The sequence below is a fragment of the Micrasema longulum genome, unplaced genomic scaffold (assembly GCF_059751315.1).
Source record: "Micrasema longulum isolate JH-2025_06_02 unplaced genomic scaffold, ASM5975131v1 h1tg001155l, whole genome shotgun sequence".
Classification (NCBI taxonomy): Eukaryota; Metazoa; Arthropoda; class Insecta; order Trichoptera; family Brachycentridae; genus Micrasema; species Micrasema longulum.
This window is the reverse complement of record NW_028278342.1, coordinates 36492-108580: the sequence shown is the minus strand read 5'-3', so window position 1 is coordinate 108580 and position 72089 is coordinate 36492. Positions and strand designations below refer to the sequence as shown.

At 31.2% G+C, this 72089-nt stretch overlaps 4 protein-coding genes across 4 annotated transcripts in view; 3 read left to right on the top strand and 1 right to left on the bottom strand.

Annotated features, from left to right (window-relative positions):
- The window catches only part of Aldh (Aldehyde dehydrogenase), a 17752-nt gene extending 10415 nt beyond the window's left edge, over window positions 1–7337 (top strand). The window contains exons 6-10 of the mRNA XM_088233846.1: window positions 427–606; window positions 2256–2374; window positions 5268–5432; window positions 6093–6227; window positions 6904–7337. Coding sequence (XP_088089972.1) covers window positions 427–606; window positions 2256–2374; window positions 5268–5432; window positions 6093–6227; window positions 6904–7074 — 770 coding nt within the window. The 3' untranslated portion in view covers window positions 7075–7337. The remainder of the gene's footprint in view (window positions 1–426; window positions 607–2255; window positions 2375–5267; window positions 5433–6092; window positions 6228–6903) is intronic.
- An 11025-nt stretch (window positions 7338–18362) lies between these two features.
- Window positions 18363–19198, top strand: LOC148276739 (polyubiquitin-B). The gene is made up of 2 exons (XM_088233847.1): window positions 18363–19149; window positions 19194–19198. Exons 1-2 carry the CDS (start codon window positions 18363–18365, stop codon window positions 19196–19198), a joined length of 792 nt encoding a protein of 263 aa, XP_088089973.1.
- On the bottom strand, window positions 18363–66494 carry LOC148276737 (gonadotropin-releasing hormone receptor-like). The gene is made up of 5 exons (XM_088233833.1): window positions 66450–66494; window positions 65731–65914; window positions 32829–33016; window positions 31933–32051; window positions 18363–28212 (listed from the first exon to the last, which is right to left on the bottom strand). The coding sequence occupies exons 1-5, from the start codon at window positions 66492–66494 to the stop codon at window positions 27933–27935; spliced, it is 816 nt and encodes a 271-aa protein (XP_088089959.1). The 3' UTR covers window positions 18363–27932.
- On the top strand, window positions 19139–19629 carry LOC148276738 (ubiquitin). The gene has a single exon (XM_088233848.1). It carries the CDS (start codon window positions 19275–19277, stop codon window positions 19506–19508), a length of 234 nt encoding a protein of 77 aa, XP_088089974.1. The 5' UTR covers window positions 19139–19274; the 3' UTR covers window positions 19509–19629.
- Window positions 66495–72089: the final 5595 nt, after the last annotated feature.

Sequence of the window (72089 nt, the reverse complement as noted above, 5' to 3'; positions counted from 1 at the left end):
ATTGTGATCGTGTTCATGCTGGTTCAGATCAATTTTTTTTCCAAAATTCTGTTTTTTCATTAGAGTTGATAATTTTATGAACAAATATCATTGTATTGTAAAATATTCTTTGTTTATATGTTAATAATTTCATTTCATTTACCATCGACTTTACCCTCGTGTATCTGTTTTTTTTCAAAATGATTCTAAAGGCTTTATTTTGTAATACAGTTAGTTTATCTATGTTTTCTTTGTTTGATAAAAATAAAATGCTACTACAGTAGTTAACGTGTGGTTCAATAATTGATTTGTAAATAGTTTTGCAAGAGTCCTTATCAAAAAATCTTCTGATCCTTCCCAAAATTGATATTTTTTTTGCGATCTTATTTATTACCATCTTAGCGTTTAACTATGTATTATTTAAATAAACCTTGAATGTTTCTTTAGGATCTACGGAAGTAGGAAAGCTCATACAGAAGGGTTCCGCCTCCACCGGACTGAAGAGAATAACCCTAGAACTAGGCGGGAAATCACCTAATGTTATTTTCTCTGACGTGGACATTGATCAAGCCGTTGAACAGGCTCACTTTGGCTTATTCTTTAACATGGGGCAGTGCTGTTGCGCTGGTAAGCAGTCCTCATTCATTGTTTTATAGATTATATTAAAATATAATTGCAATAATAACCACCATCTTATATAATGAGTTTACGATATCTCCGAAATTCTTAAATTTACAAATATTATATTGGGGGTAATAACAACTAGGTAACTTAAAAACCAGCAATTTTTAGTTACCCACTAAACACATATTTGTGTCTTTCTTCATGAATGCTACAAAAAGGGAAGTCATAATTCATTAAAGTCATATAATGATGATTTGAATGCATTACTGGTCGGTCTATCTGTAGCATTCACGGGGAGGATAAAAAAATGTGTTTTTAGTGATTTTGGAGTTATTTAGTTGTAGTAATTACCTCGCAATATGTAGTGTCAAAATTTATTAAAAATATTTCTAGTGTGACTTTTGCTTCATATGGTGGTTTGAGATTATTTTGTTATTTTTAGTTTTTTTTCTCATTGGTAGTCTTATTGTCATATTTCTTGTTACATATTTATGGCCTTGTTTTATTTTTTGAAAATCCCTTCATTATATTATTTTATGAGCAAATTTTTTATTTTATGATCGGGTTGTGGTCCCGTGGCTAGTGTCTCGGACTCACGGCTCAAAGGTCCGTGGTTCGGATCCCACTCTACCCCAACTCGATTCCATTTTCTAATAGTGAGTTATTTACAACTCGTTGAAAATGGCCGCCAAACTGAAATATTTGGGTAAATCATAAGAACGAAAATATTTATTTTTTCATTAAAAAATAAAATATATTTTATTAGTTGCGTACATCGACATATTAATACACATAGACATGCCTTGAGCCCTCAAAAATGATGACATTTAACTCGTGCACAAACATTCAGTCATGCCCAATGCCTCTTTAGTCGCTCTTCAACCTCCAGCCAGGCGTGACGTGAAACCAAAACGCCTGCTTGTGTCATGAAAGTGTGTAAAAACCTTTCGGATAAACATTGTAAAATTGATTGTGTAACTTTTCATTGGTAAATATTTGTTCATGAGTAATTAACAACACTTAAAACAATTAATATTCAAATATAAGTATTATTTTTGGTAAATATACGCCTAGCGGCAATTGCGAAGCTCTTTTTAGTTACAGGGATGCACTGATAGAAATATGTTTTTAAAATATAATAAACGTGAGTTACATAATATTATTTTTGCATTCCCAAATTCCAAAAGAAATAAATGGATCGAAATCATACAGAATTTGATGAAAGAATCTGATTGGATCCACCAAAAACAAGTGTTAATTGTTAAGGTTAAAATACAAATATTTTATGTACCAAAAATCAGTATCTTCCCAATTTAGGCATATGATCGTTGAATGCTTAGTAACTATGTGTTCGTTTTTGTGTCACTTCTTTTAAAAATATTTTACTCTATAGGACATGCCTATGTATTAATATGTCAATGGTTGCGTAACTTTAGAATCAAATCGTATTTTAAACACTTAGTGATTTTTTATTTAAAATTTGTTAATCAATGAAAATAAATTCATTAATGCAGACTGGTTTTGGAACACAACATGTTTCAGAACCAGTCAGGGATCGTTAAGTTTAATACCATGACAAAAAAGGGGCTGACAGTTGGTAGCTTGGTAATTTAAAATAAGGTTTTAATTGAAATTATTATTTGTATGTTCAGGTTCTAGAACATTTGTTGAAGACAAGATTTACGATGAGTTCGTGGCAAAGAGTGCAGAAAGAGCGAAGAAAAGGAAAGTTGGAGATCCCTACGACTTTCAAACAGAACAAGGCCCTCAAGTAAAACACAGTTATTCATATTATCAACTCTTTTCTTGCTTACTTGATTGAATTAACCGCGAGCAATATGATTTCATAGAAAATACAATCGAACTTAGTTTTTACGAGGAAGATGGGATCGACTGAATTTGGTTGTTATAAGCATTACTCGTTATACCAGAGAGATGTTTTTTTTGTACTAAAATACACTTTCACCTTTACCATCACCTACATCAATACATAGTATTTACGAAAAAATACTTGTTGAATGTTCTTTAATGCGAATATTAAAGCTATGCGACGTTCTCTTAATATACCTTGACTGACACGTATTGCATTGTAATTGGTACACTCCTGATATTAGTTTTAGTATAAATGGCAAGTTTTGTATTTTTTGGCAAGAATTTTGAAATTTTAGTTGAGTTATTATTTATGTACAGAATTCTTCTCCATTTACAAATTAATATTATCTTTATCTTTGTTGGGTACATCTCGAAACTGGTAGATATAAAAAGTCGGTATGTGGTAGTATTTACTAACATTAATTAAAAATTTTGACCACTAAGTTAATGCTTTAAACATAAATAATATAAAAAATAAAACTTTTAAGGAAAATTATAATAACTGCTTACAAACATACCACTTTCTAAATTTCAAATGTAGATAAATAAACATTATTATTTTTCACGCCACATTCTATTTCACAATTTTTTTTATTTTTTTTTTTTTTATTTAATATAATCATACAATGCATATACATTATACTCCCAGGAGTTATTAGAACTCATTCCGGGACTGAGGAAAATATAACAATTTTATAAAGTACATGATATAAAGAGTTACAAGAGACATCGCATTTCTGGCTAATCTTAAACCAGTTCATACAAATAGAAATTTGAAGATCAACCAGATCAGATTAATTTCAATAGAGATATGCCAGTTTAAAGTGTAACAATTATACAATTAAAAATATACATCCTAACTACAAACAAACATCTTACCTTAAAAGAAAAATCTAACAATTATAAAAAAAGTACATCATTTAAAGATCAACCAGAAATGGACCAGTTTAATGTATAACAATTATAACAAAATACATAATATGATAGACTAATAAATTTATACTACAATATACAATTATAAAATATACAATATACATCCTAACCAAAAAGTACATAGTATGAAGAACAAACAAGAAAAATACTATTTTATCCTACAAATATGCAATTATAAAATAAAAAAAACATACATCCTAGCTAAAAAGCATTAAACATCAGATATAGAGAAACCTTAAATAAAACAAACCATTAAAAAGCAAGCAATCAAAAAGAAGGAAAACAAACACAATTTCTTATAAATAGAAACAGTAAAACATCAAATTAATATCCAGTCAAAAATAACCTTTATATTTGTTTTCTATAAAAAGGTTTAGGAAGAAATTCTTAAGGGCCACGCTTTGCACTTTACGAATTTTGTTTTCTTTAATTTTACTTGGTAGCTTGTTATAGAGAGTTCGAGAGATATTCTCCAAAGACTTTTTTCCAAACTTCGTTGAATTAAATTTCGGTATATGTAGATTTCTTGAGCTACGCGTATTGTGGCTATGTATAAATAATTGCCATTTTTTCACGAATTGAGAGATGCTTCCTCTTGTTAGTAGACATGTTTATAATTCAAGGGTTAATTTTTAGCTGATCTAAGATCACCCAATTGTAATGTTTATTATGCATTGACCATAGAACATTAACATAGGCGGCCTCCGTGGTGTAGTGGTCAAGACGCTTGACTCACGCACGGAAGGTTCCGGGTTCGATTCCCGGTGAGAACACAAAAAAATAAAATGTGATTTTTCTCAAGCCTGGGTACTCTGTGATGTAATTAGGCACCACTGTAATTAGGCTTCCTGGCCTGTTGTGGTGCAAAAAAAAAATGTAAAATGTAAAAATGTTAAATAAAAAACTGATAAACATAAAAACCCCCGAAATAAGGATGTCATTCATAAACTACAAAAGAAGATGTAAATTGTAATGTGGTGCCGAGCTGGTACTTACTAAGTGCACGAAGCTTTGATTTTTTACACGCAATTTCAACCATGCGTGTGATATTTTTTCAATGTTGTCGGTGAAAACATCAATTAGGTACTTAGACACTTACTTAGTGTCATAAACATCATCCGATCCCGACCCCCAGCAGCATCGGTCCTAAGTTAGCTGCTCGTTTGTATTTTTCAAACTTAGGTTCTTATTTTGAAAATGTTTTTTTAACAATTTTAGAGTTTTTGCTCAACTGACCATTATAGTCAAGTTTGACTGTATGTGAATGATTTTGCTTATAAACAAATGCGTAATTTTGTATTGTATCTAAGTTAATTTGTCCATAATTTATTTGGGTTTATTGAAAATTCAGGTAAGAACTGAATCCCTGTCACAGTATATCTGAATTGTCCTCTAGTGACATAATTAAATGGGCACAATGTAAAAAGGTGATGAATCTACAATACCTGTATTGTGTGGTTGAAAAAATATTTTAAAACTCACAAGATTGAGTATTTTCACTAGCGTTAGTTCATTAGATGTATGACTATATTTATCTATACCTAAAACGGCATCGTGCTATATTTACACGAGACAGCGTTGTATTAATGCATTTAAAAGATTGTCACAAATACATTGCCATTTATAAAATAATGACCTATCGAGTAAAATAATCTAGCTTATTTCACCTGCAAGCAAGGTGGTCTGCCGATATTAAGAGACCGGCAGGGCATCAATAGCACAGAGTGGCGATGGACAGCGAACTGTGGAGGCCGGAAAAGATGAACTATGTTCAACACTGGTCGGGTAAAGGCTGATGAAGATAATGAGTGAAATAATAATTCATTATTGTGGGATTGTAATCTGAGATTTTGTTTCAGATTGATGAAGAGCAGCGCGATAAGATTGTATCCCTAATTAAGTCAGGTACTCAGCAGGGAGCTAAGGTGGTTGCTGGTGGAAAGCAATGGGGAGATAAGGGGTACTATATAGAACCCACGGTATTTGCTGATGTCGAGGACCACATGGACATCGCTAAACAGGAGGTATTAAAACCCCATTAGGCGGTTTGTATTCTATATTTATAAAAAAGGAAATTAAACTGCTTTCTCATTATTATTTTGAATTGCTGTAATCTCGTCCATGTGTTTGAAAATTGAAAGGTTAATTTCAGATAAAGTTTTCTATTGCAAAAATGCAATTTCAAATATTCAGTACTCATATGTAATTACATCAGTTTAGTTTGGTATATTTTTTTAATTTAAATATTGAATTCTTTGCAGGCTCCAAACTTCTAAAAAATCAAATTGACTCATAGTAAATTCATATATTAGGCATTTTGACTGTGCAGGCTTATTGTGTCACAATTTCGTATCACAAGTCATAAGATCATTTATTCATTATATATCCATCTCACTCTAATGCGATCAAAATCGTATCTCGCTCTCGTTCCCTCTCATACGATACAAATGAATTTACGAAACAAATTAGTTACAGAATATGGCCACTGGGTCACAAGGAGTGTTTTTTTGTAAAAATACTAATTTTATTTTAAATAGTATATTCCTTATTTCAAGAGTTGCAGCCGTGGACTGTTTGTCACTGCACTTATTTGACTAGGATTTTTCAAATATTTTTTTATGAAATTGTATGAATTAAAACTTACTATGTCAAACTGTGGAAATACTTTTGTTTTTTTTTGTTAGATCTTTGGTCCGGTGCAGCAAATCTTGAAGTTCTCTTCAATGGATGAAGTAATTGAGAGGGCAAATGATTCAGAATATGGATTAGCTGCAGCTGTGTTTACTAAGGATATAGACAGAGCTAATCATATGATGCAGGTAATAAAAAAATATTGTCATCAAAATGGTTGTTAAGATATGTAACTGCTGCCATGTGTAATAAAATATAGAAATCATTATCTATCTTCTTAACATTGATGCCATGTCACGGTAGATTAAAAAAACTGGGACTAACTTGGGAGACTACAAGATCCCAAATCGTTACTACAATTGCCTTCTGCTAGATACTTGTAATGTTATGTATTTTTTCAGATAGTTGTACAAACAATTTAACAACTAGTTTTATTTAATTTACTTATGTTATTAATTCAGACTTTCTGTTGGATATGGATGTTTGTTTTTAATGAAAACCGTTGACATTCTCTCTTTCGGCAACTCATTAAACATCTTTAGTCCTTTATGGTACAGATTGTTTAGAGTTACATGGGATAGAAATATGCCGAATATTACTGAACATGTATTAGGATACCTATTGACTTAATCCGAGCATTCATTAGCAGGTTCATCTCTGGAAGCTCTATCGTCCCTAATTATCCTCAATCCCAAGAAAACCTTACTCTCTATCAAAGTGGTTTCAGACTGGAATGATTTGTTCCGATTAATCAACTGTTTGGATGATTTTACAATGGAGCAACAAGGAAACGGTCACCGCGGACAAAATATGTACTCAATCGCCTACAATCTAATTATGATAACAATTTTGTAATTGTTTTAGGGTTTACGCGCTGGAACTGTGTGGATCAACTGCTATAATGTGTTTGCCCCTCAACTTCCATTTGGAGGGTACAAGCTTTCTGGCCACGGAAGGGAAAATGGCCCATATGGAATCAGAGCTTACACCGAAGTTAAGACAGTCATTACCAAAGTCAACCAGAAGAATTCATAAATCGCAGAATATTCCTCAACATTTTAAGGGTACATGGCAAAAACGGGCTCATTCCCCTTTTTCAGTTTTCGAGATATTAATGCCATTATTTTCACCTGAATGAGTTGAATAGACTTGAAAATTATTAAAAACTAACGTCTTATTGTTTACATAAATGACCTATGGGCGTGAATAAATAAATTCTAGGAAAAAAAAATTGTCGCGCTGGCAAAAAATAGGCAGGAAATTAAAGGAGTTTTTAATTTTTAAGCAGACATTTTTTTTTTTAAATCTGTGATTGTATGTAAAAATATATTTTGTATTAATTAAAAACCAGTTTTATTAAATATATTAACCCAGTGTCCCATATCATATTCATATTTGTTAATGATACTTTTTGCCATGTACCCTTTATTTGATAAGCTAACTTTCCAAACTGCAAATATAATATGTACACACATCTAATGATCTAGAAACATAAATTATTATTTTCAATATAAATCACTTACAAATACATATTGCCATAATATGCCGAAATGAAACATTAATTATTATTAATACACTTATATATGATTTAAATACAATATTAATCATTTTGGATTCAATTCATGAGTTTTATAAGATGCATTTAAATTAATGTTTGTAAAGACAAATAGTTTAATCGGTTCAAGCCAGGTGCCAGATTTTTATATTAATATATTTTACATGTAGCTACATTTTTTCTAAATAATCCTATGAATAAGAGAATATTATGTTTATAAATATTGTACTTATATATTCCTCGTGTCTAAACCAAGTCTGTTTAATTAAGTTTGTACCTGTATTATGAAATGTTTTATACATATGAATGATCTATTAGAAATAAGAGCAAAGTCTATATGTAAATCCAAATAAAAATATTTTCGATACACTGTTTTATTTAGTATTATTAATATATAAAGCGAATATAAATATATTTTATTTGATATTGGAAATGATGAAAATAAACGATAATTTATTTGTAATAAAAATCACCTCACCATAAAAAAAACCTCTTCTTTGCATTTAATGTGATGTAAACCAAATGTGGCTTATATCGATAATTTGTTAAAGAAAGATAGGAAAAGTCTCACGCTTTAGGTGCCAGTTCAGGGATTGTAAAACGTTGTAACGGAAAAACACCCTTTTAAAATTATTTTCATGTCAATCTTGCCAGGAATTGAACCCGAGACCTCAAGTGTGATAGTCAAATGCTCTAACCACTACACCACGATTTGAACAATCAGGTAAATTTTTCGGAATAAGGTTTTTCCGTCCAGTTTTTTGTATGATTTCTTCCAGTACAAACTATTCGCTATGGGGCGAATTGTTATTCCAGTAATTTAATCTCCTTAAGTTTAAACTGTAAGAGCAGATAGTCAAATAAACTTTAAAAGGAAAGGTCTAATACTTAAATACAATATTTCAAATGATCTATTGACCTTTATTTACTACCCTATGTTACATGTGTGCTATCTGCGACCAAAGCGGCATTCAGTGTGATAATAATAATTATCTGTGTTATGTATTATAGCAACACTGAGTAGGTACTTGTCTGGATAAATATGATCTGTGCATAAGTGTAAAGTCAAAGTGTTTTTACAACAATAATAAAGAGTACTTGATAATGACCCAACATGGGATAACTTAGTGTATCATTAATTATTCAAACATTACATTGGCGACGAGGAAAATGGCACTAAGATTTAGTGAATATGGCCCAGGTAAAACCTGGAGCCATTATATCGACAGATTTTGTTTTGCTCTGGAAGCAAATCAAATACTAGAAGAAAATGTCAAAAAGGCCAACCTGTTAGCAAACTGTGGAGAAGAAACCTACGACCAGTTAGTAGCGTTAATATTACCTAAAAACATCAGAGAAGTTACATTTGAAGAAATTCTGCATGTATTAAACAAACACTACAATAAAGAGCCTAACGAAATCATACAATCTTACAAATTTCACAACCGGCAACAGAAAGTTGAGGAGTCAATAAATGCCTACATTATAGAGTTAAAAAAAATAAGTAAGCATTGTAATTTCATGGATTTACAAAGGACATTAAGAGATAGATTGGTTTGCGGCGTGAATGACAAAAATTTGCAACAAGACTTATTAACGAGAGAGAAATTAACTTATGAAAGAGCAGTAGAAATCTGTCAAGCTTTTGAAAGTGCAAAAAGGGGCTTGAAGACAATACATCTTTCAACCTTGAGCAGTGAAGATAATAGCGAGCCGATGGAAATAAACAAAATAAGTGTGAATAAGAAAAATAATATGCAGATATATGAGTGTAAACATTGTGGAAAGAAACATAGAGGCGAGTGCCGTTTCAAAGAGGCAATTTGCAGGTTATGTATGAAAAGAGGACACATACAAAGAATTTGTTTTAAAAATAAATATAATAATAATAATGTAGAGGAAAACGGCGATGACATGTGTGGCGTGTATCATGCATGGGGGAGTGCAAAGGTGACTCCATATTATGTAACACTCGGTATAAACGGAGTCAAGGTGGATATGCAAGTAGATTCAGGAGCTAGCGCATCCATCATAAGTTACACATATTATCGAGAGTTGTGGCCAAAGAGAGGACCTGAATTGAGGCCCAATAATGCCAAACTCCAAACCTGGACGAAAAGTAGATTAGAGATTATGGGAGAGATGTTGGTAGAAGTCCAATATAATGGAAATAAACAGATGTTAACTCTGTTAGTAGCAAAAGGAAGTGGGCCGAGTCTACTTGGACGAGCATGGTTTGCAGACTTGGGAATCACAGTTGAAGGAATTCATGAGATACACAATATCACAACAGACAGACTGCTTCTGGAAGATATAAAAAAAATGTATAGAGATATGTTTAATGAAGGATTGGGAAAGTATAAGGGACCGAAAGTGTCAATACAATTACTAGAAGGAAAGTCTACACCCATATTCATGAAATGTAGACCCACACCACTGGCGCTAAGAGAAAAAATTAATACTGAAATAGACAAAATGACGGAAGATGGAATATTAAAACCAATAACATATTCAGAATGGGCGACGCCCATAGTACCAATTGTTAAACAAGATGGTAGTATAAGATTATGTGGGGATTATAGATGTACTATCAACAAAGCAACTAATTTAGATACATATCCTTTACCCACAATAAATGAAGCATTATCAACAATAGCGGGAGGTAAAATCTTCACAAAATTAGATTTAGATAGAGCATATTTGCAAGTGGAAGTGGATGATGAGACAGCCAAATTGTTAACATTAAATACACCTAAGGGACTATTTACAATGCATAGGTTACCTTTTGGAGTTAAAACATGTCCGGGCATATTTCAAAGATTAATGTCCACATCACTAGCAAATATAGAGGGCGTATCAGTTATGTTAGATGATATATTAATATCAGGAAAAGATTGGAATGAACATAATCATAGGTTGGAGAAAGTGTTGAAAATCCTACACCAGAATGGACTGCACCTTAATGAAAAAAAATGTTTATTTGGAACAAATAGAGTTAAATATCTAGGATATCTAATTGATGATAAGGGAATACACCCAACGGAAGAGAAAGTAAAATGTATACAGGTGGCACCAACACCTCGTAATACTAAGGAACTTAGAGCATTTTTAGGTTTATATACATTTTATGAAAGATTTATTCCAGAAAAATCAGATACATTAGAGCCATTATACAGATTGTTAGACAACAACAAGGAGTGGAAGTGGACAAAAAAGGAACAGAATGCATTTGAAGAAGCCAAAAAAAAATTAACAGGAGAGTGCACCTTGGTTCATTATGATAGTAATAAGCCTTTGGTATTGTGCTGTGATGCAAGTGAATATGGTGTTGGAGCTATTTTGTCACATGTGATGCCAGATGGAAATGAAAAGCCTATAATGATGGCATCTAGAACGATGCACATACATGAACGAAGATATGCTCAAATAGATAAAGAGGCATTGGCGATAATGTTTGGGGTACAGAAGTTTCAGCAATTTCTATATGGAAGAGATTTCAAAATAATAACCGATCATAAGCCTTTGTTAGGTATTTTCAATGCAGAAAAACGAATGCCAGAAGTATTATCACCTAGAATGTTGAGATGGGTTTTGACTCTAAATAATTATAGTTATTGTATTGAGCATCGACCGGGAAATAAGATTGGCAATGCGGATGCTTTAAGCAGATGGCCGGTAGAACAAGAAATAAAAGAACCAGGAGATCCAGCAGAAGTCTTACTTTTGGAAGATACTCCAACAACATTCCCATACGATTGTAGAGATATTGCGGAAGCCACTCGTAAGGATAAAGTGCTATCAAAAGTATATTATAACGTATTAAAAGGATGGCCAGAAAACGTTGAACAGGAAGCCAAAGTGTATCATAAAAAAAGGGATGGATTATCTATTCAAAGAAACTGCTTGTTGTATGGTAGTAGAGTCATCATACCATTGTCAATGAGAAGCAATCTATTAAAATTATTACATGAATCACACGATGGCATCGTCATATCCAAAGCAATAGCAAGAAGTTATTTCTATTGGCCAGGGTTAGACGCTGATATTGAGAAAACAACGGGCAGATGTGATATTTGTCAAGAGCAAGGAAAGCAACCTAACTCAATCAAACATCAGTGGATTACACCAAGTAAACCATGGGCAAGATTGCATATAGACTTTTTTGGACCTTTTGCAGGTAGGCAGTTTTTAATTTTGGTAGATGCCTACAGCAAATGGCCAGAAATTAAAATTGCTAAAGACGTATCAAGTAATACAGTAATTGCTACGTTAAGGGATATTTTTGCAACGCAAGGGTTGCCAGAAACTTTGGTATCTGATAATGGTACAGCATTCACATCGGAGGTATTTGGTAGCTTCCTAAAAGAGAACAATATCAGACATGTGAAGACAGCACCTTACCATCCAGCAACGAATGGACAAGCAGAGAGATACGTCCAAATCTTTAAATCAAAGTTAAGAAAAATGAGTAATTTACCATGGTCTGTAAAGTTGCCGCGAATATTATATAATTTGAGAACGACACCAAATACAAGCACAGGGAAAACACCCGCAGAAATGTTAAATAAAAGACAATTTAGAACAAGATTTGATAAGTTTCATCCACATGCAGATATTACTAAACAGACATTCCAAAAAGAATATAATCAAAATGTGGAAATACGTGATTTTAATGTAAATGAAAAAGTGTGGGCCAGACAGTACGGAAAGTCTAATAAATGGAGTAAAGGAGTTATATCAAAAATTATTGGTACGTCTAATTATGAAATAAAACTAGATAATGGCGACACACAAAGAAGGCATGTAAATCAATTAAAACATGGAGAAGACAATGAGGTCCAGGAAAATGCCAGAATGGAGGAATTTAAACCTCAATATAGTAGAGAAGAAGAAGAAGAGGAAGATGATATGGTGGAGATCCCTCCGCAGGAGAGGTGGGCAGATATTATAGGAATTCCAAGCACCTCAGAAGAAGCAAACATGCAAGCAGGGAAGGCATTGAAAAGAATGCGAAGTATAGAAGAATCGGAGGTAGCCCAAGGTAGTGACAAACTACCAAGAAATGAGGCACCGGAAATTTATATGAAATGAAGAACATTTATGTTATGATTTATTGTTTTATTTGTTTATTGTGTTATTAGATTATGGTTAGCTTGTTACTAACTTAAATGGAAAGGTATGTTATGTATTATAGCAACACTGAGTAGGTACTTGTCTGGATAAATATGATCTGTGCATAAGTGTAAAGTCAAAGTGTTTTTACAACAATAATAAAGAGTACTTGATAATGACCCAACATGGGATAACTTAGTGTATCATTAATTATTCAAACATTACAATCTGTCATATTTTTTCTCATTTGAATTTTTTTTAAATTAAAAAATCAGTTACTATAATATATTATTGTTACCATAGTAAATTTATCTCTTCATTAGTTTTTAAGACAATATTTTTCAACATGTAATGTTACCCCAAAATTCATTTTTTAAGATAATACTTTTTAATTCCTTTAAATGTTTCATTTTTGAATATTATTCGTAATTTATTTAGGATAATTTACATAGTGCCATTTTTGTTAATATCTCATCAAGGGGGCTATTAGCATCCCAACACACCTTACTGAGAACCTAGGCGGTTAGGATTCTAGTTCCCCATTTCCAATAAGGGTAAATTTTAATCATGATATAGGAGTTAGATTACCACATGTCTTACAGCTACATAGCCCATGGACGTGAAATTTAGCTCACGATCTGCACAAAAAATGAGTAAGAAGTATTTTTAATTTATAAATGATTGATTCCAAATATAATCTAGATTACCTAGCGGTCCGGCAGCTACAGTGCATGTGGGAGGTTAAAATTATATGGTATTTATTATTTGCTCTCAAAAATTTTAATGACAGATATTTATAGATTACCTTAAATTGAATTATTTTTTCATCATCATCATTACCTTGCTGCATCTAATGGTGCATAGGGTACTTGCATTGGTGGACAATCGCAGCATTTCTTGATCATTCTTGTTACATGAAGGCAAGATGATCAGTCTTACGCTTTAGGTGCCAGTCGAGGGGCTATGAAATATTCTACTGTAAAAACATCGCTAAAACTAATTTTTCATGTCGGGAATCGAAACCGGACCTCTTGCATGGTAGGCAAGCGTGTCGACCATTACACTACGAGGCAGATAAACATTTTTACATTGCTAAAATAATTAAGCTGTATCCTGAATGACAAAGTATGTCTTATTATTGTGGATAAATTATAAAGCGCCAAGATTCATGAATATTGATTTTAATTTGTATTATGGATAACTGATATAGCGCATCCGATATCCAAATAACCAAGGACTTCTGTCTCAGTTGATCGACCTTTCTAGGTCGATCAACTGAGGCTTGTATGTCCGATAAAACGAAGCCCGGAGTGCTGATTACATGAGCGGAATGTAACAGCTGGGGTTAGCAAACTGTTGCCTGCTAGTATATTTATCATTACTATTTCAAATTTTAGAACGTAATGGGCGGTCTCTATAATCAGAATATGAAATATATATAGGTAAGAAGAATTTCTTATGTATTTATACTACATTATATTTATTATAACGGTTTGTGCATAAATCTGGCACAGTAGAAAACTCAGATTAGAGATAGAAAATAATTCAAATACCGAGTACATTGTATTAATATATGTCAATGAGTATCTATATCTTACAAAAGATTTTTATTATGGAATTATAATATAATTCTATGATTTTTATCCTAAAAATATTATTTTCTGTTCAAAGAAGCTAGTATAATATATTTTATTAAATTATATACAAATGTACCATAAGAGGCCAGCATCTCGCTTGCATATTAAATATATTCCTGTCGCCTGTTTTATTAATTCAGTGGAGTATAATGAAAAATAAATAAAAAAATAACACTAACGCGTCATTTTAAATCGGGATGTTCATTGTGTTATTGTGTTGGTGTTCATGTTTGTGTGACTTTTGACAGTAAGTCAAAAAATATCTACATTAATAATTATAATTTTGGATGGTAAAATGGTTTTTGGATAAAATAAATGTGCCAAAACCAAAATAAAATATTTTTTGGTCATTTCTTTTGTTAAATATTCTAAACTTTGGTGAAATTATTATTTTTTCAATTACTTAAGGTTCTAAGTTGACTCTTAATATTCGTGTTTGTATTATTGGCATTTGAGAATTAGAGATGACCGTATGCCGATTGATTGAAAAACTCATTTTGTAATTTTTTACTCCACCGACTAATTTCATAAATGACATTGTCGTTTTGACCCATAGTTTTAAACATTTCTATCGATGACAAATAATTAAGATCAGAGTTGTGTAAAAAACGTTACTTCGATCAGCGGCACAAATACTTATATTAAAATAAATTATCATCGATCATTTCTAGTTTCACTTGAATATTGTAAATGAAGCATTTTAATATGATTTAAATTAATCTTAAATCTGAATTTTGTTCCAAGGATGGCGGTCCAAAACCCGTAAGATACAGGCGCCTTCTAGAGCCGAAGTTGAAAAATTTCAAAATGATGACATAAAAATAAAAGATAAAGTTTAAAGCGCGGTCAATCGTAAACTGATAGAGGAGTGTGGAGAAAGTATGAGCATTGATGATATGTGGGATTGTTTGAAAAAAGTATGTGTGAATCAGCAACGGAAGTATGCGGTGTGGCAAAATAAGGAAGAAAGAAAGGTGATGCATGGTGGGATGATGGAATAAAAAACTCGTTCAAGAAAAGAAAAAATCTTGGTTAAACTTGTAAACAGTAAGTCGAATGGATGCCAGTAAGTATGCCGCATTAAAAAGTGTTTATATTGAACGTAAGAAGATAGTAAAACAGGGTGTGTATGAAAGATAGAAATTTCTGAAAGAAAGTGAGGGAATAAAAATGACAAAAAATTTCCAAGAAAATATTCTGGAAAGCAGTTCAAAATTCCCAAAAAAGTAAGGATAGCGAATGTACGACAGCAGTAATAGGAAACGATGGACAAGATGGAAGGAATATTTTGAGGAGGTGTACGAAACGCACACAGGAAATATAGCCAATGTACCACCTTCTCAAGTAAACTTAAATGCAGGTGATGATGCGAAAGAGATAAGTATGGAAGAAATTAAAAGTGCTGCCAAGTATATGAAGAATGGAAAAGCGCAAGGTTATGATAACATTATTACAGAGTTTATGGTCGAGAAATAATTTTTGAATAGCTACATAAGCTTTTTAACCTGTGTTAAGAGGAGGAATACACTCCCCCTGATTGGAGGAGAGCTGTTGTTATGCCTCTATACAAGGGAAAAGGCTCCAGGGTGGATTGCGGAAACTATAGAGCTATCAGCCTTTTGAGCGCTGTTGGAAAGATTTATGTCAGAATACTGATTGAGAGAGTAAGAAAAGAGACTAAAGATAGAGTGTGGGACATACAAAGTGGATTTATGGAATGGAAGGGGATGTATGGATCAAATAACTGCTCTGCGAAATATGACAAAAAAGTTTCTGGCCAAACACCAGAAACTTTTCTGCGCATTTGTCGATCTGAAAAAGGCATTTGATAGAGTTGACAGAGGGAAATTGTGGAAGGTTATATTGGAGTATAGAGTGAATAGTAACCTGACAAGGGCTATTGCGTTTCTGTACAAGGACAGCACAGCATGTGCAAATGTGAATGGGTCATTCACATTGTGGTTTAACATTCCTAAAGGAGTCAAACAGGGATGTGTAATGTCACCATGATTGTTCAACATATACATCGATAACTGTATGAAAGAACTGAAAGATATAAGAATGGGAGCAAAAATTAGCGGTTTAACTGTTAACTGTCTTCTGTATGCGAATGATGCCATGTTTCTTGTTAGCAGCAAACAAGACCAGCAATTCTTGGTAACAAAAGTCTACGATGTATGCAAGAAAAGCGATTTGCTTATGAATGTTGATAAATTGAATGTAATTGTTTTTGAGAGGGATGAAAATATAGATCAGTGTGAACGGAGATATTCTGAATCAGGTGGAAGAATTTGCGTATCTGGGAAGTATGTTTACTAGGGATGGAAAGACTGAGAAAGATAATGAAAGGAGGGTGAGTGCCGGGAACAGGGTGAACGGTGCACTGAAATCTACTTTATTTATTTAGTTCTATGTAACATAGTCTAATATATATTTACAACACAATATTTACATCTATACTTATTCTAACATTATTTATCACTATTATACACTTAGTATCCTAATTTATAATATAAACTGTTTCATATGTACATTTTCATTAATTATATTCACTATTTACACTATATACTACCTAATTTTTTTCACATATATACTTTTTACATTTAATTTTTAATATATTTACATTAATTTCATTTTTTATGGTAAACAAATGTTTATCGCAGGGGGCTAAACTAGCAGTTCACAATGAAGTTCTAGTGCCAACTCTAATGTATGGGAGCGAAGTACAGAATTGGAAAAATGATGATGAAAGTAGGTTAAATGCTGTTGAAATGCGATCCCTCAGTCAAATGTGTGGAAAAACGATATATGATAGGTGCACAAATGTCGAGATCCAAGAACTGTGTAAAGCTGAGATATGCACTATCGACAGACTCAAGAAAGGGGTGCTGCGTTGGTTTGGACATGTAGAGCGAATGGACAACGAAAGAACGGCTAAAAGGACCTACGTTGCAAATGTTGATGGATGCAGAAAACGAGGAAGGCCGAGAAAGAAATGGCACAAGCAAGTCCATCAAATACTTTAAGATGGAGATATCAAAAGTAGAAATAATCGGCGTGCGTGTAAAAGAAAGAATAATCGGCATGCGTGCAAAAGAAGATGTACGAATGTAGAGGAAGCGAGGTCAGTATGCCAAGATAGAGTGATTACATTACACTTTTTTTTTTACATTACATTTTTTTTTTTGCACCACAACAGGCCAGGAGCCCTAATTACAGTGGTGAATTACATCACAGAGCACCCAGGCTTGAGAAAAATCACATTTTTATTTTTTTGTGTTCTCACCGGGAATCGAACCCGGAACCTTCCGTGCGTGAGTCAAGCGTCTTATAGCGTTCTATCCTCTCAGCCTACCCCTACGGGTAAATGGCGTGATGGTTTGTTTGTTTAAATAAATGAGTAATATTTATCACGTCTGAACAATTAAAATAATAACATAGTCAACAAAACTTGCCATTTTTAAATAACTTTAACTTAAAATATTATTTTGAAGGCTCGATAGAAATATAACATTAGGCGTCACTTTAAATAGAAAGAAATTTTTAAATAATTAAAAATATGTTTTTCGTCGTCAAATATTTCGATTTGATTTTCTTTCAGGCGTATCAAATGGTTACAACACTAATATTTTTGTTGGTAATTCGTTTCCGGTAATTTGTTCATCTATCGATCGCATTCGTGTTGCGCCTTTCGCCATATTTGGTTTTTGTCCGGACTGGAGTTATCTGCGTTCTGCTTCTCGCCGCGACATTAATAATTGTTAAGCTCATCTCTGGTATTTTTAATTTCTTCTACTTCTAAAGGTAAGTTCAACATCTATTTAAGCTGCTTTTGATTATTTTAAATACCCGCGCAGTAAACAATGCTACTAGATTTCTACTCAATGAGCAAAACAAATATTTCCTTTGTTTGACGCCATTTTGACGTTGATCGTGTTTTACAATTATTGCTCCCAACTTTCTCCGGTAAACCTCGCAATTGTTACGTTCGTTCTTATTTTTGTGTTCACAGATCAATCATGCAGATTTTTGTGAAAACATTGACTGGAAAGACGATTACGTTGGAGGTCGAGCCGTCCGACACCATTGAGAACGTCAAGGCAAAAATTCAAGACAAAGAAGGCATCCCCCCAGATCAGCAACGTCTTATTTTCGCTGGAAAACAGCTTGAAGATGGCCGCACCCTTTCCGATTACAATATTCAGAAAGAATCAACTCTTCACTTGGTGTTGCGTCTCCGCGGAGGTATGCAGATATTCGTGAAGACACTTACGGGAAAGACCATTACTTTGGAAGTTGAGCCCTCAGATACAATTGAAAATGTTAAAGCCAAGATTCAGGACAAGGAAGGCATTCCCCCAGATCAGCAGCGTCTAATCTTTGCCGGCAAACAGCTTGAGGATGGTCGTACATTGTCCGACTACAATATCCAGAAAGAGTCAACTCTTCACTTGGTTTTGCGTCTCCGCGGAGGTATGCAGATATTCGTGAAGACACTTACGGGAAAGACCATTACTCTGGAAGTTGAGCCTTCTGATACTATCGAGAATGTCAAGGCAAAGATTCAAGACAAGGAAGGCATTCCACCAGATCAGCAGCGTCTAATCTTTGCTGGCAAACAGCTTGAGGATGGGCGTACATTGTCCGACTACAATATTCAGAAAGAGTCTACACTTCACTTGGTGTTGCGTCTCCGCGGAGGCATGCAGATCTTCGTAAAAACTCTTACTGGAAAGACCATTACTTTGGAAGTTGAGCCTTCTGATACTATCGAGAACGTCAAGGCAAAGATTCAAGACAAGGAAGGCATTCCACCAGATCAGCAGCGTCTAATCTTTGCCGGCAAACAGCTTGAAGATGGCCGCACCCTTTCCGATTACAATATTCAGAAAGAATCAACTCTTCACTTGGTGTTGCGTCTCCGCGGAGGCATGCAGATATTCGTGAAGACACTTACGGGAAAGACCATTACTTTGGAAGTTGAGCCTTCAGATACAATTGAAAATGTTAAAGCCAAGATTCAGGACAAGGAAGGCATTCCCCCAGATCAACAGCGTCTCATCTTTGCAGGAAAACAGCTTGAGGATGGGCGTACATTGTCGGACTATAATATTCAGAAAGAGTCTACTCTTCATTTAGTTCTGCGTCTCCGTGGAGGAAACTAAAGTTTATAATTTTTAACGCTTTTGTCTATTATGACCATTCAGTATATTCCATAACTCTAAATTTTCTAGAATCTTTGAATTTTCAGTTTACAAATATTTTCAATAAAATTTTACAATATTATTTGATTTCTCTTTTTATTTATTTGCATAAGTCTACGGTTCAAGACATAAAAAAGGAATGCAGTAGTGTGTTGAGACGCTGCCCGGTTGAGTTAAGATTGAAATTGGACAGTCGACATTTATAATGTGTGCGTGAATACTGAATGAGCCAGTTTTTATCGAAACTCAACCAGGCAGTGTCGAAACTTATTACCCATAAGTAGATGGTTAGATTAAAGGCCTTGCCAGTCGGTGGAGATTACCATAGCAATTATCAAAAAAATATGTACCGATTAAATAAATAAAATAAAATATAGATTTTTACTTATCTTTTTAATGGCTAAAACTTCCAACCATTATATATTTTATATAATTTATAAAACTTGATATTTTAATACCCATAAGTTAAAACGGTCATTTCATTGGCCACGCCCCTAATACGCCACGATTCATGTTTATTTGTTCCAAGACAGTTCACGCGCATTGTTGTCTTACAATCCTAACAGCCTGTAAGTTAAATCAAAGTCAAGAGTTGTTTGATAAATGCATTTAATTGAAAATATAGTTTATACAATTTATACTATAAACACAGATACAATTCATAAATATATACAATAAACACTTTTAATTAGGTATCTTAGATTATATCGATATCAACCCACTTTTACAATATGAATTTACAGTTTGTTAAAGCTAGTAACGTACAATTGATTATTTATCTGTGAATATGTATATACAATAATTACAATAGTTGTGAAATACACATTATAATGAGGCAGTAAGAGATAAATCTGCGAATTGAGAGAGCGAATAACATTGAAATTTTAAAAAAATCCAGGAACATTTGATACTAAATTCATAAATTATTTGCTAGTTTGAAGTAGGTAGTTATTTATAAAGTTACGTTTTGTGTTTTATTTTATTTGGTAAACCAACCGTCATACATATTTTTAGTTAACATTTAAAAAAAATTGTAGGGTCGAAACCAATAAAAGGTTTCCACAAATTCTGGTACAGAAATATAAGTTTTCCTTGGTTCCTCTTTCTCTCTCCTTCCAAACTCATTACCTGATTCCACATTCCTCATCCTTTAATGTGTATAATATAATACATTTTTTTTAAATGTTAAAATGTGCAAGCCTCATTTCCTCATAAAAAAACAGCTGTTTTTAAAAATTAATTAGGTTTTATCATGTATGTATCTTTTGATATATATTTTGTTTTTTTAGAATAAATTTTTGACCAACTCTTCTTTTGACCAGTCTGTGTTTTGGTTGGCTAGAAGATATTGCTTTTAGCAATACGTCCGCAAAAGTACTTATTCTTTGTACTTAAAGATTTAAATAAATAAAAAATACATGGATATGTTACCCGCCAAACAGTTAAATAAGCTACTCAACTGAGCAGCTGGGGTGCTCATTAAATGCCGGCGTTCACCTGAATGTCTAGGCCGTTCATCAAAAATGAATTGAGATAACTCAACATTCAACGTGTTGGCTGGTTGTAAGCTTGTCCTTTGGTAATGGCGTAACCAACAGCTGCCGGGTTAGGTTAGGATGGGTTAAGTTTAATAATAAAAAAAAGGTTTTTTTAGTTTACTTATCAATTTAAGTTAAAAATTAATTATTCAGTTAAATAAATGAATAAGTTAAGTAAAAATAGTTTTTTTTTTCTATTATTAAACTTAACCCTACCTAACCTAACTTCACATAACAAAATAAATTTTAGAATGTCAAGAGTTACAATTATTATTGTAGTAATTTAAGAGGCTAAGCGACATTTAACCCTTTCATTCAACGAATGGCCCAGCCATTCAGTTGAATGCCGGCTTTTATTAAACAGCCTAACCGCTTAGTTGAGTAGCTTAGTAAAATAACTAATTGGCGACGACAGATACATTATTTTGTAAATTTCTTTCTGAATACGGTTATATAAAAGGAAAAGAAAAATATTACTTCAAGACAAAAATAATAAATCTGTTTAAATTTATTTCAACAGAGAGGGAAAACATTTTTGAGAAGGGAATATGGAAGTTTAGGCATTTACAGGGCCTATGGTCTGTCATTGGCTGGTTTAAGTGGCCACTTTACACACTGTGTAACATTCACCATTCTGTCCATGTTTGAACATCCACATTTCCTCAACTCTTCCATCTGTTGACCTTTGTGAAGTAAAAGAGCTGAAACCTTTATCACGTGGGTGAGAGAGAGCTGAATGAGGAGGTAGATTAAAAAAAAGTGTTGACTAGGAAATGCAGTTAGACTGCTTTATCAAAACAATGATTTTAAAACTGTAAAATATAAATTATCAATAAAAATAGCTTGTGAGCTTATAGTGCAAACATTAATGGCCAGAATAATTTACTTTGTGATAATTTCAATTATACTGCAGAACAAATGTATGGAATTTTGATTACATACATTTGTCATGGAAAACAATATGGAATAATACATATATTTTAATTTGAAAATAGGTAATACATACTTTCTCAGTAATTATTATTCAAGTACCTACAAATCAGGTAATTATTTGAGGCATCCAGTTCTAATTTCCGCCATATGTTCTATTTAATTTTGAAAAAAAAGAGAAATACTTAAGTTCTTATTATTTACTCAAATATTTAAATTGTCAGACCATTTCCTTAAAGTCATAAATAATTTGTGCCGCAAAAATGGAAATCGAGCTGTGGTAGAGTGGAAATTGATCCTCGGACCTTCGGCCTGTGAGTCCGCAATACTAGCACGGGACCACGACCCGGTTAAATTCACATTATTGAGAAAACTGCGAAAAACAGTTTTGACTACTTTTTATGATGAAACGTGTAATTAAATTGAAAGAAAAAAAATCGATGTACGATATTTAAAAAAAAAATCAACAGTGCCTTAAATATCAGAGCCATTAAGTGGGATATTAAGAATTCAAAAGACCGATTTTGAAGCAGTATTTTTAGGATAGCAATTTTCGGAATTAAAGTGCAGCTAATTATAGTTTTCGGAAGCAAAATGAAAGAGTAGTATTGAAAAAATATTTTTATCATGAATAAAAATGTGTTTATCGTTTAATAAATTAACTTAATTTTTATTAATTATAAAACTTTAAATTAAAATGTATGTATCAGCATTTTCGTAAGCAAAGAAAAATTTTCTTCCAAAGTATCCTGGTTCATAAATCTTTTTTCCATTCTTTTTCAAAGCGTTTAATGATTAATTAAAAAATATCTGAAATCTTTTCGATTTTATCAGGAATTCCTATAGGAAGTTCATTTGAATTGATGTTGCTAGTTCTAAGGTTTAAAAAAAAACTTTTGTACTTTCCGTGATCCGTGTTGTATGCTATTTCACAATATGTAATATATTTTTTTTTATTTCTTTTCAAGTAGATATGCAATTCGAGACCTTAAAATGAAATCCTGAAGTGTTTTTCAAAAGGAAACCAGCTGATTTCTTTCAGTCTAGAACCGCAAATTCAACGCGATCTCCTGGATTGATAACAACTTCCTTGTAAATATTTTTTTTTTCATTTGGCCAAAAACTTAGTCTGATGCCACTGCAACTGGAAATATAATTAACACTTATTTTACATTGTGTGGATGCATCCAAATAATAAATTAACACCCCTATCTAAGCTGGCTTTTTATTTTGGCCAGGACTGAGCCAGCATTGAAGCATATGCCAGAAGAAAGTGTTTTTATGCTTCCAGCTTTTCTTCTGATAGCTGGGCCATGGAGTTGTGTAGTAAATTATTAATAAATTATTAATCTTCTTACATCTTGGAACACCGTGCGTAGTGCACTTGAACAGTTATTATTATTAATGCAGTTTGGTATTTTTGGTAATGATTTTTTTGCATATCGTAGCAATTGGTCAATATTTTTTTCCATTAAACGACATTTGCTGGACTCTTTCTACTAATCTTCGATAAGTCGATTGAACATTCATTTTTACATTTATGTATGCTACAGGTGCAAATTTAACACTGCTTGCACATAATATTGTAGTCCTCCCTTTAATACAATTCTCAAACATACAAATATTTTTATTTTGCCAATTTTAATTCAGTTATTAATAATTTCAATTAGCGAGGATGCATATACAGGATTTCGGAACTGGATCTGCATATCACAAAATATGTTTAATGGAATAAGACAGATTTTAAAATTAATAATGCACGTAACGGGTTTCGGTAGCAAAACAGCAACTAATAAGAATTAAGAAGAAAAGCGAGAATTATTCTAACAAAATGCGATTTTTGGTACAGAATAATATCAAAATCCGATACTTCTCTCTTAAGTTATAAGTTATAAGGAATCAATCTGAATATCACTTTTATTCCAATTTTCAAACAATAGAAATTGGTACTGGAGGCCTCATTTGTATTTATATGGTTCACTAGCTGAATAAAATATAGTTTATCATTATTAAGATTACTTATAAATAAATGTATGACAAAATTAAAATTTTAACCACTTAACAAATTTTATCTAGACATTATGTATAATTCGATGAAAACATTACATAGATTACAACATTTATAAATTGGTGCATACATTTTTATAGCAAGCAATAAAAGCTTCAGTCTGACAGTACTTATAGGTACTGTATACTTTTAGCTTATAGTTTGTTGCCGCTGGTATGGTTTTATTTGTAGCAGGTTTACAAATGTTTGATATAATATAATAAAAGTCTAGTAACACATAGTTGAAAGCTCTTATGTTCTGAATATTTTGTTTTTGTTATAAATGAAAATGTTTTAAGAAATAGAAATTGTGTTTTGGAGCATATCATACCATATAATATATTATACATACTAAATACTAATTCTCTTTATTCTGACCAGTATTCTCTTGCTGTATGTTTATATTGTTCAAATTTAACATATTCATTGTCAGCTTTAAAATTGGACGTGTAAAAACATTTGAATACATGTTAACTAATTCTACAATATTTTAACTAATTCTAATAAATTAAAATTTTCGCTCTATGTCCGGTAGTAAAACGATTTAAATAAATAAAAAAATAATTTTCAAAAATGTAAAAATAAAACCCACTCGAAGTCGTAACTAAAAGAGCGTCAAGCCTTATATGTAAGCTCTTTACTAATTGGTGTGCACGTGTTTTTTATCCTTTTTCCAAGTTTTTCAAATCTTAAAGTGCAAACATATTCAGCAATAACAGTGTTTTAACTAAACAAAATACAAATAATGTACCTTTATTATGCATTTAACATTAAAAAATGTTTTCTGGTAAGAAATCGTAATCGGTGATAATATTTATTATATTATTATTATGGTACTGACAATATTTAAATAGAAAACTGTACATATTTTATTTTACATAATTTATTTATTTAGATAACAAAATATAAATATATATTTTTTAACGTAATGTATTTTAAAATTTAGAAAATAAATTATTTATAGTTATATTAATTTTAAAATGACATCAATTTACTATAAAAATTTGGCCTTATATTTGCGCAATAATTTGATTATTAAAAGATATTTGCGACAAATCTTATTGGTAGGTCTAAGAAAAATATATCAACAAATAGGATTACTGTATTTTTAATTGGTACTTACATGTAAGAATATAATAATTTTAGACATTATTGTAATAATTATCATTCATTATTATTGATTACTTATATACCGCCATTTTCGCAGTGTTACACCTCAATGGCGCTTTACGATGTGATTAAATAAATAAATAAATTTAATTTTAACTTTTTGAATTTGTAATTTAAGTAAAACAATTTACTTTGTTATCACTTGCTATGGATTTTTTCAAATAATTTAGAAGAACAAGTAGGTTTTAAGATTTTTCCAAAACATCACTTCACTCTTACAATTTCGCACTTCTGCTGTGAGAGTATTCTATGTTATAGGGCCATAGGGTAATGTATCTAAGATATTAAAAAAATAATATGATAAATAAATATAAAAAAGGTTGATCTGAAGATAAAAGTTAAATTATCATTGAATTATGAAAAGGAAATTTCAAAATTATAGCTATTTAGCAGTGTTTCATATTTATTTTGGAAATTTATAAAGTTTTTTTTTTATAAGCCTCCACTCATTTATTTCATTATTTGACAATAAAATACGTTTAAACTAATGTAATTAAATCCACTTAAGCATAATAAATAGACACATTATTCCTATACAAGCTAAAGATGTAGCGTAGATAAGATATAGCAAATATTGCATTGCCCTCAACAATTTGAATAAAAAGAGTTAGCAAATCACGATACTCATGCAAAAATTTATGCAAGAAAGAGATATATTTACTTTGTTCATATTTGTTTCTATGTAACTTATTACCATAGATACGACACTAGCTGGCAGCTGCCTAAATTAAAAAAAAACCCAACTAATTCCATAAATTGAATCGTATTTACGAATTAAATGATATATCATCGGTGATACTGCAATACTGCATAACTTAAAAAGAGTTGTGTTAATATATTACTTACTAACCAAAAACACCGCTGCAGTATCAGGAAAACTATCACTATCTTCTTCTTCTTCTTCTTCTGCAGCCTTATTCTCTCCACTGCTGGATAAAGGCCTCTTCCAAACGTCTCCATTCCTTCCTATCACCCGCTTTCATCATCCTCGTTTTACCGGCAATAGAGGCAATTGTCAATTGTCGTCGACCCATCTTCCAACACTTCTTTTGTTTGCCCGCGGTCTCCACTTTATTATTCTGGGTGTCCACCTGCCATCATTTTGCCTCACCAAGTATCCTGCCCACTGCCATTTTAATTTCGCTGCACGATCCATGATATCCACGACTCCGGTTCGGCGCCTTATTTCTTCATTTCTTATTTTATCTCTTAGACATACACCGAGCATCTGTCTTTCCATGGATCGTTGCGTGCATTTTAATTTCTGACTACTTTTTTGTATTATAGACATGGTTTCTAGTCCGTATGTTGTCACCGGCAATATGCACGATTCATATACTTGTCTTTTAAAGCATATAGGGACTTTTTTATTTTCAAAAATATATTTAAGTTTGCCGAAGCAGCCCACCTTAGCCCTATTCTTCTTGGTAACTCCGCTATCTGGTTATCTTTACCAAGTTTGACTTTGTGTCCTAGATAAATATATTCATCCACCACTTCGATTTTATTATCGTTAATGAAAATGTCTCGTCCTGTTGAACTCATAATCTTTGTTTTATGAATGTTCATTTCCAAACCAATCCTTTTTGAAGCCTCATGTAGTTCTATAATCATTTCACCTAGTTCATCCATGTCTTTACTTATGGCCACTATGTCATCTGCGAATCTGAGGTGACTCAAGTACATGCCATGGAATTGAGGTGTTTAAATACATCCTCTAAGGCTAGCGTAAGGAGCTTTGGCAATATTGTGTCCCCTTGTCTGACTATTTTGATTTTATCAGTTTTTGTGTCCTCATTAATCCTCACATCCATTACGACGGTCTATGATTACGCTACTGCGTTGTCATAAATGAATTTTATTAATCTATAATATAAAAAGTAAAAAAAATAATAATTTAAATCTAAATGACTATTAGTCCCTATAGTGAATTTTTTGCAGTAAAGCATTTTCTTTAAAAAAACAAGTTACGCGGTATTGCAGTATCACCGACAATAAATGCTTTGTTTTTTACAGTTGCAGTACATTAAAAGCATATTTTCATAAAAAAAACAATGGTATATTTATACGTAGCATTACTTCTAATCACGACGAAAGTCTGTTAGAGAATGAAGGCACCGAAGGAAATTCCCACGAATTAAAATATCATTTTATTCGGGCTAGTATTGAATCTATTTAATTATACGTCATTGATAAAATCAACTTGCATGCTTTTTAAAAATCATGTACCATTCACATTTTGAAAGAATATTGAGAGTATGCTGTCTAGTATTCTTATTTTTACTCTTCAAACCCAAGAGGTGTTGTTTGTAAATAGTAAAATGTGAAAAATTATGATTTCTTTGTAAAAAAGTCCATTAAAAAAATACAATCTTTTATTATTTTATTTTAGATTTGGCATTTCTACATACTTAGCACTTACATCAATAAATGTTATATCTTTTATCACAAGATCACCTTTACTATAATTATGTACAAAGCTTATGTAATAACAGACAAAATTTATAAATTTAAGGAATTAAAAAGCCTATATATTTTAAACATTATACAATTTATTTACAATGTAAAATCAAAAGTCATGGTTCAGTCTACCTAATTTTTAACACTTGAAATTGAGAATTCGACTGTTCAAATTTCAATTCGGGTGCTTAAATAGTAGTCATTCTTGTAGTAAGAAAGATACACGGAACCGTCAAACACTCATACTCTAGTTATTGCACTTCCATTTGTAACACTGAGGAGGGTGTGATCATGTTGGTTGCTCACCACTCCATTAGTTCTGCACGAAGCCAGAACTCCATTTCCATTGCTGTTACTGTTACTTCGGCAGATTCTGTCCCTGTCTAAGGTCACCAGGGAAGCAGCTTCTGGAATTCCTTCACTGTCCCGCCTGGAGCGGGCGTTGATTCTGTCTACAACTCTTGTACTGCTGCGGATGATGGATGCTTGTGTCATGCGGGTGGATGTAGAGAAGTCCCTGCTGCAAAATAATAGGTGTTTAACAATTTGATTAATATAATCCATAAATTCTTGCATCACTACTCATGCAAGTAACTAATTATAATAAATAACAGGCATCTAGAAATAAACATATTAAAAACACTTTTAAAAATTCACCATCTTCCATTTAGACAATGTTTTAGGTATTTTAATAAAAAATGTTTAAAATGTTTAGTTCCACTTAACAACTTTACATAAGTTTAAACTTTAAGCAATTTACTGCCATCTACTTTTTAATGCAACTAACTTGATATTACTGAAAACGTTTGGGAAGTAAACTTATTTAGTTCCATAGATGGCAGTAAAAACAATGGATAAAAAAAAAAAAAACCCCACGGCCGCGATTACAAACGCTATCTTCATCGGTACATATCGAGACAGTATTAAGTAAAACGGATATTTATGTATGAAAATATTTTTATTTTTTAAAATAAAAATTCATTCGTTCTTCGTCGGTATCCTGTAATTGAACATGTTTAGAAAGATAAAATGGAATTCACATTCTGTTTTTCATACGGAAAACTTAATTTTACTTTGTAGATATAATTGAACTTTAGCTTTCCATTGTAATACAGACTCAGGAGTAGTATTCTGAATGGTGCAGTGCACGTAGAAAGCAAGTGTTTAGAGAAAAAAAGAGAAAGCTTTAAGTGCGTTATATGCACTAAATACGCAATAACAAAGCATTCTCGATGCGTGCTATACCGTTCAGAATACAAGACCAGAAGTTGACAATTTAAGTTTCTACAATATTCAAAATGGAAATAATCCAATACTGAGAATATTTCAGTTTCTACAATATTTAAAATGGAAATAATCCAATACTGAGAATATTTTTTAGGCATTCACTGAAAATCATAAAAAGGTTATACCTATAGTAGTTTACTATGGAGCCTAATGTTATAAAGGGGTCACTCCACACCATATATGACATCCCAATAACATGATGCATTTGCCTTGCATGAAAATAATATTTCAATTGGTTAGTTAACTACACTAACTACAACTAATTAAATTTTATTTCAACATCATTGTTTATCAAATATTACAGGAGAACTATCGAAAAATGTCAAAAAATTGTTAATCTCAATATTTTAAAGTTATTTCTAATCAGAATACATAAAAGATTATTGGGAATTCAAAGTGACCTTTAAAAATTAATAAGCTAGCTGCTGTATTATATTGCTTTTTAAAATAATGTGATAAACATTTGTTAAAATAATTTGAATTCAGACAAATTTAACTCTTTGATTTTATATAACAGGATATTTTTTCAAAAGAGGAAAACATTACGACATTTAAATTTGAAAAAAAACCATGTACATATTCACTATGAAATAAACTTTTGTTATTTTACTATTAAAAACATGTAGAAAAAACTACATAATAGAAAAAGCTGAAATATGTAGCATAAGTTTTTTGATTCACTTTACAAATAAACTTTCATACAGGACGTTCCATGGCAGATTTCAAACATTAAAAAAAAAGTTATTTAGAAAGGCATCGTGGCGCAGTTGGTTAGATGGTCAACTATGAAACTGGCGTCACGGGTTCGATTCTTGCCAGTTGCAAGAAAAAATCCAAAAAAAGATTATTTCTCAATTGGTCTGGGTGTTGTAGTGTATTATTCATAAATTGCTTTCATATCTTTTCTTTTCTACCTGCTTGACAATCCTCTAAAATAGAGGCTTAGCGGGTTATTCCTTTTAAATAATAAAAAAAAATATTTTTTAAAAAATTGTATTTCAAGGATAAATGTGGATTAGACTTTTTAACACACAGTTTTCTAAATGGCAACCTTGAAGATGCAAACACTTTTCCAATCTTTGGCGCATATTTTCAAAAATGCGTTGGAAGAGATTGCTTAAAATCCTCGCGACCTCGGACTGTATATTTTCTTTCAGCTTCCCTGGTGGTGGCAGGTTAGTTTTGGCAAACAATGCTCTTGAAGTAGCTCCACAAAAAAAGTCACATGGACTTAGATCAGGCAATCGTGCTGGCCAGGAGATGTCACCAAACCGAGAGGTAACTTCTTTTGGAAAGAAATCTCTTACAGCATTCATAGACAGAATATGCAGTATGTGCAGTATCATAATCTTACTGAAAGCAGGTGATTCTGTTGAAGAAAAGACAGTAGCAAAGTTCTTCTTATAATAAAACTGTCGATCACTTCACAATACCTCTCAGAATTTAACATTGTTAATTTGCTTGGCCACAACAATTTTCAAAAAAATATGGGCAAATGATTTCAAGAAATAGTGCACCAAACCTTTTGGTTATGCAATGGCTGTTCATGTGTTTCTTTCGGATATGTTTACATAACCTTCATCACTGTAAAAGATGTTGCTCAGTTGTGTTTCCATAAAAAAAGTCTTTTTAATCTTGTGGTCATTATGTATGGTTCAATTTTTCAACTATTTGGATTTTGTAAAAATGAAACTAAAGTCTTTTCTTCATTATTTCATCCAATGTTGATTCCAAAACCGAGGTGCCCCTTGTTAGTGACATCTGTGGATTTTCCAACACTGAATCACTCATACGCTGGATGTTTTCATCAGTGGAAATAGATGGAGCTGGACTTTGGTGATGTCTGTTGACAGCTATTTCCTATTTACCCATTTTTGAATTTACTTTACTGAAGGCGCTTCACTTATTCGGCGAATATTGTAATAAAATATGAAATTTGTCACTGGACACCTTGTAATTATGTAATATACCAGCACTTTCGAACAAATATTGTTTTGAATTATCCTGAAATAACTGGTCTAAAAACTATAAAAATTATAACACACATAGAATATTATTTACTAAATTAAATTATAAATCATTATTGCCCTTTATATGTGCAGTGTAATAAAATATTAAAGATGATCAGCATCAGATCTAATAGAATCTAACGCCCCATCACTTACTAAAAAGAGATGGGAATATTCATGTTTGTTAATTAATATTCTTTTCCCCTCCCTTGTAAACAAGTGTCTGTTTTTTTGTGTTAACTGAATCTCTCTGAGGACGATTAATATAAGTTTTATTTATTTACTAAAAAAATAATAGAAATCCTTGATTAGAAACTATATATATTATAATATTATTCTAACATGCTTAAGTACAAATATTGATCTCTAAATAAAATAACAAAAATCAAGTTTTTAAATAACATAACATTATGTGATGGATGGATATTGGACTTATGGTTGTTGTATCAGAATCTTCAAGATTAGAATAGCGATCAATACCGTACCTATATCAAAAACTTATATCTTGAATTTTACAGTAATAAAATTAATTGATGGAAGTCAGTTAAGCTGTTTTAGATATTGACATTCATATTCATAAACCTGTGTGCAATGTTCGACTTTCATCGTCATCACTTGCCTGTTCGTATCCAGTGGTGCATATAGCACAGCATTCGTTCTTCAGTTGCGGAGTATCTAGATCATTTTTGTTACACGGAAGGTAAGGTCATCACATGACATACCGCAAAAAATAGGATTATCATGTTAAAACAAAATAAAAAAGGAATGCATTGTTGATTTCACTTCTCATAAACAGTTTATAACAACTTGGGTATATATAATATTCTAAGTTCAAAAAATATATTTTTAAATTTGAACTAGATAGAGTTCTGAGAGTTCGAAAGTTAAGCGTAAGAGTTAAGTTAGTAAGTGTTAGGTTTGTTGTATGAGGGAATGAATAAAACCTTTGGCTGCCTCGCCTTTGTCTTGCGGGCCAAAGCTGGAAAGCTCCGTAGATTATGGGGTTCACCAAACTGTTTGACATTCCAAAGAAGAAGATGGCTGACTGCAGATCCTCACTTAGCTGAAATTGTATGAGAGAATAATGATTGATAAGAACTTTCATTGGCATTTTAAGAAGTTATCTAATCGATTTATTATTTATGTTAACCGTTTTCTTCCGTTCCACTCTCTATGTTCTTCGAGACAATTTTAGATAAATAAACTAGGTATTAATTAAAATAGAATTGAAAATGATTTGTTTAAGTGCATAAGTTGAGTTCATGTGTTTTTGGTTTTGGTTTTATATAAAATGGTTTTCTCCTTAACATCCTTCAACACCTTTCTATTTATTTTAATATTTTATGTGCATCATTATTATGGAAAATTTGCATAGCGTCATTTTTGACAAAATTATCGGAAGGGCGCTGTTCAATAAGTATCCCAACATGTCTGGCAGCGACTAAACGCATGGACATATGGGATTGTAATTACTCGTTCCCATACATAATAATAATTATTTAATAACAGATATAAAAAATCATAATATGAATTGACTCAGAAATCGAAGCTATTATATACTGACTGATATAGGTAAAAACACAATATTATTAAATATAAAAAATTTCATTAAAAAAAAATATATATACAGAGCTATATAACTTCCTGTATAATTTCTTCTTTTAATAATTTTTAGCTCACATTTTAATTTAATCGTTTTGTTTATTTTTCATTAAATTTTATGTAAAACGGGGAGTGAATTGTTATAAAAATGTGTCTTTAAATAACTCATTGGGAAATCACATTTCATAAAAGCCAAGTTTTGATGTTTGGTAAATGGTTGAGTAAATTCTGTACTTACATGCTTGTCAGGTTCAAGGAAGATAAAGATGATCATCATTGTGTAGTACGGAGTCCACCAAACAACAAAAGCTACAACTATGACAACAGATATCCTCAAGGACTTCATCTTGGCCCTGTGGATCAGGCGCCTTCGGTTCAAGTCTGGCCTCCTTCCCATAACTTCCTGCTTAAATACCTTCTCACTCTCTGAAAAGTAAAAAAATATTTCCAATTAACTATAAAGAAAAAAAACATTTGACATTGTATGGAAAACGGAGCATTTCAAAAGCAATAAAATCTGGCACTTATTTAGCCGGATGATTGAAGTTTTTCTGTAAGATCATATCGACGCTGGAAAAGAAAAAGTTAGCAAGACGTAGCAAATTTACAAAAGAGTCGATTAAAGTTTTTTTTTAATTAATAAAGAATCCGTATTTTGAATTTTTTGAAAATTATGTCGGAATCGCGCCGAAATAATACGTATGAGTGAGATTTTTTTATTATTAAAAAAAAAACAAAAACATAATTGATATTGGCTCTTTTGTAAAATTGCAACTTGTCGCTTGGTAACTTTTTCCTTTTCAGCGTCGATATTTTGGTACGAAATGAAGGATGAAAAATAGAAGTTTGAAACTTCGTAAATTTATATGCAGGTGGCAGTAATGATCAAGGTTTGAACTAATTTTTACATTTTTAAATATTGAGAATGCTTTATTGCGAATAATTGACTGTGCTGAACTGTCTCATAATTGGCTTGAACAACGACTAATTTCAGGGTAATGATTTTTTTACTATATAATATTGTGATACTTATTACCATTATTTTGTTGCCCTTGTTTGTCATTGTTACATAGTTTTATGTACATTTTGTTCAGATGTTTAAATATATTCATGTTTCTTCATGTAACTGTTGTAATTGGCTGAGGCTGGATATAAATATAATGAAAAAAATATATATTTATATATTATAGTTTTGTTAAAAGCTTCGCAAATATTTCAGTAGGTGGCAGTAATTAAATGATCTCTGAGATTGTACCAAACATGTAGGTACATTTATAAAAACAAATTGAATACTAGAACCCTTTGGGAGTTTAGTAAGATTAATATGTAATTTAATAAGGATGGAGAACTTTCTATCATGGGAATATATAGGTATATATAAATAAAACAAATATTGTTAATGATGATGGTCCAAAAAGAAGCATAAAATTTGAAAAGTAATTTCAGGCGTTTCCTACTGAATGAAATAATTCTATAAAATCTCACCTACATAAGACGTAGAAATATCAAATAATTAAAATAAAGCAGTATGGTGAATGTTACACAGTGTGTAAAAAGGTAATTCAAACTAGCCAATAAATAACAGTAAACTAAGATTATGAAAGTTTAATTTGATTTTCGTAGTAAGGAATTTTAAATTTAAAAAGCGTAAGATTATTTTTAAGATTACAATGTAGCATGTTGCTAAAATGGTATTTTATTTAATTAATTCCCGCCATAAATCATTTAGAATGACTATTGTACATTCCTGTAGATATATATTTTATATAGAATGACGCCATAAAATTACGCCACAGAGAAATAATTTATGCGTTTTTTGTAAAAAGGGTGAGGTTAGTATAATTAAACGCCATGTGGTTGGATCGTTAAGTCGCGACACTAAGTGGGAACTTTTTGTTAAGAACTTTAATAACTAAAAGTTTTTGATAAAAAATACATGTTTTTCATTGACAAGTATTTCAACAGAGATGGTTTTTTTAAAAATTGAGAATATATATGTCTAGGCATTTATAGAGCTTATCACGCGTCATTGGCACATTTTAACATTACTTTTTGGGTTTATTTTTATTATTACGGGGCGTGGCTAGTGTCGCGGACTCACGGATCAGACAGAGGTCCGAAGTCCGAGCCCCAATCTACTGGTAGATTATTCAAAGCTGGCGCGTTCGCAAAACTTACACAAACGCATTGCGTAGTATCTGTGAATAAGCGCGTGGTATGACATCGCACGGCATATGCATTATTAAAATAATCTCTGTCTCGCGCTCAGACGCGCTTTTGAGCGTGACATAGACTACTATCGCTTTGTTAGTTGCATATTCCCTATATTATATTCCCTTCTCAGAAATGTCTTCCCTCTCTGTTGAAATAAATTTCAATATGAACAATTCCTTAGGGAGAAAATCCAGCCAGTCTGCAAGCATTTGGACATAATCAAACATTGTTCAATATTCTGTTCATTAAAAATGTGAACGCGCCGGCACTAGATAATTGACTTATACATGATAAGATTTAATGAAATAATAAATTTAAAAACAAGTGCTTTTAATCCATTGCTGAACATTGGATTTATATTATTATCGCAGCAAAATTCAGACGAACGCAGAAGCACCTGTGTAAATTTTATTACCATATCCAATGATATAAGTGATTTGGTTCAGCCGGATGAATCTCACCCACGTGATAAAGGTTTCAGCTATTTTACTTCACAAAAGTCAACAGATGGAAGAGTTGAGGAAATGTGGATGTTCAAACATGGACAGAAGGGTGAATGTTACACAGTGTGTAATGTGGCCACTTAAACCAGCCAATGACAGGTCATAAGCCCTGTAAATGCCTAGACTTCCATATTCCCTTCTCAAAAATGTCTTACCTCTCTGTTGAAACAAATTTAAAAACAGAAAATTGCTTTAAAAAACCTTAATATTAAATTTGAGTCAAATGTACTATGTCAAATGTAACAGAATCAATCAGTTTTTAAAATGTTATGTATTTATTTAATAACGTGCCGCTCCAAAAAAAAAATCTGCTGAAACGTATCGTATGAATGAAATACGATACTATACTTCGTAAAAGACTTAAAGTAAACACAGTATGAATGATATGAAACATGTTATATTGAGGTTAATTTGAAAAAAAATTGTACGCGTAACATAAGAGATTTATTTGATACTCGCAAACAATGTATAAAATCGTAAAAAGCACTAACAATAATATACGTTATTATTCTGTATTTTATACAATGGATGTTGGAATTTTTATTGAACGTAGTGGAGATATAGTTACTAGGGCTAAATCACATGTTTTGTTCTCTAATTAGTTTAGTTTTTTTTTTCCATAAGCGGGATTCATCATATAAAACATGCCATTCCGTCTAGTGTAAAGAACACACATAAACAAAAATAGAATGGAATATAATATACAGAGCTTAAAATCGACAATTTGTGTTACGATATTATATACGTAGGAAGGGTCGAAGTGTATACAGCGACACAATACCTACCCGTCTCAATAAAACTATTGATTTGATCTATTGTCGAGAAAGAAATACGTACTTATAAATAATTCATCCCACGCCAATAATCGCCGTTTACGTCAAAGGTTTGTCTCACGTAAATATAAAATAGATTATTATCATTTTCCAAATCAAGGTAGCTTATATTTATTAATACTGTTATTACTATTGACGAAAACTATTCTCGAGAATATTCCTTTATCACATATTATTTGAATTATGTATATTATCTTATTTAACTGATAGTTCTCGGAAAGATTCCAGTGTAATGAGATATTGAATCGCGTGAATGATTTATTTGTCAAAGAGAAATAGTTCCAATAGAAAACCGTAATTAATAATGCACAAATCGGTCGATTTTTATTAAAAGGTCTCTTAACTAAATATGCTGCACGTTTTATATTTAAAATGGCTCATCATCATCACATCCTTATCGGCACCTAATGGTGCATTGGCACTACTATATCTCGATCATTTGTCAGAGGGAGGTAAGGTGTTCAGTTGTTCAGTCTTACGCCTCAGGTGCCAGTCCTAGAACAATGAAAAATTACAGTGAAAGTACTCTCTCCACGTACCCAAAAACTACGAAGGTCTTCCTATCGGTTTTTCTCATGCTTAATTTTTTTTGTCAATTTCACAAACTGCATGAAAGAAGAGATAATTTATCAAATGAATAAAATTTAATATTTGTTTTTCGTTAGTAAATAAAATATAATAAACGACCCTTTCAACGATATCAAAATGTAAGTAAATATTACCTACTCTGAAATAAACATGTTTTTTCATAAAACTATAGTTCCGCATAATAGTTAAGATTTATTTTGACCAAATCTAATTAATAGACAATCATTTCGGTTTTATCACCCCTAATTGTGTATAGTTGAATCTGTATTTTTTTAAACTAAAAATATCTCTCTCTTAAATCAACATGTTAAAGTATTATTTGCTTTATATCAATTATCTCCAGTTACAGGACCGCAAAAGAAAGAAAATACGTCATGTAATGATGTCAGAAAAACCTTTAAAAACACAATTTTTTTCAAAAGTTAACAGACTAACACGTAAGCTGGAAGCTTTTTGGAAGGATTTTTCTAAAAGTTAATTTCCGCGTTGGAAGGTAAAAAAAACCTAAGCACGATTGACAAACAATTTATCAAATACGTTCGTAATATAAACTTATCTTAAAATTCGTCGCTCTACAACAAAACTCCTAGCTTCCAAACAAACATAAGTGTTCTTCATTTTTATTCATGTTGATTACTTCGAATTCATATAATGGATAATTCGACAAATAAAGGCAATGAAAATAATCTTACCAAAATGGACAAACACAAATTATTTAACACTAAATGAAAAAAAACAAACATCGCATATTTTTGGAATATAGGTGTCTAATTTACTGAGCTTATGACCCGTCATTGCCATACTGTAACATATATTTTGAGTTTATTATTATTGTTAGGGGTTATGGTCTCGTGACTAGTGTCGCGGACTCGAGGATTAGAGGTCAGAGGTTCGAACCCTACTCTATTTCAACTTGATTCTCATTTACTAATAGTGTAGTGAATTATGTACAACTTGTTGAAAATAGCCCCCAAAATTGAAGTATTTGAGTAAATTATTGAAATTGTAATTTTTATTAAAAATACAATTATAGATATATTTATTTATTTATTTATTTTACATAAACGGCATAAATTGCCTTTAAAATATATTGAACATAAATATGAAAAAAAATACATATTTAAAAACATAACAAAAAATTATAAAATTGCATAACTACATATAACAATAGTAACAAGTAGGTAAATACACATAAGCAACCAAAAATATTAACGATATAAATACATAAATATGAAAAAACAAAAAAAGGAAAAATATTTTTAAATATAAAGAAAAGTTTAAGAATAATATTGCGAAAGAAAAAAAGAAATCAGACTCGTTTTATAACTATCAAGTCCAAAACCAAATATATCAGCCTTGTCCTTATACTGATTGCCATATCTATGGAGCCTAGGGTTCAGTGTTAGATATATTGTTAAAAAAATGCAGATATATTGCCATTATGCCTTGAGGTATTTAACCAAAATGGCGTATAAAACCGATGGCTGGATTTACTTAAATAATTTAATTAATTATAATATTATAACAGGTAAAATAATATCACGATAAAGATACTATTTCCAACATGATTAAATTATTAGATACAAGACAATCCCTGGGCGCCTTAAGTAATTATTCTTACATAATTAATACCACAGCTATTAAATGAAAAATTTCCAAGAATACAAAGGTTACTACGTAATTAACAAAACCCTAGCCTAATTAGAGTGCATCTAAGATGATTTCCAAAAATTTTGATTTAAGATTGGTAGATATTTCAACTGAAAAATAAGTTGGGATTATGAAATAACAAAACATCTTATAAAGTTCTCATCTATCCCCTCTGCCCTTTCATTATTATTATTATTTTCCATTTTTAAGCCAATCGATAGGCTAACGAACGACTACGGATTGGCATTAAAAATATATGTATTTAAAAAATAAATAATAAATAGTAAATGCATACTGCAAATAAATCATGTTTTCGTAATATCAGCATTTGTTAATTTGTTTTTTTTTCTTTTATTTTCTTTTCATAGTCATGTCATACCATAAACAGGGTGTTCTTTAAACCCTGTCATATCCGAAACCACGATGATCAGTATGGGCAAGAAGACATATTGGCATATTAAAAAAATATTTAGAACGAAGAAAATTTGTAAAAATAAAATGTTAAAAAGAACAAATGGTTGCTTACTTCTGCAGGGGAGAAGCAAGGGGGGCGTGGCCGCATGGTTAACGGTGTGCCAGACTCCCCCCTCCCCTCTCCTCGTTTCGGTCCTGCAGAAGTTAGCAACCATTTGTTTTTTAAATATTTTATTTTTAAAAATTTTATTCGTTCTAAAAAAATATTTTAATGTGCCAATATGTCTTCTTGCTCATACTGGTCATCGTGGTTTCGGATGTGACAGGGTTTAAAAAACACCCTGTATATATGCTATAAACTTTTTAATAATTAAAAAAGGAATGGCCCTCGCTCAGACGCTTAAGTATTTGTGGGCATTTTTTCCAATTCATGTGATAGCTTAATTTTAAGATGTATTTTTCTAAAGTGTATTTTTGTAATTATATTTCTATGTAAATAATATATGTATGAAAAAATAAAAAAAACAAAAAATGTAAAAGTAAATTGATTGAACACAATAAAAAAATATTTTAAATTACAGTAGGTATGGTAATGTTATGATCTAGGGTCTAGGGCAATCAAGGACTAGTGTTGTGTCAACCTTCTGCAAATTATATTCTATTCTATACATACACACACACCAGGGGCGAACCATGAATAGAAGTGATTATGCGCAGCTTACCATTATATTTGACTAACTATAATAATGTTTCATTGTAACTTTATTTACAGAAAAACAAATAAATAATTTCCATCGTTTGTATTTTCATCCTAATATAAATATAAATTTTAATAAAGCGTGCCCAGCGCCTGCGGTGAGCCAAGAAACTAGCCGATTATTCCAGCTTATTTTTTCATACAAATAAGTATACTATATTTTGAATGTATTAACCTCAAGGCGGGTTTTTTCTCCAAGATTAAACTTGCAGATTACACAAATTATTTAAAGATTCTTGATTTGGAAAACAGTATTTCAAACATTGTTTCTTAAGGACTATTTTTCTTTGAGGTGGTACTTTTGACATTAGACCATAATTACTTTCATGCGTCATATTGCAGAACATATAGCGCTCCAGGCGGCCGTTTTTAGCACTATTAATTACTAGAACAATTCGGCCAGTTAACATTTCAATTGAATACCTAATATCGACTGAATTCATAATGGTATTTTTTAATTAATTGTATATAAAAGTAATGGATAATATATCTATATAATATAATATATCGCGAAGTTACATCGTTTGAGTTGATTTCACGGATGAGAGTTTTTGTATCACACAGAACCACAGAAAAATATCAATTTATAGTAAATATTACTTACATCATATTATGTACCTCCTATGTAGGTACAAATATATGATCTTTTTTTGTAGCTTACCTGTAAATAAAATCACCATTCGCCACTGACACACACAAACTAATATCTATATTTTATGGAATAATTATTATACGCGGAATCGTTTGATTGGCTTTGTTATTGCATAATGTAATTATTTTTAATATTTTTTCTGTAATAAGCTGTATGATTCAACCCAAATAAATTAATTATGTCTACGAAGTTAAAGCAATTATTATTTCTTTTTACACGGTTTTATATTCATCAAGTTTTGAATCACTAACCTTGCCGAGAAACGCCTGAAAAAATACATTTTATTGCTTGTATGTATTTAAGTTATTTTATTTATCTATAATTTTCTTCGCGAGTTTTATATGGTCAAATGTAAGAGAAATAAAGTGATATTTATAAAAAAATAATAAGACATGACTGTACCCCCATGAAAAAACAATAAGTATAACAACTGTTGAAAATACATATGATTAATACATGAATATGGAAACGCTCTGTTCTGTTCACAATCAACGCTCTCTGGGAAACCAGGGTGAATGTCCAAACGCTCTTACGACCATAGAAAAAGCATTTATCTCGCGTATTTACATCCAAAATACGGGAGATAAAAGTGTTTTCTACGGCCGCGAGAGTGGTTCAGAATAGCACGGCACGGCCATTGATTTGGAGATACAAAGTTTTAATTATGTCATTCACCACCACATGACGCCCGTTAGATGACAGCACCGCGCCCATAGAAATCCATATCTTTAAACTATACTCTGTGTAATATATACGTGTGAAAATACAAAAGGAAGTTCAGACCTACTGGAAATTAGTTATAAAAAATGTTTCCTTACGAGCTGTAAAAATTAGAGCATTAGTACAATTGTACTCCAAGGTTTCCTAAAAGTGTATGAAAAAATTCAAAAAAATATTTAAATAAAAACGAACTACTCTGAACGACGTCCCTAGTTCACACAAATCAACCAATGATAAGAGAGTAGTGAAAGATTTCCGGTTTACAGTAGGTCAACGGACTAATCGGTGGAACTGACCAAAAAGAAAAGTTAAATAGTCGATTAGCAAATAAAAAAATATGTAAAACCACTGAACTTCCTCATACTTGTTGCAAATTGAAATCTGGAAATGTTATCCTTAACCCCATACAGTAGAAAATTGTGCATAGAATATCATATCTAATTTTAAGGATCCTGTTTTTTTTATCAATAAATTTCATAAAAGGTACATGTTTAAAAAAAATCTATACAGATCTACTTTATACATTTAGTAAATGTTATCACTGTAACTCTCCAAAAAAAGAGACTAACTCTTGTGCTTGGAGAGTGACATACACTGTTATAGTTGTTTATTTATAAGATTTTATATAATTTTAAATATACGAGTACATAAGAAACAAAATAAAAACATAGGATATATAAAGAAAAACATAAAACAATAATACATTCATACTAATAAAAATTTAATGTAGTTTTTACAAGTGTTTAAAAAACTTCCTTAGATTGACTTTAAATTCATTTTTTAATATATTATTTTTAATAGTTTTTAGTTCATTGGGGAGATTATTATAATTTTTTACACCTTTGAAGACAAAGTTATTTTGACCATGACTTGTGTGGAATTTAGGAATTTTAATATTATGTTGGTATCTGAGTGACCTATTTATCTCAAATTCTTTTATTTTTTCTTCTTTATAAATTTGTATAATATAATTTATTTTATAAAGAGTGTCTACTGTATGAACCTTAAATATTTTTTATAGACTTTCCAGATTGAATGTTAAGGGTTTCTTTAAAATTACTTTAATAATTCATCTTTGTACTATTTTAAGAGGATTTAATATATTGGCATGTGCATTACGCCATTCTACAATACCATATTGTAACAAAGATTGTACAATAGTTTAATATAGCTTAGCTTAATCTAATAAATATGTCTTTACATTTTAAATTTTTTTAGATTATAAAAATGAAATGTAAATAAAATAAAATGTTTAAAAATAAATAAAAATGAACTTAAAACGAACCCCCTCTCTAAACACAAATTTTATCTATATTCCCTAGGTAGGAACGTTATTATTAACTATGTGTATCCAAAGCATTTGTAATTTTATGCTTACTTTATGAAAGATTTTTTCAGATCGAACTAAAATAAAGAAATTCATATTTCGCCATGTTATTTTTACAGCTTTGGCAGTACCCGCATGTCATATGAATAAAAGTAACCATGAAATTAAATGTCTGTGCATATCTATGTAATATCGGAGTCAAACCATTACTGCTGTAATATTCTAGAATTTGAAACCAGTGAACTGTTCAGAGTGTAGCGTAAGCGCAAGGAGCTCTCCACTGCAAATGTCAAGCTACTTCTTCCTACAGTAACTGACAACAAACGAGAAATACAATTTTGCGTGCATATTTTTTGTAATATTATAAATAAATAAAAAAATACGACAAGTATGTTATGCACCTGGAGTGCTATTCTGAATCTTTTCGGAGGGTTAGAGAATAAAGAAATTTGTTGATTTTTTTTCGCTTGCGACTACACTTTGCTCAATAATATGGCCATACTGATGATTAAACGTCAAATAAATACAAACACGTGAACCCAAACATGATGATTTTCAATTTTATTTCAACAGAGAGGGAAAAAATTTTTGAGAAGGGAATATGGAAGTCTAGGCATTTACAGGTGATGATTTTCATTTAGAATATTATTGCGACCTTAAGCATTACCCAAAACACTTAATTGGTTGAATTGACCAAATCGTATTAGTTTTTTTCCGTTTTTTAAACAGTTTTAAAACATAAAATGTAAATTATTATAAAACTGTTTATTTTACGCCATTTGAGGTTCAATCATCAGCGTGGCCGTGGTCGCACGCGAAAAATCTAAATCCGCAAATTAACCACTCTCTACTCCAAAATAGTTTGAACCATATTTTGAATATGTCTAAATTAACGAATTACAACAGGGATGGAGAATACCATAAATAAAGGAATATGGAAGTCTAGGCATTTACAGGGCTTATGACTTGTCATTGGCTGGTTTAAGTGGCCACTTTACACATGGCGTAACATTCACCATTTTGCCTATGTTTGAACATCCATATTTTTTCAACTCTTCAATGTTTGCTTTTTAGAAAATATTTTCTTGATGCGAACAATTTTTTAGAGGGAAGTATTTTTAGAGACAGAAAAATGAACTATTTACTTTGAGGAGAACTAACCAACTGTAAAAGAATTAAACTTTAAGCATTAGATTATATTTCTAAACATAAAAGAAAATGAATAAATCATGATATTTTAAGTTTTCAAAATATATTAATTAGAAATGGAGCTAAAGCGTAGTACACACGAGGACATGACAATTTTGTCTTGTCCCAGCTTCAGACCTATTGCCCTAGTGTGAACAGAAATTTGTAGACATTGTCCTAGAGACAGACGAACAGGGTATTTCCGAAGTGTATTCATTTTTGTAGCGTTCCGCGTTTAAACTACTTCTTGTAAACTCTGCTTTATACTCGCGTTTGCTACCAGAGTGTTTCAGATTGAATGCATCATATAATAGGTCTACGTTGCAAATTTTACGATTAACCGCCAATCATACATGTCGGGGCATAGAACAGTTCCGTGTGTGAAATAAAACCAGAATCCTGGACGAGAGTTTTAGACTCGATGACTGCTCTCAGGTAAAAATCCCGATAAAGGGATTCGAGTGGAGATAGTACTGGTTAGCGCATTTTCCACTATCCCCGAGGTCCCGGATTCAATTCTCAGCAAGGCAAATATTAAAATTTTGTGAGTATGTCCAAATAATCGTAGACTAGTTGGGTTTCTACCATTTGAAAATACTCGAAACATTTTTAACTAAACTAACCGATATAGAAAAGAAAAAAATTGAAAAACTGTTGTCAGGCGTATTAAATGAAATAAACCTTCGAGGCTTGCTTCCTTATTCCGTTTTGTTTGCCGTCTACTACGCTATGATTCATTCCCACCTATCTTATATATCATATATACGGGCTTTTACTAGAAATAATCAGATCTCGGAAATACAAGTTCTTCAGAACAGAGCTCTAAGAGACATTCTTGGACTTAAACGGGATTCCCATGGCAAGGATATCTACCGACAAACAAAGATACTTCCTTTCAAGGTAATGCCACTGTATGACATAACCAATACAATTTTAAGTATCATAAACTTTTCTGTTCACACAAATTTAAAATACACATTTGGTCATGATATTCACAATTACAATACGCGTTACTCAGGGAATCTTCATGTGTCTATGTTCGCTCAACAAAGTTTGGCAGTAGGTCTTTGGAAAATATTGGCCATTCCGAATATAAAATAAACTGCCCGATGAGCTAAAACACGAAAAATTGAATAAAAAATAAAAAAATTCCATTTATATAGATGGTGTAAAATATATATCTTTTAAATGTTTCTTATACTATAATGTTTTCTTACTATTTCGGATGTATTAACAATGTATGATATACGCATTGTCAAAAAAATGTTTTTTTTTTTTATGTACGGTCCCAAATGAGTTTCTTTAATAACTCCTGGGAGTATAATATGTACTTTTTGTATTATATGTTTTATTAATAATAATAAAAATATTTAAAAAATTAAGCCTGATGAATATAACCAATAAACATTTTCCCTCTTTATTGCAACAATTTTAGGATAAAATCTTAGATTAAGTGGTGATTCTGAACTGCTATATTTCACTGTCCCTGGGCGGGATCTGAGGCGTAAGACTGTATTGTATTACCTCACCTTCCATGTAACAAAAATAATCCAGATACGCTGCTATTGGAGTTAATTTTTTGTAAATATTTAAAACTTTTTTGCAGTGGCTGTATTAAAATGGGGATACACTGTATTTGTACTTGCACACATTTGCATTCAACACTACATGAAAGTGGTGCAATAGTGCAAATACGCTTGTTAATGTGGATGTAAATGTGAATTTGCACGTTGTAATGCAAGCACGTATATAGGCACCTAAAATATTAAGGCCTTCGGAGCTCGCAGATGGAGCGAGGATATAACGCTTAAAGCTGTACATATCTGCGAGAAAGCTTAAGCAACAAGTTTAATAGTCGCCCAGAGCTTTTTAGTAATTGAAATGAAAGTATTTGAAGTACTGACTAACAGACATTTGAATACAATAACAGTACATATATGTATATGTATTTTTTTTTATTTGAAATATTTGCATTTTAAAATATCTCGTCTTTTGCTTAATGTAACACGACGTTATAGCACCGTTTGCAGAGGGATTTTTAAGCACAGTCTTTTAAGAGTTTAAGTTTAAGTAAAAACGAACCAGTAATATTTGAATCACGCAGAATCCGATAAGCAATTAAGAATTTGATGCTCTAACAACAAACAGTAGATGAGCATCTTTTACTATTTGAGTTGCAAAATAAAGAAAAATTACCGATTAAGTACATGAACACAGCGCTGAGCGTTTACGTCTGCGGCGCGATTTTCCACGCGGATTTCTACGGGGAAGTCAAACCAGTTTGAAAAAAACAAAATTATGGATAGGAGTTGCATTTGTTATTTACATCGCTTATTTAAAAAAATGATTTATTTATGTTTATTGTTGTACACACAGTGCTATATTCGTATAATTCAGTGATATTATTACAAAAAAACTAAATCTAATACAGAACTAATTACGTACTCAGCACAATATATAATACAATTTCTGAACAGGGCAACAAAATGTTACAAGATAATGTATAACACGTGACTCCATTCGTGTTGGTATTTCTATAATTTGAATAAGGACTGGGGTTTATGAAGTGATGCGTGTAAAATGTGGTGATTGTTTTGTACGTATTTTTTTTTCAAAATGGGCGAAATATTATTATTATGTACAAAGTTTTCTTCTTCTTCTCGAGCCCTATCAGATGTCTCCAACGTCAGCTGTCACTTTTAAAAAAGCCTCTCTGTCTTGCGCTGCTCGGAACAACTCTTCCAAACATCTCATTCCGGTCCAGTCTCTTATGTTGCGCAGCCAGGACGTTTTACCTTCTGCTAGGTCCACATTGTCCCTTAATCTTGCCCATCAGTATAAGTTGGAGGATTTTATACTTGTCTCTACGCAGGATGTGACCCAGATGGGAGATCTTACAGACTTTTATATATTTTAACTATTGTCCGTTGAAATTAGCTCTCCCAAGAACCTCTAAATTGCTGACAAAATGTGTCCACGGTATACGAAACACATTTTTACGGTTTAGCGGATTTTTCTGCTTTTATATAAGCTTCTATTTCGTCTTAAAGTATTGAAATAAGGAAGGATAGGCTATACTCATCATCATCATCATCAGCCGTCTCTTGTCCAATATTGAACATAGGCCTCCCCCTTTAGTCTCCATATTTCCTTATCCTGAGCCAACCGCATCCAACCACTTCCTTCTACTTGTCTTATGTCATCAGACCACCTTGTCTGAGGTCTGCCGACACTTCTTCTACCCGTTCTGGGTCGCCATTCCAGGACTTTTTTGGTCCATCTAGAGTCTGTGATTCTGGCTATATGACCAGCCCAGCTCCATTTCTGGTTGGCAGCCCTATGAACCACATCGGTAATCTTTGTTCTCGCTCTAATCCATGTATTGGTTTTTCTGTCTCTCAACAAAATACCCAGCATTCTCCTTTCCATGGCTCTCTGTGTCACTGAAATACTATAGGCTATACTCGTTGTCGGTTAATCATGGATTTCCTGAAATCAGGATATCAATTCTAAATCTGAGCTGATACGAGGGAGATTATTCTGTATTTATTTCAGTTCTGTGTTTATTGCACGATCTATGTCTTTGTACGGAGTCAAGTTTTCTATGGTTGACTTTCTTCTTAATTAGTACTGAATATGCTATATAGAACAACATCGCATCGCAAGTAGCACAAAACATCGTGTCAGGCGCGTCAAAATCAGATTGATTTGACTTCAACGCAAACCAAGTTGTCTGACCTTAAAACGCGCGCGGCGCCCGAGCGCGTCCCGTACCGCAAAACGCTCGGCACTGTGGCCACGCATTTGGAATTAGCTTTCAGTCTCGACACTTAAATTTATAGACTGAGACGAGACTTTTTGAGACTTCGAGGCTATTCGATACCAACGATAATGCGAAAATAAATATAATTAATGTAGTATATAAACCACATCATAGGGGTGATTCTCAATTTTCTGGATTTTTAGTAGGTAGGTAAACGCGCCAACCACTACACCGCAAGTCGGACTTACACCCACTCGATTGAATTTTTCGGGATTTTTACCTCAGAATAGTCATCGACTCAAAGCACTCGTCTAGGATTCTGGTTCTATTTCACACACATTTTTTTTAAATCTGCCCGGACACAATCTAAATAAATAAACAAAAACAACAGGAAACACTAAAATGTTGAAAGTAAATATCGATTTAAAAATAAAGTCAACAAAAATAAAATTATACAAATATTTTTTAATAAACCTGTATTTATTAAAATACATGCGAATAAAAAAAATGTCAGACAACTGAAACTAAAATATGTGCAGGTTTGAGAGTAGGTCAGACAATTTCATCGTCATTTCAATAATTTTTTATATATACTCTTTTGTAAAGTTGCAATACACGATATTTGCCCTTAGATTGATGCTCCAGATTTCACAGTCCTTGGACTCGTATCTGGAGCGTAAGACATCTAACCTATGTAACAAAAAAATATCAGATGCCTTGTGAATTATGTATTAATGCAGTACCCTTTGCAGAAATAGTCGCGCATTAAGGATCTTAACAAAAATAAAATAGTGAAGTCATGGAAACTTAGATTTATTTAATTTATCTTCATACCAATTAAAATCATTACTTTTTAATCACTTCTTTTCTAAATTATAAAAATGTACTAAGTGTGATACTTGTTTTACTGTTTATGCTATGATACATCGCCTCTATTACTTCAATACTTTTTTATTTAAACCTTTTATTTATTGTTAATTTGCTGCATACCTATGTTATAATTTCTTATTTAATTTTTCTTTATTATTTCCTTATTTTCTGCTGACTTTATTTCATGTACCTATATTTTTTATACTGTGTTCAGGTGTTTTGTTTTATTATAATTGTTTTTCAATATTATTTAATACTTTGTCAAAGGCGTAAGCCGTCGAAATAAATAAATATATTATATAGGCTTGGACTAGCTCAACGTCTGTAACGAAATGTTATTATTATATAATTAAGACGTATTCGTACAAGAATCACATTTAAAGTTATCAGTTCTTAAGTGCCTATTTTAGTCGAATCAAGCAAAGCTTAGAAGCTTTGACACCACGTTGAGTGAGCCTTCTCATATAAGTCTGAAAGCTTTTCAGTATGTGAGGAATATGCGAAACTAATTCAGACAACGCTCCCACCCCATAGAATCATAATTTCCTTCACGCTTCTAAAATTGAAATATTCTCTCTGCTAATGGTGTTTACATGTTGAAAGTCATAATGTTTGCACCTTTCCTTCAATATTCCTCTGGTTGGGTATATTTTTACAAAGTTTGTTCGTAATGACTATAGTATTTGAAAACCGGTCACGTTTTCTTTTACAACAAGGATAGATTGTTAGGTATCTCATTAACCTGGGTATATATGTTTAACTTTCATTTCTTTTTTGTGAAATAAAGCAAGAGACGACCTTATATAGACATTTGTCAGTAAAAATACCAAAAAAACGTAACACAAACAATTTTAACTCTTGTCTGTGCTAAAAAAATCCTACTGCAAATTATGCTGTAACGTCGTGTTACATTAAGCAAAAGAAGATATATTTGAAATGATTTATAATTCATTTATTTGTTAACGGCAGTAGCCATTTTGTATAGATTGAATAACATTTTTATTTGATTTTTTTTACTAACCCTTACGGACCTATTACATTCATTTTACAAAAATAATACATACATAATTTTTTATTCATACTCTGTTGTTGATAATAATATTTTTTAGGCCTTTTGAAAAGTTTGTCCGAGTCTTTGGTTTAATTTTGTCTGGTTTTTATGAATAATTATTGTCCCTGATTTATTAGTCTCGATAGTCCTTGTCTCGTTTCGGAATGTTGTATGTGTTATTGTTCCGATATTGTTGTATTATGTCCATGTTTATTACAAATTAAAGTAAGTAAATATTAAGTTTGTTTTACAATCTAAATAAGAGGTAAAACAGAATATTGAAAACAGTAAGAATATTAAACAAAAATCCCACAAAAGCATGGCCTGTTCGTGGGTATACAAGAAATGTTTATGATTTTACTGCTCCCATAATAAATAGACAGGTAAAATATTTTTGTATATTATAAGAGAAAAGAAAATATTCTAAAAAAAAATAGGAGGTACTTTAGTTTAAAAGTAATAAATTATAAGATACATGTTAAGTTTATAAATCTTATATACATGGCACATTATGTATATTGTGTACCTAAATATGTAAATTGAATTTGAAATATTTACAAATATACGCATTTTTCGTTCGTTGGTTATTGTTGTAGAAGTACATATTTCCTATGTACAACTAAATGAGTATGTAGAACCAAATTCATTATCATCATTCCGCACCTAATGGTGCACAAGGCACTGCATTGGTACACCAACCGCAGCGTATCTTAATCATTTTTGTCACACGAAGGTAAGATGATGCTCAGGTGCCAGTCCAGGGACTATGAAATATTCTAGTGTAATAACACCCTTTTCAATAAATATTTCATGTTGATCATGCGGAAATCGAACCCAAGACCTTGTGCATGGTAAGCAAACGCGCTAGCCACCACACCACGAGGCTGACCACCAAACCAAAACAGGTAGTAAGTATGATTGTTTGTGTATCATTTTTCAAGGGTCTCAAACTAATAATTACATTTATTCTCTCTTAAAAAAAAAACGACTTATCTAAATAAGGGTGTACATATAAAATGAGGTACTATACAAAGGATGATTACGTTCTCAGGTGCGGTGTGCGTTATGTAGTGGGCAAGCTGTTTAATAATCTATTTTCCACAATAAAGGAAAATAAAAATAATTTAGGCATATCATCGCAAAAGACGACATCATTATTTTTTTAGAAAAGAGAGATATTCCAAGTACTGAATTATATGTAGAACGTAGAATCTGTGATATCGTAGCCACAGAACAGTTAAATCATTATCATCATCATTTCTCTATTCGTATCTAGTAGAGCATGCTGATACTTCAATTGCAAAATAACTTGATTGTTAGATATGTATGATGGCAAAATGACCATTGTTACGCTTCAGATTCAATCCTGAGACTACAAAACACTACAATGAAAATAATCTTTTTTAATAAATATTTTACCTGGCTCTCAGGAATCGAACCGCTTATGATAAAATATATGAGTGTACAGGAAGCGAGGTCTGTATGCAAAGACATAGTTATAAGAAATTTTGTCTTCATTGCCTACCCCTATAGCGAAACAGAGTGATAGTTTGTTCGTAAAAACATCCAAAGAATTAAGAACTAATAAAATAAGAAATACCCCTACAAGATCCAAGATAGAATAAGGATTATCACATAATTTCATTTAATAGACAAAGAATCGAACAATTAATTGAATTCTTCATTAGCAGATAGTAAAAAAATAAAAATAAATCCGTTAAGAACGGTTAGATGGAATTAATCTCTCTAGAAAATGGCTCAAATAAAAGAAACGGCTAAGACAAAAAATCTTTTCACTTTTCGCAAAAGATGACTTGAATAAAAATCTAACTAGGTGGCTACCTACACGGTTAAATTTCGAAACACCACGCAATTTCTTATCTCGGCTACGCTATGTAAAATGAAAAAAAATATTTAAATTAATAATTTCATCACGTCATGAAGTCGCCCCTGGGTAGCGCCTGCTAACGTCAATCAACAAAAACATCCTCGTTTTTATAACAGTATTTCGGCTACGCCATGAATTTCTTATAAAAAATGTCAAAACGTCACAAAGCCACTCTCTGAGTGTCGCCACTGACATCATTTACAAAAACATAATTATTTGTGCTTTTTTCAGGTACGCAACATTTTTTTTAAATACACCTACCTAACCGATAAAATACTATTAGTAATTAAACCAAGGTGTGCTTTAAAGTTCCGTATGGCCAAATAATATTATTTATTATTAGAATATTATTGACATGTAGTTCAAGCATTGCTGCATTCACGTTGCTTTACTTCTGAGAGCTCAACTGCTATGTTTTTCTATGGTTATGTTAATGTCATCTGTCATGTATTGGCGAGCTCACAGGCTATACTTACGCCATAATTCCATTAAAGTGCCCCATATTAATTATTGTAGTAGTGTTTTGTTTTTGGCTACTGAAGAGGAAAAAAATAAACTTAATGTTCTGTAGAATGGCTATAAGAGTAATTTTAAGAAAGAATTAAGATACACTAGGATAAAGTTGATGCTGAAACAAACAAAAATTATGACAATACGTTAACTGATATATTTTAACGTAATGTTTTTTTTTCATAAAATGGTTAATGGTTATTCCTCAAAAGAGTTAATTAAAAAGAGTTTTTTCTAATCAATGTGAACACGGACATGAACTATAACTAAAAAGAAGTAAGGCTGTGTAAGAAGACAAAGACACGGAACTCGTTGATGCACCGAGCTGTATAGTTATTTTATAAGGAAATATCATTAGAAATAAGAGAACAAAAAAAATCATTTAAATGTAAGTTAAAAAACCATGTGTGTAGCAGATAAGTTAGCTTTTAAAAAGTAATTGTATTCAAGTTGGCTTTAAATGAGGATTTTTTAAGTGTACGTACGAGTATATTGTTTAGAAATGTTAATGATTAGTATATATTTTAATAATAATTAGATATAAGTTAACATTTGGACATATTAGGTTTGTAATACTTTGTGACTAAATAAAAAATATAAAAAGTCGAGATAATATCAAGGCTTATGACCTGTCATTGACCGGTGGCGAAAATCAACACATGGAAGGATGAAAGAGTTGAAGGAACATGGATATTCAAGCGTAGGCCGAATTTTAAATTTGACGCAATGTCGAGTGTGTAATTTGGCCACTTACCATCGATAACAGGTCATGAGCCCTGAATATGTATAGACTTCCATATAATTTCTTCATTAAAATGTTCTCAATCTTTTTTGTAATATGTTAAGTATTTTATTTTATTTTATAATACAAGAAATATAAGAAACTCTTAAATGTTTTACCGCGATAATATTCATTTAGTAGCGGAGTTCCATACTTCTATACATAGAAAGCAAACGAGAACAAGTATGTTGTCTTAAGTTTAGGATTGTGGTTTTGACTGTTGAATCACTCTGCAATAATATAATTAAAAATGGAATTCATAATTACTGCTTCCAAAATTAGGATTAAATATTTTGCGGTTTCAATGATGCGATTTAGAATGCGAATTTTTATGATAATATTTTAACTATTTATTTTCATAATATATTGAGATTTTCTACTGACATTTCTTGGTGGAACTGCATTTTAATTATAATAATAAAAACACTTTATAGTTTTATTCCACTTTTATTTATAATTATTTTATAATTTTTTTTTCCAGTGACCGACATCGTCAGACTGGACTGGACCAGTCTGACGATGTCGGTCACGACGAAACCCGGTCACTGGTAAAAAAATTTACAAAATAATTAAAAATAAAAGTGGAATAAAACTATAAAGTATTTTTATTATTATATTTATTTTCAGATAATTAAAAAAAAAAATTATACGCAGCAAAAAAAATGTACCCCTAACTCTATGAGGCCAAGAGCCCTGTGTTGAATTGGGATACAACATAATGGAAAGTGGAAGCATACATATTATTAAACTATAATTCCCTGGTTTATCCTTTAAGGTACCGATATAATAACAGTAAACATCCCTTGTGCCAGGTATTTACATTTTTTTCAGTTTTCAAAGTGATTTTTTCAGATTTTCAGAATTGAGAATATTTTGTAAACACATTTAGGTATACTTTAAAAAAAATATTTCCACGGTCTCAACAACGCCAAAAATCAATATACATATGCGTTAATGTCTATTTTTCAGTATAATTATTTCGTTTCTGGAAATAGTAAACGCAATATATATGGAAATATGACGGAATAAATATACATATTTTATAATTATATTAAGGAATACACATGTGTGGTATGGAAATTTGTGGGCTCATTTTCGATTCAAGGAACTCCGAAAGGATCCAAAAAAGGCTTAGGTACTTTAGGTTAATTCTCTGTAGAGCGACTTCTATATGAAAATATTATAAAGCAGACTAACATAATGGCTGTTTTCATATAATAAAATATGTCAAGGCGTTCGTGTGTTCACTGAAACATGAATGAAAAATTATCAAATATTCAATACACTTTGGCACCAATAAGGGAATAATGACGAAAATAAATAAATATAATATCGCAGTATTTAACGTATGTAGATGCATGGGAGCTCCTATCGAGATGTGCTCCGAATGTATTTATTAATAAATACATTAATAGAGAGGGGAATTGCGTAGACGTTTTAGGTTGAGTCACTAAGCACTGAACTGGACTACATGTTGGAACTATCTGAGGCTGTCCGAACTGACTGTATGTTCGAACTGAACTGAATATTGCAGCTAAGAATGTACTACCGGTATATAACATACTGTCCAGCGTTCACTTTAATTCCTAGTGGGAACTTGATTTCGTGTACTACTTCCTTGGCAGTCAGTAATTCAATATGCGTACGGATAGGCGATTTATCATCACTAATTTGGATGTCTTGATAATCTACTATAACCATCATGCCATTTCCCCGTAAGGGTAGATAGAGAGTATAGACCGCCATACATCTCTATACTGGCATACATTTCTAGTTTCTTCCACATTCATACATCTTGTCATACATGGCCTTCGGTTCTGCTTGCATTTGACATGACTAGAGTTAAGATTTTACATTATCTGATCATGCCACGTCTTCCTTGGTCGTCCTTGTCTCACGTTACCGTTCATTTTCACCATATATACTTGTTTCACCACTTTTTCTTCATTCATTCTTTCTACATGACCAAACCATATCAGAAACCCTTTCTTAATCTTATCAATTAAAGCTGACTCAGATTTACACTCTCGCCTGATTTCATCATTCGTAATCCTGTCATACATTGATTTCCCACGCATTCGTCTAAGAGATCGGATTTCAATCGCGTTCACCCGACTTTCATCTTTCCTCTGTCAGTTCCATGTTTCACTTCCATGCATACATGTTGGGACTAAAACTCCGTTGTGCACTCTCAGTCTTCGATTGACATATTTTTATTAGCAATCACTGTGTTGAGTGCGCCGTTAATTTTGTTGCCCGCATTCACTCTCCTTGATACGTCTTGATAATCAATTGTTTGGAAACTGGAAATGGGTGATTTCGTTTCTGCACTGTCCTTAATACGGAGTAGGTCAGCTGACATTGAGAATTGATTTCAGGGTGACTGTTACAGTATTCATTTAAAAAATGTAACAAAAGCTTATTAAAGAGAAGTTATACTATTTATTTTATTTGATAACCCATAAACCGAAACAAAATGTTCATATTTTTTTTGGAAATTTGGGTAGTGTTATGTAATTTAGAGTTAAAATCCTAGGTTTTGTACTTGTTCTATCGCGTGTCAATCAACCTATTTGCCAGATCCACTTTCTAGGGCACGGATTTCTCCGAATTTTTATATGGGGGAGAGTCATGGAGTACGAAGGCCCAAAAAAGTCAAAGATAGATGCCTACGAAATGTGGTACTGAAGACGTATGCTTCAAATCCCACGACCTGCAAAAAGAAAAAAATATTTCCACCTTAAGATAGCTGAATGGAGATGATAGAATATCTTCCATCTGTTCAAATCGTGTCTTCCAGGTTTTTGGACAGATTGCCAGAAGAGACGAAAACAGTCAAATTAATAGTCATGCGAAGGGTGTGAATGACAATAATCTATGACGCCTTGAAGACAAAAACAGAGGATGGTAACGACCCTCAACTGTGAGGAGAACGACGCAGATTATAAAAATGGCATCGAAATATTGCTGTCTCTGAATACCGAAAAAACATATTACATTACTTTTACATTGAAAGAACAAGTTAAACCTCTTATAAATATTTGTATCCACATTGCAAAATGCAATGAAATATATCAGTTTTATTATCATTATAATTGCCTTCAAATCACTAAAAAAATTAGCATAAAATATTTAAGAATTAAAATTGATAAAAATATAAAATGGAAAGAGCAAATAAATTATATTGTAAATAAAATGAAAAAACTTATATTAATTTTTTTAATGGACTAAGTCCGTTAATAAATAAATAAATAAGTCTTTATTATGTATTTTTTTCAGTTTTAATTAGTACAATATTTGTAATGGTCTCTGGCCCGGTATCCAAAAAAAAATTATACTGATCATTGTCTATAGTAAAATAATTAAGCTAGGTTTCAAGTAGCTCATAATTCGGTGTCCTATTAAATATTAGGTGCGGATAAGAAGAGACAAGAAAATATGTCATTTCTACACCGTATAATATTTATCTGTATGAAAGTGGATAAAGAAAACAGTTCTGTATCTGACTCGATGGCTACTTTCAAGTCAAAAATCTGAAAAAGGAGGTCTAGTGCTGGTAAGTCTGCTTCATAGTATCGTTTGAACAAAACATTGTTTTGAGACAAATGTTTTTTTGGGCCAGTGAGCGCAATATTTTGTGATTGTTACACAATGTGTAAAGTGCTTAAACCATCTTACATATGGTGTTAATCTTGAAAATGCACAAACTTGCATCATCATTTCTCAAAGATTTTTTTCATTTGGATATAAAAATGTTTTCTTGCACGCGGTAAAAATTAGAGCATTTAATTGTACGGCAAAGTTTCTCAAAAAACATGAAAAAAAAAAGAAAAATGAACTACGTCACAAGTTCTGCAGAATCAACCAATGGTAGAGTGTTGTGATAGGTTTCTGATTTCCGGGAAGCCAAACTCAACAATCAGCAGGACTCACCGTGGAAAACTTTTGATGTCAAGGGCGGAATAATTTCAAAATTACAACACTTTAAAATATCTGAGTGCTGATAATATGACATATTAACATATTTTGGTAAGTTTGACAGTCTATTAACTGATGAGAAAAATGTAAAAAAAACACTGAGCTTCCTCATTTAGTTTGTGTTCTTTGTAATAATTTTATGCAGACCTTTTTTCGACGAACGCATTAATTATCATAGTAAATTTCAAAAATGGTATGGAAATCACTTCTTTGTTTCTTTTGCCTTGAGCTTTAAATTCGTTGCAGTACAAACTTCCATTCCTAGGAGTAATTATACTATATTCCTATTTACATGGAAACATTAGCTGTATTTATAAATAAAAAATGTATTAAAATAAAGAATCCAAGAAACTAAATTACTAGTGTATCGTACAGTCAACAATATATGGCGGGGTAATTATTAAAACTTGGTAACTTCGAAAACAGCAATTGTGAGTTACCCTTCAAAAACACATTTTTCAATTCACGCAAGTCATTCGTTCAAATCATCATAATCTGATTTCAATGAATAACGACTTGCCTGTTTTTATGAATGTATGTATGTGTATGCGCATGGGTGTATGTACGTGTGTGTGTATGTACATGTGTATATATGTGTATATTTATATATATGTGTGTATATATGTGTATGTCTGTATGTATATGAATCAAAATGTGTATCCGAATAAGTTTATATTTTGTTTGTCTGTGCTCTATATTAATTTGTTAACTATTATAATATATAAAAATGTAATTGCCTAGCTTGGAACGGGGTATGTACCCTTGTTAGCTGGGCAAAGTGAATATGGAATTGTATTTTGATAAAGAGTGTGAATAAATAAATAAATAAATAATAGTCGTTTTTAGAGGAATACAAAAAAATAAACAGAGAATGGTACAAGATTCTTGCGCAAGATCTTGTGGAGTCTTTTGTACTTAATTTTGTACAATAATATTGGTAACATAAAAAAATATTTTGAAATTCTCGCAAAACAAAAAAAAAAATACTTACATTGGCCACGCCCCTAATAAGTCACGCTTCGGTTAAATTTTGAACTTTGTCTGTGACCGTTTAAATTTAAATAAAATCTTGACGTCACTATTGTCAAGATCAAACATGTCGCATTTTTAAGGAGACATATTTTTTAACAATTTTAATTGAATTGAGTTACGCATGAAAATTTTTCTCTAAAATATCCATATTGATTTTGAAAAATATCTTCTAAATCCATTTCACGTATTTTTATCGGTATTCGTAGTATGTGATATTTCCCTATTCTTGTGTCAAATCTTGGGCTATTTTGTTTGTATCTGGGATTGAAAATTACGCAGTACGTATATGTTTTCTGCGCCATGACAGATAACAGGCAGGTTCACAGTTTACACAACGAGTTATCTTGTGACAACTAACTAACTGCATATTATTATGCAATCATCAATCAACATCAGGTTTCTAAACTAACATGGATATTGAAAATCAGTATTATCAGAGAAGAAAGGCAAGCGTGAAGTGGCAAAGTGCGGTGAAACAAAAAAAAAGAAAGAGAAAGGAGTTGAAAGTTAACAGTAACACAGGCGTCGGATCTGCGCCCACATTTTTAAGGATATAATGTTTTCTAATTTTTCTTAGTTAGATCACAGATTTCACTCAACATGTGTATTAAATGACACAATATTCATTGGTTTTTAAAAAATAATTAGTCTAATTTACAATATTATGCATACACTGAAATTCCTGCCAAACTCCGAAACTAGTTTTTTGAAGGAATTTTTCGCTTTAAATCTTTTAGAGGAAACGCAATCTTATTTTTCTTCATATAAACCTATTAAGGCTCCACAGCAGTAATTTTTTTACACAATTTAGATATTATGATGTTTTTTTGATGAATTATTTATTATGGGTATAAGAACCATCCAAAAACCTTAAAACTACCCAGTTAAATCTGGCGTATTAATGTGATAACTATTTTTGAAAAACGCAAAAGGTGACGGCACAGAAAATTTTATTCTGATACTTTTTTATAAAAAAAAACTAATTAAATTGGTTCAGCTTTCGGGTACGGAAAACGGGACACCGAAACGTCAATTTTGGCGATTAAAGTTGGGCATAATCAATCCGACGTGTATCGGAGAGGCATTTGCGAGAGAGTGACAAAAAACAAATGTCCAAATACCTATTTATCAAATTTCTTACTCACCGCATATCCTCTTAAGCAGCACAAATGTCTAACATTTGATATTAACAATAAAAAAAAATCATCAAATCTTGCACGAGATCTTGTACCATTTTTTGACCCATGTAATACGAGCTTTAGTCCAGTACTGTAAAATAAATATTTTCAGTTCGTCGCACGATACTGCAAGTTATAGCGAGGCTTCAGTATGTTAAGTGAGCGGTCACTACGTGATATAACAGACGAGGCTTGTGTAAGAGCGTAATTTTGTCCTGAATCGTTGTTCTGAATAATTGTTAGCAGTCGTTGTTCTAGTAATATCCGGGAATGCTGTGCCGTTTGCATGATTTTCCTTTCGCAGGCGCCTGTCGCGACATTATATTTTACAGCCAGCAAAACGAGAACTTGTAACTTTACAACGATATTACTCTGAAACAGACACTTCAAAGGAAACAACGAGAATGATTTATTTAATTGTGCACATTAACGTATTGTTGGCAGCTGCCAAAAGTTTGACCCTACAGACATAAGGCAAATTAAAAATTAAATTAATTTAAAACCTTGAAATAGTACATACATAAATACATTATTATGTGTGTTCTACTAATAGTATTATAATATACGTATTATGCTCGTCCATATATATATGATGAAACCAATGTTTCGCTAAAAATTTGACCTCTAAACAATAAGAATGTTTTTTTATTATTTGATAAAATCAGCTAACGTTTACTAGTTTTTTAAATAACTACAATAAATATTTTGTTATTGGTTTGTTGTTTTAACCGTAGTGATCTGAGGTGAGTTAGTTGTTAATTCATTAATAACTTCTAAAAAATTGCGACAATCCCACACACAACTTTCTGACTGCGCAGCTATGCGCGAACTGGAAAATAAACTGCGCTCTGTCTGATTCTCGAATATAAAACTCCGTAAGTGTTTTGATTCCTTTAAAGCGGTCCCTCAGTATAAAAATTCACAAGTCCACGCATGCGCAAAAAGAGTTCTTTAGTATTTGTGGAACCAATTCTAACAAGCACATCCAGGTTTTTTTCCACGTCTTTCCACGTGATGGTTCTTTAACAAATTTAGCACTTTAATCGGTTGACACGATGGCATTATATAATAATTGAAAACCTTGAAATTTACATCTTTTATGCTGAAATTGATTGGTTTTTAGTTTATTTCAAAGCATTTGAATTTCTGTGTAAGTAATAGGCACATATTTTATTTTATTTACCTAGCACCAACTGACTTGTTTCCCTAATCGAACCTCGCCGCACGCTCCTGATACGTATAAATAATCGCACGCTCCTGATAGTATTTGCAACTTATATGTAAAAGGCTGGTGTTGTTTATTTAAATTTAATAAAATTAAATATTATACATGATATAAGGGTGGGCATATTGCCTTAAGGCAATTTCTTCCTACCAACTCGTACCGTTCAATTTGAGAAAATATATAGTATATGGACATATTCTGGATATAAAAAATTATAATAATTAAAAATAAAAAAAAACAGAAAATATTAGCGTTTTTATAATTTACCGAAATATTTCAATTTTGATGACCATTTTCAACAAGTAGTAAATAACTCACTATTAGAAAATGAAAATCAAGTTAGGGTAGAGTGGGGTTCGAACCACGGACCTCCAATCCGTGAGTTCGCAAAACTAGGCACGGAACCACAACCCGATTCAATGTAAAAATAAATAATAAGTAATAAAAAAAAAAAAAAAACATTACGAAATTTGAAACAAAACTAAATTTCATTTCATTTATTTTTATTCAGATATTTAGCACATTACAGAAAAAAGACCCAATTCATTCTAAATACAATAATACATCACAAATTACAGTAGAGAGTAATGTTATTAAAATAATATAGCAAAATGTAAAAAGAAAAATTAAAAGTTAGAAAGTGCTTTCCTAAGGGAAGGCCCACTGTCGTAAAATTTGTCGACATCCGAGGCGATGCGATTAAGTAGCAAGACTGCTCTACCAATATTCCCTTCTCAAAAATGTTTTCCCTCTCTGTTGCAACAAATTTAAATATTAAATAATTAACTGTTTATTAAATTAAATAATGTTGGTTCCATTTGAAATCAAGTAATAAATCTTAATAAAACCATTCTAGATGTAAATTGAAATGTCAAATCACGACTTGGTGATGACTTGTTGAAATTATTAATTTGAACTTCAAATGAAACTATTTTAACCTTTACCATCGATATTATGAATGAGAATGTGACCAAAATATGTTTATTATAAAAAAATTGTAATATTGTTTTGGTAAAACCATCGATTAAAATATACACGTCACGTTAAAGGAAATGATAAACGGTGGCTTGTCATTCCATACATTTGGAATAAATTCAGTTGGAAAATTTCAATATAAAATACTCATAAATCACTAGTATAAACTTTTAAACCAGAACATAAAGAATAAAAGATTTCCTCGGCCTCGCGGTGTTATAGTCAGCGCGTTTGCCTGCCATGCAAGAGGTCTCGGGTTCGATTGCCGACATGGTTGAAGTGAAATATTTATTTAAAACGGTGTTTTAACACTAGAATATTTCATAGTCCCTGGTCTGGCACCTGAAGCGTAAGAGTGATCATCTTTTCTTCATGTAACAAAAATGGTCAAGATACGCTGCGATTGGTGTACCAATGCAGTATCCTATGCACCATTTGGTGCGGAAAGGAAATGAAAAAGAAAAAAGATAGCATTATGCAGAATTTACAATTTAAAATGAGTATGTATTTGATTTTTCTTTTCATTTAAACATAATTTTTATTTGGTTTTTACGTTAAAACCAAACATGTGTAATAGGAAAATATCACAAACTTCAAATACTGATAAAAACACATGAAATGGATTAAGAATACTTAATTGTATTTTCGAAATCAATATGGATATTGTGGAGAAATGTTTTCATCTATAAATGTACAATAGAAATTTAATAAAAATACGTTGCTCGAAAAACGCAACATGTTTGGCCTTGGCAGTTGTGACGTCAAGATTTGTGACAATGTTCGAAACAAATTTGAGTGATGCATTACGGGCGTGGCCAATGGAATGACAGTTTTTGCGGGATAAATTATAATTACCAATTGAAAAATGTTTTTTATGCTACTAATAATAAGCATATTATTTTTTTTAACTGGAGAATATTTCATAGACCTTTATTGATTCTTGACTATTAATAATTAACGTGATATTTTCTATAATAGTAACAACACATTATGTGACAAATAAAACAAAAAAGTCACAGCAAAAGTCATTTACACAATAAAAAAAAAGTAATTTATTTTGGTATTATTATCGTACCAATCAGGAATTTGTCGAGTATTTTTGAATAAAAATGTTGAGATTATTCCTCGTGGGATTAACACGAGGTCTCAGATTCGATACCTGGTAAGATTGACGTGAAATATTCATTCAAAGGTTTCTTTTTGATCTGCAATTCTTCACGGTCCTTAAACTGGTATCTGAAGCATGACAAGATCATCATGCCTACGTATTTATATGAAATTATGATACGAATAAGGTGAAAATGTGTTAAAGACGATGATGAAGAATGTTTTATAGGTCATTCAGATATTTACAAATTTAATTATATGTAGTTGGCTGGTTGAAATTAAGTCATTTACAGGGCTTATAATTTGTTGTGTATTTCACCAAAAGCTATGATTGGTATCTCCTAAATAAAATAGTTTGAAATTAACAACACCGATATTTGTGTGTTTAAAATACGAAAAATAAATAAAAACAATCAACTTTAAAATTATTTTATAAAATTTATGTTTGAATCACTAACTTTGCGGTACCTATCATTTTAATAAAATTAATTTGAAACAATTTTTTTTTAACCACTTAATTATATATTTTTTACCGACTGTAGCTTTGAAATTGGTATTGAAAATATTAACTATAGTAAGGCCAATTTAATAGGTCACATTTGACACTTCTGTAAGGGCGGTATTAAACTTATTTTTTTCGAATTTAGAACTGCATAATTGCTTAACTTTTTTCAATTACGATTACATATTTTCGTAATAATGACAAAATAAGGTAATTTTACGATTTACTTTCACTAATAAACAATTTTAAACATAATAAACTTTTTCTGTTCTAAACGTCGTTACAATGTTGCATCAGTGAACCCTTTTAATTTTTAAACACTAGGGATGTTACCCAGAAAAAACGAATGTTGATAATTTTGTTAAATTATGTACTTATCTTATTTTGTTCCTTAAATTCACGATAGAAAATAAGAATGGGATAAGAATTCGACTTTTAATTTTTAAAACAAAATTACAGTACCAATAAGTACTTTTTCACACTGAATTCAATTCACATATATTATGTTTGAAGTCCGAATCGATTCATTCACTTTGATCGATGTTTTTAAGCATGTCACCTCACTATGAAGCTAAAACCGACAAATGTCAAGTGTGACCTATTAAATTGGCCCTACTATAGTTAAGTATTCCTTCATTTTGAAGCTCGTGTGGCTTCAAAACAGGTCGATAGAAAAAAAAGTGGTTAAAATCAAAAATTGTTTTATATTTATTTTGTTAAAATTATTGGTCATTGGCATTCGTTTACTGAGTGGCAGCTTATTGCTTTCTCCGCAATTTGACGTCAGTAAGTTCAGGTCTTCAGGAATAGTAATATAAAACTACAAGTAAAAAAGTTCTAAATTCGCGTCGAGAAGTTCAAAAGATGTGTTGAACTTTTTTTACAGATTACTCATTTGATTATTTTATGTACCTACCTACTTTGCGGGTGTTTGATGCTCGTTGTTTTTATGAAGACTTATAATAACATTATCTCTAGCGAGTTTCATTAAAATATTTCAAATGAGTGACAATAATATTTATGATTACCATTGCATTGAATTTCCATGTAACAGTCGACGCGACGATAGCCTATTGTTTCGTGCAAGTCTAAGCTTTTTGAGTGAAATTTTAGTAATTCTAGATAAATTACGCGTGCTTATCTTTGTATAAATCATAAAAGTCTAAGTGATTTCTTAAATTATTCATTATAAATCCAATTTGGGTAATGGGCGAGCGCAATAAATAAGGCTTAATCTATTTACATACATCCTCGTTGCTTTAAATTTATTTATGGCAATTTGTCTTTTTTAAACGTTTTCTATTTACATTCAAATTTCAGTTTTGAGAGAAACTATTTTTCTATTAGGTATCCTATACAACTTTATGCGTGTAAAATAAAAAATACAAAAAAAACATTTTCTTTGTGTTTTCTTTTACATCTGCTCGAAATTTAGTAGTAAGTGCGTTGTTTCCTGTAAAATGATTTTGTATTTTCAAATTCTATTTGTTAACAAACATAATCGCTATCCTATGATGGCTTTTTAGTCTGTGCCCGTGTTCAGCTATAATAGTTATCAAAAACAAAATGTAAAGTAACTTAAAATAAATAATAATTACACATGATACAATACCGGAAGTAAGAAAATACATTATAAATAGAAGAAATAACAAAAAATAAAAGTTTCTTTTCCGATTTAGGCCAGTTTCGGCCAATAAAACCCGTTTCAGCTGCGGTTTCGGTTCATCCATAAATTTCCGGAACTTCGGCTCGGATATGTCGAATTATATTCGGCTGTACTTGGATAAGTAAAAATTAGACAGACGTTCTAATTTGTTAACTGTATTAAGTAGTTCTAAGATTTTTCATATTATTTTTTTGGTAATTTCTTTACAGTTTATAAGTTAAAGCTCCTAAAGCGTAGATTGAAAAACTGTTACACGCAAGTTATATATACGTATATTTCTAAAAAAAAAAAGGAATTTTATTTCATCGTCTATTTTATCTAATACTATTCTTAATAAACTCCGTAAGGTTCAAACAATAAAAACGCCCAATTTGGGGCGTTTTGATGGGACTTTTAACATATTTGAATAAGTTTTCGTTTCGGTTTCAGCTGAAACTAGGACAAAAACTGAAATTCGGGTTAGATTTTGGCTGAAATCTTGTTTCGGTCGGTCACTGATCCTTATATACCAAACAAAATTACATTAAACAATAATATGCATGAAAAAGTCAATTAAGCTAATACAAATAATAAACAAAAGAGGAAAAACATTTATAGTTTTATAAGTAATACGAATAGAGTTGGATAATAAAATCAATTTCTAAGAACGTTTTATTTTATTCCACCACATTAAAAGACCTTACACGAGGGTTATAGTTTAAAAGATCGTACATATGTAAATGGTTTACCAGTTTGATATTGATCTAAAAATATGACAAGTAAAAAGTTAAATTACTCAAATCCTGTTTCTTTATTTCTTCATCTTTTTAAAATTAAAATATGATGTTAGACGTCATTCCTCGTTACCGTTTACAATAATGTTTTTGGTATACCGATACAGTGCCTTGTACACCATCAGGTATGGAAAACGATAAGTATTTTATTTTATGGTATTAACTGTTTAATTGCTGATTTTCTTTATTATGGAAATAAAAGACGACTCATACTTACACAAAAAAATAAAACAACTGGTTCCGCGACACATTAAAGACTCTTTATTATAAATGTATATATATTAATACAAAATACAATGATAACGATTTTCTGAATGAAATGACAGTATTCTACTTTAATTGTATTTTTCTGAAGAACCTTTTACATTATAAATTCCAATGAACTTTCACCAAGAATTTTCGCTAAGAAACAGCAATGAACATTTTTAATTGCTTGTTCAAGAAACAGGCTACTAACCCCACCGGTTCTTAAACTACCGAGAGAGAATATTTATTCTTTGAATTTGTAGGAGTCACCCGGAAATCAATTCTCAGCTTCTATCGCGTTAAGGACAATGCAGAAATTGAACAATTCATTTCCTGTGCGTAAACAATTGATTATCAAAACATTTTATTGACTATTAACAAACTGCTGACACGAGCGAATGTAAAATCGCTGAGATACACGGAATAAGTATATGACCTCAAAATCTTACAAGAAATTAAAATGAGCACTGGATAATGTATAATTAATAAAATCCTCAGTTACAATATGCACTACATACAGTGAGTTCATCATGTAGCTAGTTCAGTGCATAGTGATTCAACGTAAAATGTTTACCCAATTACTCTCTCCGATACTCTATTTATTCATCATGTAATAAATACGCACCAAGCCAAAACATAGTTTCTTTTGTTAAAATTCGAGCTGGGTAAGAGTTTCCGTGCATCAACAAGGATAAAATCCTACAAATTCATTAACTTCAAATAGGTAATAACTGGAAATAGGGACTTACTTGAAATAGTGACGAAGGTTGCAGCGTAGGTGACCATTAGGATGATGAGAGGAATGATGAACATGAAAAGTAAGGAGAGAGAAGCGTAGACCTGTTCCTGCCACTTGTCTGTGTACGAGCCGTGAGTTACACATTGGTAGAACTCCTCTACAAAGGGTCCCTTTGCTTCATGGAACACAATCATCTGAAACAATACATTATCACACATTTATGCTTGAAATTAACAACAGGCACATTATGGCTTGTGATTTATGTTTATATTTACCAATCCACTTTATTTTAATGAAATGTACATTACACTATGTTCATATTAATTTCTTTTATGTATACAGTAGGGTTTTGATAGTCCGAACTCCAGCTTTTTTTGGTAAAATAAACCAAAGTAGGGAACACAATGCCGAACACTCCTCTAGTGGAACGGAAGGCCTGTTGACTTCTGCCAACAGGCCGGCTTCTCCTGAAGAGTTTTAAGTGGTTTCCTCTCCACAAGAGCAAATGCTGAGAAGTTCCTGATTGGCCCACATTAGTATATCCCTCCTGATCCCAACAGTTAAGATAAATTTAAAGAAATTAAATTGCAGAAAAATCCACTTTTGAAATATAAACCTTGTATATTATAAGCAAGGTAAATAATAAAGCAACTCCCATTAAAAAAAATATTTAAAAAAAAAGAAACCCCAGTTAATCCGAACGCTTCTACAATCCTAAGACCTCCCTACCTCTGTGAAGCCTCTGTAGCCCTTGTTATTTAAATTAGATGACATTTTCGGCCAAGATGTGGAAGATTTTGACCATAAAGATAACTTACCATTTAGCTTTTTCTAAACAGAGGCTTTTCAGAAATAGACATAAATAATTTCATGATAAACACTGCTGATATTGATAAAATTGTTGTAAGTGCAACATGAAGTGCAAAGAGAGAATGATGATGATTTATTCATTAGTTATTACATAAGTAGTTTTGCATTTTTAATTAATTGTCTTTTAGCATTAGTTTATAAATTGGCATAGAAATTTTTCATCTTAGATCAAACTAAGCCATGCTAGAAAAATATTAACCTCATGGAGGATACAAATGCATTAGTTTTGTATTTCATTTTACAAAAAAAAAAAAAAAACGTAACCCTAACTCTACGACGCCAAGAGCCCTGTGTTGAGTTGGGATATAAATGAATAGAAAGTGAAAGTAATATTAGAATAGAATACTACTAATAAAAATTATTACATAAACATAAATTTCAATTTTTCAAAATCAAATTTCAAATATCTGGACAACACGCTTAACTTTAATTTTTGTTTTTTATTTATTTATTAATTATAAAAATACACATGAATAATAAACAACATTAAGATACATAAAAAAGTACACCTGATAAATGAAAAAAACTTTTTGTGGCTTGTTGGTGAAGTTTACCCATATAAAAATTAATCCTATCTAAAAATAAATATCTTTACATAAACAATTAAAGTCAAAATAAGGAGCAGTAGTTAGACTGTATCTAACTACTGCTCCTAGTATATATAAATCCATGCAATATCTCGCAGCAGTCTCCTACAATGGTCTCTTCCTTTAGACAATGTCTAAACTTGTACATTTCTACTGAAAAAAGCTCTCGTTTTGAAGAACTTAATATTTTCATCCAGGACATTGAACACTCTTGGGGCCACAAAAGAGAAATTTCTCTGAGCGAAAGTGGTATTTGTTTTTGGTATAAAAGAATTCAAATTGCAAGAAAACCTGGTACAAGCATTCTGCTGGGATCTCCTCTTGTCACCACATGACCAGAAATGTGTCAATGACCCTTTTTTTTTTTTTTGTCTAATATCCAGTACCTTCATAAATTAAAACAATGTCTCAGATGGGAAAGCTGATTGACATCGAAGTTATAATAACACTGGTAACAAATACTTATAAGTATTTTTGTTATACTTATAAGTATATGAAAATGTATATATTTTTTATTTGAATTCTTTAGAAGTTATTTACAATTTGATTTTTATTTCAATTACTTTTATTATATCCATCTAAAATAATTTTTTTCTTTTTTACTATGTAAAGTTTCACTTTTTATTTTGCATGGCAGTGTGCTTCTTATTGTTTCTAAATGTATACAAAAAAGCATTGTTTATCTTTTAAATTTTTACGCACTAAGTTTGTACTTAACTGTATATTTTTTGTAAATACCCCTTGGGCGTATTGTAAAATTAAATAAATAAATAAATAAAATAAATAAATAAATAGTTAATTTATGTAACAAATTTATTTAAAAAAAAAACAAATATTTTATTCATGTATAACAGCAGAGAAAATGTTTTTTTTCCAATTCTACACTCTAAATTTGTTGACGTATTTTTGTTTTTCAGATTCAATTATAATATAAGGTATGCTATAAATTATTTATTATATTTTTATGGAAAAACAACAACCAATATATATACGTACTTCAAAAGGCTTCTCCCTCTTGAACAAGGAAGTGCTATAGGAAATTCGATAGAAATAATGTTTACTTACACGTGGTAAAAATTAGAACATTTAATTTTACTGCGAAGATTCTCGAAAATGTATGAAAAAAATATTAAAAATTCATTGCTTTGCAACGTCACAGGTTTGTGACTACGTGTTTGCAACAATCAATAAATCAAAAGGTTGTTATGTTGTTGTAGCAACCATGGGCAATCATCACTGTTATCATCATCATCCTTTACCACTCCTTATCAATTTCCTTCTTTTCCTTTCCACTATCTCCTTGTTTTGTCCATATTTATCTTATTTTAACATATAGTGTATTTATTATTTATATAGTTTAAACTTCAAGCCGTCGTCGCTTTATTACAGTATTATTTAGTGAATACATATAATTGGATGGCGGGCCCTACTATGTATACATTTTATATAGTTTAAAAAAAAAATGTTAATTTAACCTGTACATCTGTTTGTATTCGAAATAAATAAAATTACTGCAAAGGCATTTCCGGTTTCCACGGTAGGATAGGGGTTTTTCTTGACTTCTAGACAGCTATATTTAAGCGTTCAACTATGTGTTTTGATCACTCACCGGCTAGAACTTTCGACGTTGCAGTTAGTACTCATATATTATCCAAGTTACGGTTGGGATTTTCAAAATTACAAAACTTAAACGTAAATCATAGCTATGATAATACGATAAATAACACTATTTTTTTTGGCGTTGTTTGAATGTCAATTAACAAATAAAAAACACTGAACTTCTTCACTGGTCATATTTCAATCAAAAAGTAATGGAATTAATAAATTGAATGAATTTTTCACAGAAATAGAAATAGTTAAAACGGAGACGATGTAATTTTTTATAAATATTCATACATTTCTCAGAAGTTATAAAATGAGTTTGCGAAATTCTGTATAGTTTCAAAGAAGATCTAATTATTTTTTACGTCATAGTTGAAGGGGAACAGACCTTCGGAGTTCTTAATGGTGTTGCATCCTCTGATGTTATTCAACGAGGTTAATTATTATGAGATTACCCGGTTACATTACCTTCTCAGAATACTCCTTAGATTTAAAGTTTTCTTTGTTATTTCTTGAAAATTAACGCCATTCAAATCTGATGATGACCGGAACTAAAACACGCAATTGAAGTAGAATGTCTGATTGTTTTGCAACAAAGAAGCAATACATTTTTGAGAAGGAAATATGGAAGTCGATGCTATCATTGGCTAGTTTTAGTGGCAACTTTGCACACTTTGTAACATTCACCATTCTACAAAGGTTTAAACATTCACATTTTCTCAACTCTTCTATCAGTTAACTTTTGTGTGATTGAGATTCACCCTCCTGAATTATTTCAGCTACTAGGCGATGCCTGAAAATACTTTTATAATTTTCATACTTCGAATACCATTTAGTTTGATGAAAAATGTTTTCAAAAAGGCAGATTTTCATCCCAAAGGAGTTCTAAAGATCTAAATTTGAAAAACGAGAGGTAAAAAGCCCTATAAATGCCTAGACTTCCATATTCCCTACTCAAAAATGTTTTTCCCCTCCGTTGCATTTAATTTATACCTTATTTCTCAAGGGAGGGAAATTTAATCTGTCTACAACCATTTTGACATACTCAAAACATTGCTGAAATAGAATGTGATTAAAAGCATTATTTTTGATTAAATAACTCTAATGAAGCTAGCGTATTAAAGTAACCTACAAATTGAAATAATAGTACGTGTTCTGGGGGATCAAAAATACATTTGTGAGGGTGAAAAACCCAGAACCCTGGATGTTTTATGCAGTTAGTTACGTTTTTTTTGGGACGCATATTGTTGTATCTAATTTTTTAACCATAACAATTATCTTATATGACGATTATGTCTGTAACGGTTGTGTTCTCCAGACTAGATGGACATCTGCCGAGTGCATTGTTTTTTGTTTTTAAAAAGCATTTTTTTCCTAAATGAATCCCGATTATGCGAAAAAAAAAGTTAACTAGAGCAAAGAAATGCGATCTAGCCATAGAAACTAAATCTACATTGCGTACAATTGATACTCCAACAACAAATTCATCGTGTAATAACCAAAAAATATATTTAAATGAAGGATAGAAAAATGCTTGGTAAAACGAACTAGTTTATTATATAATATTCGTTTGATTTTAGTACAAATATTTTTTATAATAAACGGAATAAAAACTATTATAGGGTATTACCGTTAGCGCTTCTTACGATTATAAACATCGATTGTGAGTATCAAATAATTATTGTTCATTTCACATATAATTTTTTTTCAATTAATAAATAAATGTAAAATATTGGATGCCATTAAAACAATATTTTGCTTTATGTCTTTTACGAAGTAACACATAATATCGTATTTCATTCGTAAGAAATTTTAATTAACGTCTTTCTTAACGTCGAAGCATAATAACGTACGAATATGTGCTATTTTACAATAACGGCAAAACATCGAAAGTTTTTTGTAGGCTTATGTGAAATAAGATATAAAAATAAATACTCACATCATTTAAAAAGAAAATTGGTTAATATTCAGATTTATACCGGATAAAAATATCTTTAAATCCTTCTCACGTAAAATCACGTTTTGTGGGTCACGATTTTATACGTAGGATGTGTAGATATAGCGATAAATGCGATAAATGCGATACGTTATAAATCCTAAGTATCCTATTAAACGGATACCTACACAAATTAAAGTTACTCCTGATGGATGCTGTAATGCGATCCGAAACGTCGGCGTCGATAGAGCGTGAATAATACACAGCACAATAATCAAGAAAACTCATTGGTTTGAAAATATTTTTACCTAAATATATTCTTATTTAAATATAGCTTTTTTAAATGTTACCTATACCTGTTATTCTTTCTTTTTTCTCTGCTGCATTCACATGTTTTTATACTTTTAAACAACTTTTAATTACTTATACTATATATGTATATAAAATCAATATATTGCTGCTCTTACTATGTGTTCAAAATTAATGTTGAAGATGTTTTTTAAATTGACTTAAATTTATTTTCTTATTTAAAGATTGTTTAAAGATTCGTCTCATCGTTTCTTTGAATCCCTTAAATGTGTATGTTTATGTTTTTCCTTTTTAAAAAATGTTAATATTATTTTATTTTATTTTTACATCTGAGCATGTTTTTCATTTTTTATTTTAATTCATAGCTCTTAATTACTTTTACAAATTTTCTTCATTTTTTTACTTTAATTTTAATTTTTAAACAACTTCTATTTATGTTTTTTTCCGTCTCTTTTTTGTACTTTAATTAATAACCTTACATATAATTACTTTATAATATGGACACTTTGCTGGTCCATTGGATTTAAGTCTGACTGTGTAAAATATAAAACTTTGTAACTGTACTGTATGTTTCCTAAATAAAAGAAATAAAAAAAAATATATAAAAAAATATTAAATTTTTTAAATCAAAATATTATTAGGTAGAAACGACTTTTTGATAATATGCTAACAGAATAAGAATGTATTTTTAGCATATTTTTTCAAAAAAGGTTTTCATCCAGGCAAAATAAATATTGGGCTAATGTTTACATTAAGAGAGTTCGTGAAAATACGCAATTCTGCGAATAATGAAACATTTCCTTTTAAACATACCAAACAATTATTTTAAAATTAAACATAAACACGAAATTTTGTAAGTAATACATCTGATAGAACACGGAGGTTCAAATTAAGGTATTATATAAAATATTAATTAAATTTGAAATACACATTTGAATGAATTCATGAAAAATTCAATTGTAATTGCGTTAAATTATTAGACAAAAACCCTGCTGTCATTGCAAGATATTTTTTTAAAAAGAGAATGAAAACACTGTTTGACTTGACTTGATCTTTATTTTTTTT

Coding starts and splice junctions, on each gene's coding strand:
- LOC148276739 (XM_088233847.1), top strand. CDS start 18,363: ATGCAGATTTTTGTGAAAACATTGACTGGAAAGACGATTACGTTGGAG.
- LOC148276738 (XM_088233848.1), top strand. CDS start 19,275: ATGCAGATATTCGTGAAGACACTTACGGGAAAGACCATTACTTTGGAA.
- LOC148276737 (XM_088233833.1), bottom strand. CDS start 66,494: ATGTCATCTAATTTAAATAACAAGGGCTACAGAGGCTTCACAGAG. Junction 65,915..66,449: donor GCTACAGAGGCTTCACAGAG/GTAGGGAGGTCT, acceptor GTATTGTTTCAG/ATGATTGTGTTCCATGAAGC. Junction 28,213..31,932: donor CAAAGGCGAGGCAGCCAAAG/GTTTTATTCATT, acceptor ATTATTTTGCAG/CAGGGACTTCTCTACATCCA.